Genomic DNA, 70,249 nt, shown 5'->3' on the forward strand with positions numbered 1-70,249 from the left:
CCCAGCATCAAGAAGAGGCACAGGCTATGCAGTGACACAGGCAGACTCAGTATAAATAAAGTATTCATATAAAAATAGCCTCTTACAAAATATTCTCTTATCCAGTGGCTCGCTTTCCAGAAAGATGGACACTGCTAGGAGTCTATCATTCCCACCTCACTCATTCACTCTATTCCAAACTGGATTTTTCTAACGCTGAAGTCTAAACCAGGGAGGGCAGAAGGATGGGGAACATGTTCAGAGAAAACAAAACAAAACAAAACAAAAAAACCTCCAAATCTGGACCAGCTTAAAATTCTGGATAAGTAGCAGCAAACAGCAAAACAACAGAAACGTGTGTGGATCTGCCTGCATGTATGGGATGTCTGCGCTCGGCCTTAAGCACCCAGTGGTGCAAAGGAAGCACCTGCCAAAGCAGCTAGTCGGAACTGCTCTGTGTAGTTAGTTCTACTAGGCTCCTGGTCCCAGCGACACAGTCATCTTGCCAGGAAAGCAAGCAGTCCACTTTGATTGCAGAAAACGGATCCGACGAGGTGGAAGAATTTTTTAATTAAATAAATTAATATTATTTTCATCAGAGTAAACTGTTAAATATTGCTATGATGAGGCCCGAGGCTCCAAAGTTCCTGCTGCGAAAGGCTTCATGCTTCAGCCGTGGAGTGGGCCTGGGCGGCATCTGGGGGAGGGTAGAGCAGCATTGGAAGTGGAACAGAACAGTCGAGATCTCTGAGCAATTTTCTCCAGGGGTGTCTGCAGGAAACCCAGGGGCAGAGCCCCTTCTCAGCAGAAAAGACACACTCGGCATTCTGCGGGCAAGAGAAAGGCAGTGACCTCCTGGGGAGACTCAGCCTGGAGCTGGGTGGTCCCCAAGAACGCAGTCCCCCTGCAGCCAAGGGCAGCGTGCAGACTTACGACAGGCTCACTTGCACGTGTACATCTCGGTGCGCTCACTGCACGTGTTGCACTTGACGTAGCAGCACCAGTGGAACTTACAGTTGCACTGCCACACACGGGCATATTGATGAGTGTTGTAGCCTCGGCCGCAGCACATGAGGTCACAGCCACTGGCCTGTGGGGCTGTCTTGTTACAGGCACGGCCCTGTGTGCCCACGCTGCCTGTCACTGGGTCCTCCTCACAGTAGTTGGGCGACTTCTCGATGTATACCAGGTCTGTGTCCATGGGCTTGCGGTATGACAGTGGCTTCTTGATTTTCAGGAAGGTGGGCCGCTTGTTGCGGCTGGCACGCACCGGCTCCACGTGCACAGCCTCGTTGTACTTGTCTTTGAGCACATAGCCCAACTCTCGGAACTGGGGCAGCGTGGTCCAGCAGGTCTTGGTGGTACACGAGCCCGACACTCCATGGCACTTACACTCTAGCTTCATGTTCTCCTCCAGGATCTGCAGGGGTATGCAGGAAGAACACAGTATACATCACTGCGCATGACAGACAGCCAACAAGTGCAGCCAGGCCTGGGCTCCAGCCTCACATTGCCTTTCTGCTGGGCAGGAAGCTCAAAGCCCAGCTGCAAACCCTCTCACCTCCAGCCCTGGAGCTGTGCTTTCCAAACATGGAGATTGCCTGTCCTCCTGGCCTCTCAACTCCTATGTGGTCCAGCCTGGTACATACCACCCAAGGCTGATCTTACAATTTTAAATCAAGTTTAAAATCTATTTTGAGGCAAATTAGGAGGGTCTGTTTTCAAAGAGAGATTTCAAGGATTTCTGGGCAAACAAGGATTATCTGACTACACTGCAGTGATTTCTCAAACAGGTCATGATGGGTGCAGTTGGAGGCTAACCTGCATGCCCCAGGAGCCAGCCATCCTGTTCACCCCATTGCTGTCCAGGCACACCTGCAGCTGTACCAGCAGCTGCCTGTTTCACAGATGGTCAGACAGTCCCTCTGTTTGCCACTGTCCTCACTGCTCCCTACTGCCTCCCTGACCTCAAGCTGTGCTTTCTCAGAGGTCATCTGTTCCGGTCATTTCTGATTCCTCCAAGCCTTTGTGGGCTACTGAGTCTAGGAACCCCAGCCATGATGGTGTCTGCCCTGGCAGCCCCCAGGCAGGGAGGTACCCCTTCTTCACAACTCCGGATACTTCCTGGCTTTCCGCTACTACAGCACAAGAGGCAGCATGTACTGTGGGTAAAGAGTACTGATGTTGGACTGGAGATTTAAGCCCTCACCTCCCATGAATTTGCCTGTCCCGGGGCAAGCTACACCAGCCTTCTGTGTGCTCACACAAGGAACGAGGACAATAATCACACTGAATTAGAGTCTTAAATGACATACTACGGAGCAGCCAACAGCAGCAAGGCATTGCTGCACATGGAGAAGACTGTATCATACCCTGGGGCATGAGTTCAAGAAGTGGCTGTCCAAGCAAACATGCTTTAGGATTCCTTTTACGTGAAGGACAAAGCTTTCCATGCAGACTTCACTTACACATAGGAGCAGTGGGCCAGAGCTGGTCCCTGGGGGCATTTTTTGCTCATTCATATTATGGATCATCTCAGCAATAAAAGAAGGCACCATTCACCACTCACATGGCACAGGACATTTAGGTTATTCTCAGGATGCTTAGAAAAACAAAACACAACACAAAACTCTCCCACTTTCACTTCCTTCCTTCCTTGCCCTCCTCCCTTTCTCCATCTGTGAGTAATAGGGGAAACAGCTCTGCTGAAGCTTCTTTTCCTTTCACCCCCTTCAGACTGATTTCATCCTAACAGACCCCAAGCTCCCATGTGTCCTAGGCACTGGAGTAGGGATGTACCGGTGAGCACTGCTCTGAAGTCAGTGTGTAGGAGCATTCCAATGGTCCTTCCCTCATACTCTCTAGTTGGCAGTAAGTGAACGAATGAGTGAATGACCAGACAGTTTTTAATCCCCTGCAGGCACAGTGGGCCCAGTGCTTGTATGTATAGCATTTCATTGAATTCTGTGAAGTCAGTATGATTATGATTCCAATTTACAGGAAGTAAAACTGGAGCTCAACTAAGTTTCAGAATCTCAGAGACATTCTAAGATCTTGTGGCTGAAGGGTATGAATTAAGTGCTTGGTATCCACTTTGCTGTGTGATCTTGGGGCCATCATCTTCCCTCTCTGAGCCTCAGCTGCCTTAATGGTAACACAGAGTGCAGGTAGCTGTATCTTTTCTGACAAAGATTTGGAACATGACTGGACATTCAAAACACAGTTATTAGCTTTCCTCTGGGACTGGACCTATGTGTGATGCTGGGGCCATTCTGATGACAAGATGAAGGCCCTTTCTCCATGAACAAGTTTGAGAACTCCCAGCTGTTAGAGCTCTGCTTCCATGAGCCAGTGTGGTCTGTCCTTGGGTCAAGAGAACCACTAGGAAGGGGCTGCACCCTATTTCAGCCAATGGATGTATAGTTGGATGAGCTGGTAGCACTGCAGGCACCCAATAAACTCAGAACAGGTTAGACGCTCTGCTGCTTGGACACCTGAATGACAGAGGGCCACCTCTGCATAATTCACAGATAACTGGTACTTAGATGAGCAGCTCCTTCCTGTCGTGTGTTCTCAAATAACACAGCTGCTCTCCTCAGTTGTCCATGAGGGCCAAGTTCCCAAATTTTCTGCCATGACCAAAATGGGGCAAACAGCTAAGGTGCAGAGTGTGAGGATGCATGGAGGACACAGGGTGAAGTGGGCATTTCTGAGGCATTGGGCCTGGCTTGCGAGGAGGGCATTCAAAATGCCTTTAAACAATACAGAGTGTTGGGCAGGACATGGAGCACTTGGAATGCTCACCAATGGCAGGTGAGAATGTGGTACAGATAGCACAAACCTGTTTTCCAGCAGCACCTATGACTCAAGACATTCCACTTCCAAGGCACGTGCCCTGGAGAACTGCATTATGTGTGAGCAGGAAGTAGGTTCAATAATGTGCCTATAAGTGTTGTGAATCCCTCCCTCCAGCACTGTCACATGGCCAACTCAGTGGACACACAGAACAAGGACTGGAACCAGCTACAGCAAACTACACTAACCCACACTCAGAAGTACAGTGTGGAGGAAAACCATCTCCACAGAACTATTTCATTTGCATCAAGTTCAAGAGAAGATTTTTGTTGGGTAGCAGCTCAGCCAGAGGGAGACGGTATAATTAAAAGTTAAGAACCAAGGGTCCCAAATCTCAAATCTGGGTTATCCCTGGAGTGAGGGGGAGTAGAGGCTGGAAGACTAACAAGGTCCTGTGGGAAGCTATCCAGATTCTGTTCTTGTGTCATGCTTTGTCATCTTTTAAGTGGATAAGGGCAGTGGATATGTCTGTATTTAGGTGGCACTCCACAATTTATAAAAAAACGTAATGGACACATTGCCTAGAAGCCCATGAAAAGATGTTACACATCATTAGTATGCAGGGAAACACCAATCAAAAACACACTATGATGCTACTTACTTCACAGTCTGTAGAATGGCTGAAGAGAGACTGCCAGTGGCATGTGCTAATGAGGATATGGAGAAACAGGCACACTCACTTGCTGCTGGCAGCCATGTGAGAGGGTGTGGATGCTTTGGACCACAGTGTGGCAACTCCTTGAATGGCTGCAAATGGTTGCATAGTTACCTATGACTCAGCAATTCCATTCCTCACTGAAAACATAGGCCCACACAAACAACTTTAAACCTATATTCCCAGAAGCCTTATCCCACACAGCCAGAAAGTGAAAAACCGCAGCAATGTTCACTTGATGCATGGAGAAACACAATGTAGTCTACCCACCAGGTGCCACATAAATTAGGCATAGAAAGAGGTGAAAGGGCCCCACGTGGTAGCCTAGTGGCTAAAGTCCTTGCCTTGCATGCACTGGGATCCCCTATGGGCACCAGTTAATATCCTGGCTACTCCGCTTCCCTTCCAGCTCCCTCCTTGTAGTCTGGGAAAGAGGATAAACCAAAGCCTTGGGACCCTGCACCTACTTGGGAGACCCAGAAGAAGCTCCAAGCTCCTGGCTTTGAATCAGCTCAGTTCTGGCCATTGCAACATTTTGGGGATTGAACCAGCAATTTCTCCCTGACTCTTTTTCTCTCTGTAAATCTGTCTTTCCAATAAAAACAACTAAATCTTAAAAAAAAGAAGAAGAAAAGAAAGAAAAGTAAAAGATTGAACTGGATAATGCCTAAAAATACCACATAGGGATATGACCACTTTACAGGAAATAGCCACTACAGGCAGATCTGCAGACATAGAAGGGAGGTTAGTGGGTAGGGAGGGGATTTGGGGAAAGAGAAAGTGATGCAAAAAGGGCCAGGCTTCTTTTCAAGGTGATAAAAACATTATAATGCTGATCATGGCATTCATTGCCCATATCTCCACAAAGTTGCTTTATTAAAAACAGGTGGTGGGGCACCCTGGAAGGTTTCAGAGGGAAAGCAACATGAATGTAAGTGTACACTTACATATTGGGGATCCTAAATGTTATTGTGGTTGTGGATCCTGGGCTGGGATCCGGGACCCAAGGCTGGGCTTCCAGTTTGGGTTGGGAGAAACTGCCACTGCTACTCCACACAGCCCCTATACTGGCCTCTCTCTTCCCCACAGGCCACTGCCTGCCTGAGGCCATGGAGGCAGCTGTTGGGCCCCAGCTTGGGTCAGGTGATATCCCAGCTAATCCTGCCGATGCTGCGTTTTGAGAGCCTCAGTGATTGCATTGTGTCTGTGGTAAGCCAGGCACAATTGCAGCTGCCCTGGGCAGGGATGTTCACCCAGACGGGCACCCATCCCTCTCTGATGTGGGGAAAGCAGCAGAAGAAGCATGGGTGAGACAAAGATGCATTCTTTGTGACCCATTCTCCCCTCAAGGCCAGGGTGACTCTCAGCTTTGAGCTAGCTGTGAAGGGAGGAGCTAACAAGCCTTCCTCCCACCTGGGAGTAGGCATAACTCTATATTCTTTCCCAGTACCTGGCACCCAGCAGTTGCCTAGGGAATACCCACCAAAAATCCACCACCAGGGTACATTGAAACTACTCCAGGCTAGGCTTCTCCAGGCCTGTGCAACTGATGCTCTAGGTTCCCAAGGCCCTGATGGACTGGTCAGGCACCAACTACACATCTCCGGATACAGGGGAGTCTGGGGTCACAGGCAGGAGTCATGGTGGAGAGAGCTTGGCTCAGCAGGTGGAGAAGGAAGTCGTTATTGTCGATCAGTGGCTGTATCCTTAACCTCAGACTAAAGACAGGCAAAAGGCTGCTGGCATCTGCCAGTTATCATGCTTTGGTACCAGAGGTGAATTTTGAGAAAGAAGCCCATGAGCCTGGAGTTAGGCTTCAGGACCCAGAAACTCTCTTTCCACACAACATTTTGCTGAGCATCTAGGATCCACAACCCAGCCAGAACTCAGATTCTACTGTAGAGGCCGAGCTCCCCTCATCTTCACCTTTGGGTAGAGGGCAGTGCAAGGTTCAGGATCTGGGCCTCAGGCAGCACCTGCTATATACAAGGACCTACTAGGTGTGAACACAGTACAGGAACCATGTGGGAACTGGCAACACAGCCAAGGACAAGGTAGACCAAGCCTCTGCTTTTCCTAACAGGCAACAGTGGCGGTGATTTTTGAGACTAAGAATGGAACAGAAGAATGGAGAGTGAGGGTGGAGGGAGGAGGAGGCTGGGTGACAGTGACGGCTGGGGAGGGTTCCCTGACGAGGTGGCCAAGAACAGGACCCAGCACGTGGACTCCTCATTCCATTCCTACTTGAGAGCTAGTAGGGCTGAAGGTTGGAGATGTTCACAAAGCAGTGCCAAAACCTAATAGTGACCAGAGTTGCATGGTCAGGACGTGGGGGTGACACGGGCTGGGAAGTCAGCTCCACAGACCAAGGCTAGGAGGTGGAGCTTCAGCTCATTCTGTTTCCAACATAAATTCCCAGAACACTCTAGAATCACAACGACACCATGAAAGTGGACAGAGAAGCTCTGCCCACCCACATCCAGTTGCAGCCCAGCCCCTCTCCAGGCTTTAGTTGTCCCCGAATGACCCTTCCCTCCTCCATCCAGAAGCCACCTGGCATTCAGTCCCCAGGTGCCCTGGGGTAAGGGACTGGGACTGTTACGAGTGGGCAGGAAGCCTCCATGGGCCATAACCAGGAGACTGATTTAGAGATGACAGAATGAGAGGCTGGGTTCAGAGAAGACTTCTGGTTCCCCAGTGGAGATGAGCAGTGGATGGGTTAGTACTGTCTGTCTTTGAGCAGAAGGATTGGAGCCAGGTGATTCCCAAGGCTACTCCCCACTCAGAGATGCTGGGCCCTGGGTCCATGTGGCTCTTTCACCTAGTCCAAGTATTTTCTGAGCAACACTGGCATTTGACTTCCACAGCATCCCCTGAAAGTTGGGCATGTTCATCTTACTTCACAGATGGGGAAACAGGGAGAAAGGAAGAGGTTTGTTCAAGGTCACAGAGGTTGTCAGATCACTGCCCTCTTCCAGAAGGGCAGTGCCAACCTGTGGGTAGGAACAGAGCTTGCTCTAGGACATAAGCATGCCTGGGAGTGGTAGGTTAGACCTGGGACATGCCATGGTCATGGTAGATAGGCCTTATCCCTTCCAGGAGTGGGAAATGGAGGGTCTGACCAGTGCTTGGCATGGCAGGATCTTAGAGGGCAGGAAGAGGGATTCTCTTATAATTCTTCCCCTGCTTGTTCCCCACCAGGCATGCCAGGATGGCTGAGCTGCCCTGAGGTCTCAGCCCCTACTGGGATGTCCCATAGGTCACTACCCCTGGATTTTGAGCAGCCCTGCCTTTCTGTTCCCCAACTGTGGCCAACCCTGGGGACTGCACAGTCCTTTGGGCTTTTTTGACTTGGCTCTGCTTTATTTGCAAACTCTTTAACAGTTTTATCTCAAGACAAATCACCTACCATGTTTTTGCTTAAAATGTACCATGTGGCCGTTTTTATGGTACTCACTTGAGTTGTGCAACCAACACCACAGCTCTCTTCGGCCTCCTGTTTGCAATCCTGCATGACCCCACATCTGCCTCTGCCTTTACTGTCATGCCTGGAGTACACATGTGTAGGAATAAAAGCACACCAGGGTAGCTAAGCACTGCCCTTTTAAGATTCATCCACTTTGTGGCTGGGGTCAGGATTTCCTTCCTTGTCACAGCTGAATAATATTCCCTGCTACAGACAGGTCACATTTGCTGCACCCATTCATCAGGTGTTGGCCAGAGGTCTCCTTTGTCATTCATAACCCATACATCCAGCCACAGGCACAGGGGAGAGACCCCTCCATGGTCTGAGCACCAGCCCTGTTCTCCTGACTTCAGGCCTGTGCTCTGTGAGCACCTACTCTATACTCTTTGACATCAGCTCTGGTGCAAGAGATTCTGGCAAAACTATATCCAAGAGGACACTGTGTCTGCCTCTCTGAGCCTGCCAGCCCAAACCAGGAGCAGCCAAGGGGTGAATAGCTCCTAATCTAATGCCAACTGATGAGCACCATGGAGTATGTGTGGGGGCAAGGGGCAGAGCAGGGGCAAAAAGAAAACTTGAACCAGGTGGTGCTGCTCTTGTATGGAGTTCAGGCTTCTCTTAAGAAGGCAAGGGCTGGGGCTAGGTGTCAAGGATTAGCTGGAATATGTCAACCTTTGGAAGCGCACATGCAAAGGCTTGACACCGGGATGGAGGTGGTGAGGCAAGAGGTCAGAGGGCGGGAGTGACTGTGCAGGCCAGGAAGGCATCTGCAGTAATCACCCCGGGCCAAGGGCAGCCAGGGGCGAGGAGCAGTAAAGTCTGGTGGGCTTGGGACAGTGTTGGGTGAGAGCAGGGCAGAGCAGAAGCAAGGGGACCCAGGGAGAGCCCTCCCTTCATCCAGGCACAGAGACCATGTGGCTCCCATCTGATGGTGGCAGCCAAGAGTACAGAAGGAGTTGGCGGTACTTTGGTACTGGCTCCCCTTCTGCAGGGTCATTTCAGGCCTGGTGGGTGCCCAGGAAGAGGGGTGACTGCTGAACAGAAGTGTGTTTTTGTGCTGCCATAATCTGACTTCAGTCAACTTTAGGGCCAATAGAACTTCACAGGAATGTAGGAATGAAGTCCAGGGCAGGATTCAGTCCCTTCCACTGATTAAAACATAAGGCTGAAACCAGCCAGAAGAAGGGAAAACAACCACAGATTTTTTATAGTTTTAAAAAAAAGTTGCAAAGTACAGAATGGGAGGGACTGAGAAACAGTAAAGCTTCAGGCAAGCACGAGCTTGATACGAGCTGAAAGGCCGGTAGCAGTCAACGGTGTGAAGCTCTAAGGACGGAGACGTAAGGTGCACAGCTAGGAAGGGACAGCTATGGTGTGGTGTGCAGAAGTGGGCTGTGCCCCAGGGATGCCCAAAGCCAGATAAAGTATCTGGCAGCAGGAGCTGGAGATACTGCACTAATCAAGGTGAGGAAGGCAGTGTGGGGTCCCTGGTCACTGCCTCATGGGCTTTGCCCACCTACGTGGAAAGATTGACCAGAAGGTCTGTGTGTTCCAAGGGCAGAGCTAGGACGCAGGGCAGCACAGGGCTCTGGCAGAGGCTTTGGGGTTGCCAGAGAGGTGAATGGCCTCCCACCAGGGAGCTCCCCAGTAGCAGCTGGAATCTGCGAAGGGAATTCCTGTGCCCAGGCGGGTAAGGCTGGACCTGAGTGTCTCCCCTGTGTGGAGCAGCAGGTTTGCCTGCATGGTTGAAGGGAGAGAAGGCCACCACTCTCTGATAGGGCCCCAGGAAGCACCAGGCATGTAGCCCAGAATCGGCCAGGGTGGAGTTCCTGGGCCTGGGAGGAGCCTGGGGAGGAACTTGGCTCCAGAAAAGTCCTGATTCTTAACACCAAATAGATACAATCAAAGGCAGCTTCCTGGACCTGGCCCAGCCCCTCGGGGCTGCCCAGGGAACCAAGGTTGGGGGATGGGATACTTCCTGGAGGATGGAAGGGGTCTCAAGACACTTGCTCCCATATTGCCAGTGCCCCAAGGCACTCATGGCTCTAATTTAAAAAATGTGAAGCCATGTCTACCCTCTTGCATGCAGGCTTGGGGCACCAGGCACACTTGGGACAACTTCCCACCAACCCGGAATGTCGCCCCATTCATCACTGCAAGGCCCAGCCTGACCCAGGCCTCTACCCAGCTCCACACCAGAGCTGCCCCCAGCCCAGGCAGGCCTTCTGTCGTCTGGCCTTTGTGCTGTGCAAAGCCTCACTCCTCAGTGAGCTTTTCACCAGGTGGGAACGGGAAGCAGCCTCAGCCCTTGCTGCTGCTCTCAGTGGTCATTGCCTCAGTGCCCCAGATGGCTGTGGTCATCGCTGACACAGGTGGGTGACTCAGGCCAGCCCGGGCCCTTCAGAGCCAGCCCAGGACATTCTATGGAAACAGAGACCAGAGCTGCTGGTTTGTTCTCCCCCAACACCAACCGTAGGCAAAGCAGAGCTCAGAGCTGGGGATAGGTGGCTACAACCCTGGAGTGAGAATTGTACCCGGGAAGCAAGCAGCTGGGTGAGAACAGAACGGGAGGGAAGGGTACAGTGGGCTCCGAAGACTTCGATTTGCACCCTGGATGAACTGGACCTGAATTCAGGAACCCCATGAATGCCTTGAATTCCCTATGTTCCTGAACTGGCTGGAGTTGTGTATCTGTTCCTGACAGCGTGAACACAGCCTCTTGGGTCCATGTGTGGGAGGAGCAGCTTTGGTGAAGCACTGGCCCGCTCCTGCAGGAAGGATTTTAAGTCCCAAGCAGTACAGGGCACTTTTGGAGATGGGCACCAGGTTCTTTGTGAAAGGCTTATTTTGGGAGGCCAGCCCCTTGAGGGCTGGAGCCCTGGGCACCTGCTGCTTCCTCTGCAATCTGCTCGAGGTTGACCAGCCTACAGCTGGTTCCTGTAGAGGGGGGTGGTTCTGGAGCAGGTGCACCCCCGGTGATAAGCAGTGAGCTAGGCCCTCACCATCAGTCTCAGGGTAATGTGTATGGGGGAAGCGGACATAGCAGAGGCAGGGCCAGAACCCCAGTTCAGATCCCCCCTCTGTCACCAGATGCCAGTGATGGCAGAAACAGCTGAACGGAACAGGACATGCCTGTGCCATCCTAGATCTCACAAACTATAGCTGATAAAGACAAACGTGAGAGAGAGTGACTTCTGTTCTTTGCTTGCTGTGGTGTGATTGCTGCTGCCTTGGCAGCCATCCTGTGACTGACAGGCAGGAGAACCAGAGGCCAACAGGGGAGTGTGTGGCAGCTGATATCACATCAGCACCACATGTGTGAGAACCCTTATTGCATTCAGTGAGTGTACTGTGTGGGCAGACGTGGCTCTCGTGAGCTCAGGGAGGTGGCCTCTGGACCTGTGATGGCTCTGTGAGTGGTGCTGTGGAGGTGTTCTCAGGGTCAAGTCAGGACTGTTTTTGAACCTGGGCCTCAACATTGACAGTCTCTGTCTCTGTCCACCTATCCCCGTCCCTACATACACGTACCAGGCTGAGGGCCAGAGGGTGGGAGCCATACCCCTGCTCTGGTTTCAAGCACTTGATGATTCAGCAGCCAAATGAGGCAGGTTCATTGTCACCCCCAGGTCACAGATGGGGAAGAGTCGCAGTACTGGCCATGGCTATGCAGTTAGAATGTGTTAGAACTGAACCTGTGCCTAGGCAGGGTGGCTCCAGGACTGCGTGAGGTAGCTGAATACATGGAATGTCTTGCCTTTGGAGCAGACGCGCAGAGTGTCTCCGAGGACTCACTCCCCGACCACCTGGCTGCTGCCGGCCCTGCTGGGAGCTGCCTCACCCAAGGTCCCTTTCCCTGCCTACATGAGACCACTGCAGCCAGCCTTTCTCAGGGACTGTGGCCTCCTCTCTCTCTCTGCCTCCAGCTGCCTCCCCATGTCCTTGGCAATGGAACTGCCTGGTCCTTCCCCAGGGACCAGGGTCCATATCAGGGGCACTTTTCAAAGGACCTAAGCAAGACAAGGTGTAGTCCTGTGGCAGGCAGCCTGGGCCCACACTGGGGGACAGTGGACTGCATGCCTCCAGAGGGACAGGCTCCTGCCCTCCCTCTCCTCCCCTCCATCCTCCTCTTCCTTGCTCTGTTCCTCTTCTTGTTCCTCCTGTTCGCCCTACTCCTCTCCCCCACCCCCCTGCGCCCGGCATCCATCCATCACGAGCAATAAGCTGTGTCTCACGGCTGCAGCTGTATTCCTCTGGGCAACTCAGATGAAAGAAGGAAAATACAGCACCCCGCCCCCGTTTTTGGTAAATATTCGGAGTATTTTCTTTTGGGTTGCATTCTTTAAGTCATACTGGATGCACTGACTTCAAGCAAATATTCCTGTCTTATGCAGGTGGGGCTACTGGGGAAGCTGCATTCCATAGTGCAGGGCCACCGCAAGGCACACTGGGTAGCTCTGAGCACACATGGGGCCCAAGGCTGTCCTGGGCTGTGGGAAGAAGGGCTGCAGCCTAGACTACAGAGACATTTCCTCATTTAGCTTGAGGCTTCTAAAACCCAGCCCCAGCCTGGGCACCATCCCATCTGTGCCTCCTATGGTCCCAAAGTAGAAGCCAGGCTCTGTCGCCAAGCTCTCATGGCTCTCCGTATGTCAGCTTTGCCATGGGGGCAAGAACCCCTCACCCCTGGCTCATTTCCTCCTGGGTCACACTCATGGGCAACCACACCCCACACACACCTCCCAGGCAGGATGTACTAGCACCCTGCTCCACAGCAGACACACCTGTACCTGTTTCCTCATAGCCACAGCCCCTCTGTGTTCACACTCACACAGCACACATGAGCTCACGCACTTGTGCTCCTGCCCCTCACACACACACACACACACACACACACACACACACACACACACACACACACGTGGCCAAGCCCATGTTGGAGGTGGAGGTGTTAAAAGTCCCACCATGTGGCCCCTGCCCTGGTCCCTATCTTTCAGCCAAGACTTGGTTGCCTTCATACTCCAGGGCCTGGGTACTGGCTGGCAGGGCCCACTCCCAGAAAAGCTGAGCCTGCCCCTCATGCCCCCCTGCATCTCCTGGCGCCTCTGGTCTGTCCTCTACATGGTCTCCCCGGGGACCTGCTCAGAGGGCACCTGGCATCCTAAGGGAGAGCCTGCTGAGAGCTATGACTCCTCTTCTGGCATTGGCTCCTCCATGCTCCCTTCCATGTGAGGCCTTTGCCAGGCTGCTCTTTCTGTCTGCCCCAGCCCCTCCTCTTTTTCTGTCTGCCCAGCTCCTCCTGAGGTCACTCTTCATCTCTTCATCCCAATCAGTTCCTCTGTTTCTGCTTTAGTCATACATGCATGGGTTGCCTCCTGAGGGCCAGTCTAGGTCCTGGGGCATAGCAGGGAGTGGATCATCAACATCCTGTAAAGGAAATGTGTGTAGCCCAAGCCCAGTGCTGATGTGTACAAGGGAGCAATGCTCAGCTGGACGGGGGTTGGGGTTTAGGGCTCAGGGAAGTGCTCTTGGAAAGCTGCAGTGGGAGCAGATGGAAGGGGAGGAGGGAAGTTTGTGTCCAGAGAGTGAGAAAAAGGGCTCTGGGATGAGGGATGGGTATTGCCAAGGCCCTGGGCAGGGAACACCTGGTGTGTTGGAGGATAAGGCACTTGCTGTGACCACAGTGTGGAGGAAACTGGACATAGGACATTAGGGTAGCCAAAGTGAACTGGACAAAGATGCAGAGACCAATGCAAGAGAAGCCACAGGCTAACTCCCTGCCTCAGTAGCTCCAGTGTTCACCTCATGGTCATCAGCATTATCTTCTCTCTATCCCAGCTTTCCACTACCAGATTGGCCTCAGGCAGACACCAATGTGATGCCAAGGACAGAGGTGACAGTGTAACCCAAGGCACCACAGAACTCACTGTTAACAGAAGTCACTGTCATCACTGTCCCACTGCCTCTTCTCCCCCAAGAGAGCATGAGCTTCAGGGGAGCCTCGAAGCCAGCACCAGGGCAGGGGTCACAGTAGGGAGTGCATGGTTGATGTCCACTCATGGATGCTCCTGGGAGGAGCTTGTGCATTTAACATCACCCTTGCCCTTAGCCAGGTCTCCAGGTGAGGGAGCTCGTGCAGCGCGCACAGGTTCTGCCCACCACCCACTCAGTACCACACTCTCCACATGTGCACACTCACACCCTTTCCAAAAGGCTTTCAGCTTGCAGGGCCTGGCCACATTCATAGCCCTGTGTGCTCATGCCAGCTCACACCCCCTCAGCCAACTTTGGCCATGAATTGGCCACTATCTGCTCAACCAACAAGGGCCAATCTTGGGCCCATGGCACCTGCTCACCTGAAAGGCCTTGGCCATCCCATGGGGACCCAGAGCCAGGTGTGCTTGGTCCATGTTACCCATCAGATTCAAGCCTGTGCCTGCCCAGTCTCACCTGTTCTGCTGGCCACAAACCTGGGCTTTTTCGGGAAGCAGCCCAAGAAAATGCAACTCAGAGTGGTACGGTAGCCAAGGTGAGCACTGTGGACAAGCATACCCATGTCAACACTTGTCCCCAAATGTCCCCAGAGCTGAGTCCCTCCTGCCACACTTCACTGTGGCGGAGGAGTGGGTCACAATTCCTGCTCCAGTTGCCTCACAACCAAGCTAAGGACTCTCCTGTGTTCAAGATGATTTCCACTTAGCAACTGATGACGATGACGATGGCACTGCCCACCATGACCCTGAGATCAGCTCTGCCTGGCAGCCGACCCCTCTGCCAGTCAGAACTTGTCAGTCCCTATCAGCACCAGGAGTGCCAGTGAACTGTATTTGGAGTAACACACCTCAGCTTTTCAGGACTAACTGACCTTGTCCTGGAACCCACCAATGGCCACTCAGGCCTGGGCGTGAATGTGTCCCAGAACACTATCCTAGCCTTTGTTCATACCCTGGGAAAGCCCTGTTATTAGAGATTTCCCTCCCAGTTGTGTGACTTTGACATTACAAAGCACAGAATATCAGTAGTGAGAGGGTTTGTACACCACTGGGGTGCTCTGAGAATGCATAGCACCTGGATGGTAGCCTGTCCAGGGGGCCATGAGATGGAATGTGACACATCCATCAAAGCCCAGGACCCCATTTGGTCCTGCGTCCCTGGGAGCTGGGTAGCAAGTCTAGCTGCTCCTGCCATGGTAAGGTTCTGATGAGTTCCTGCTGGTCTGTCAGCCTCAATCCCTGCCTCCATCAAACATAGTCAGCAGCTGGAGATCTCCCTGACCCTTCACTGTACCTCTAAGTCAGGGATAAACAGAACACATTAACCCTAACCCTAGCCCTAACATACCTCTACCTAGAGGCTGACATGGTGGTTTCTGGTGTGGTTTGGCCTCACTACCACTGAGAATTTGGCGGTTTCTGTTCCAGCTAGGGCAGCAAGTTTTGCTGTAGGAGATTGGACTGGAACCATACCACCATGAGGTCAGCAGGAGTGTTCTCTGAGAGCTTCAGACCTGTGCTACCTCAAATGAAAGCTACTAGCCACATGGTCATATAAAGTGAGGCCTGCTCTGAGTGTAAAACAAACACCAGATTCCAAAGATGTGTGACAGGAGAAAACAGAATGCCAAAGAGCCTGATATTTTTATACTGATTACGTATTGAAGTGACAATATTTTGGCTATATAGCTAGAATGAAAGATATGATTACATCGAATGACTTACCTTTCTGATGTGACTACATGAACATGTGGTACCCACATGGTCTCTATCCTATTCTTATTGGATAATGCTGGTCAAAATCTTCATGCTCAAGTAGTGTCCCAAGACCAGAGTTTTAATCTGTTTTCTGTTGATAATCAAATACCGCAGCCAGGCAAGTATGAAGGATGGAGGTGAATTTAATTCATCGTTCTAGAGGCTAGTGGGAATGGGGACACAGGACATGGTGCTGGCCTCAGTGGCAGCCTTTTTGGTGCATCCTAACCTGGCAGGGGGCATCCCACTGCAGGGATCTTGCTTCCCTTCCATATAGAGCCACTTAATGCTGTCCTCAGGATCTCATTTTGCCCTAATCACTTCCCGAAGGTCCCGGACCCAGTTGTCCTCCACATATGAATACGGGGCCTCTGTGTCCTACACATGAACTTGGGGAGGACATGTTCAGACCACAGCAACCAGCAATGTGGCTGTTAGCATTGCTGTGAATGCAGACTCTCAGGCCTTGCATGCATTTGGTGGTGCAATGGGGAATGTGTGCAATGATAGACTGTCTAGGGACTCCATGGCCAATCGGGCTTGAGAATCTGTAGAATGCTGGGCTGGAGGCTGCGGAGGCTGCGGCCTGGCTTCAGGTAGGAGCAAGAGCATGTGGCCCGAGGCCACCTTCCCACCATGTGTGGTATGAAATGCTGAGGACTCAGAGTCTGTCCCCCTGGGTGGCACATCTTGTGTGTGTCCTTCATACCTGACTCTCACCCAGAAGCACACACTACTTGCCTGAGAAAGGAAGGGCAGGCTAGAAGGGGCCTGGGCACCTGCTACTTTGTAAAGGCTGAGAAGTAATCCTCAAAAGCAACTGAGAAACACATCTGCATGTCTATAAAACCCCCAAACTAAACTCACCAGTTTCCCCCAAATTCTCCTCTCCTTTCTCTCTGCAAACTTGGCCAATAAGCACTAAATGACACTAAATATAGAACTGGTGAGCAAGTGAATCACTGGGGAGTGCAAGGTGCCCAAGGCCTGTTTCACGCTTCAGCTATAAACCATTGAGAGCTGGGAGCTGTGATTAAAATGCTGAAGGCCTCCCAGCTGGGCACCAATCCAGGGGGTGCAGGGAGGGTGTGCCCTCACAGGGGCAAATCACCCAGGCTCACTGTTCTGTGCTGGCTTCCAGGGCACAGCCCACCCCTGAGCCCAACACAGAGTCCAGGAGTGCTGGGCCAGTGACCCCCTGCACCTTACACTCCCAAACTCGCAGACTCATGGATGTGAGCACTCTGCCTCCTCCCCCTCTGCGCCCCGCCCCCCAACCCAGCTCATTGCTCACTGGGTAGGAGCCACACCAGCCCCTTTGCCTCTAGGCACTTGAACTTGCTGTTCCCTCTGACTCAAACGAGATTCCCCAGGAGCCTCACTTTCTTTTGAGACCTCCCTCAGCTTGAGAAGGGACCTCTCCTGATCCCTCCAAAAGAAACCCCCTCCCCTCCCTCTCCTCCTTTATCTTCACCACAGCATGCCCTATGCGAGGACAAGGCATCCTCCCTCTCTCTCACTCTCCCTCTCTCTTCACTCGTTAGTCATCTGCCTTCCCCTGGAACATCAGCTCCATAAAGGCGAGGGCAATGACTGATCCCAGTGCCTAAAACAGTACTGGACGCATAAATAGGCGCTTGATAAATATTTGTTGAACGAATGAATGCATGGATTTCCAACCCTTTATTTCAGCTGGTCTGGTGATCTCACTGGGAAAGTGTCCAACTTTCCAGCAATGAGCTCAGCTTTTCACCCTCCATTCAACTGCCCCTCCTTCCAAACGACTCTCCACCCATTCAGCATCCAAACATCCATCCATCCATCTGCTAACATCCAACCAACCATCCATCCATCCATCCATGTGACCATTCACCCAGTCATCCTTCCAAATACTGTTCACTTCCTTAAATATCTGTGTCCCTATCCACCCACCCACCCAGCCAGCTTACCACTCAACCATTATCCAAAGGGTTAGTCCTCATACTAGAGTCTCTGTTTTCTGAACTTTGTCTTACCAAATCCTCTTCATCCTGTCATGTTTCCATGCAATAATTTACCCTTCTACCCTGCCCTTCAATGTAAACCCCTCAAACATGGAAATTAGGTCTTCTACATCAGTTTTCTAGGGTTAAGCAGAGCTGACACACACTGGATATCAGTGGGTGTTTGCCAAATGAATCTACATCTCCTTTTCTCTTATTTGTTTGCTCAGAACTTCCTACTTGACTGCCTAGGAACAGTTTTCAGTCACTGGTGAATATCTAAAACTTTGCACCCAACACCCAGAAAAAAAAAAAAACTCCAGAAACAGTTAATGAATGAGTGAGTGAGTGAATGCAAAGAAGAGAGCAAATATAGTAAGAATGCAGTCCCCAGATAGATAGATGGAGACTGTCTGGATTCATAGCCTGGCTCTCAACTCATTACTGTGTGACCTTGAGTGAGCTGCCTAACTTCTTGGTAAAAGGACATCATGACAGCACTTGCCTCACTAGGTTCTCAGGGAGGAGAGGGGAGGGCAGGGAGAGGAAATCTTATAAATGAATATGTATATCTGGTGTGGAGAACAGTGCCTGGAGTAAGACAAGTGCTGCAGCAGGGTTTTAAATAAAATATTCATGTACTGTGGCCACACTGGCACACACCTATGAAAGGCACAGGCTTGAGTTAGGCAGGTGGGAAAGGAGCCTCTGCCCAGGCCTGTACCTGCAGAGGCTGCTTCAGCAAATGCTCTAGTTTTGCCCAGACACACTGAGACTGCTCGGCAAACCACCAATGGTATGTCAGCTGATTGAAAGTGCTATGGAGAAAAGTGAAACAGGAAGGAACAGGAAGTGGTAAGACAGAGCAGGGCAACTTCCAGGGGCTGGTCAGGAGAGGCCTCCGTTGGAGGGGCTACTTGGAAACAAGGATTTGAGGCCATGCAGAGGCGAATGTCTAGGGGGAGAGTGCCATAGCAGGGAGAAGTGCAGGTACAAAGGGCCTGGCTTGGGCATGGACTCAGTGTGTTTGGTGGACAATGAGCATGGGGTAGGTGAGTGAAGAGGAACTGGAAAGAAGGAAACATAGAGAGGCACAGGGACCCATGCCACTCACAATCTTGATGGTGGGAAAATTCAGTCTCTACTCCAAGGAAGAAGGGGCCCTCTGAGGGGGCAGGTTCTGAAAAGATGCTGCTGGGGGTGACAGAGGAGGGGCCAGGCCATCACCAAGGCTTTGACCTCCACAGTCAAAAGGATGGAGTCACCGTTTCCTGTTCTGTGGGAGGGAACTTGTGTGGGAAGAAGAGCCCAAGTCAGGCAGGGGGCACGTGTTTCCGGGGGCAGTGGAGTCCTCCAGCAGTGAAGTGCAGAGATAGCCTAAGGATAAAAGGCTGGGCCTCACTGGCAACAGTGTAGGGTCTGAAATGCAGCTTGACCTGGGCATCTGTGGTGGGGCTGGAAACGATGGGGTGGGACCTTGCTCAGACATGACTGATAGACCAGCTGGTTATTGCCTGCCTTGGGGAGGGGAGCCGCAGCATGATATCACAACAGCCTGTCCCATGAAGTCACCAATCTCAATGGCTTCCTGGTCTGCTTCATCTCCCTAGGACCTTGTGGCATGCTACCAGGCCTAAGAGTTGGGAAGAGCCACCGAAGTAAAACATTGATATTAAAACTTGCATGGTGCACTAAGGAGCCCATCTTCCCTTAAGTGGGACCAGCGTACCAGGCAGGGAGTATCCAAGTACTGCCACATCCCTGTCCACTGCTGCTTGGGCTCTGCCACTCCACTCCCAGCCCCAGCATGGTCCTCATGCTCAGTGCAGGAAGGGTCTGAGATCAAGACAGCCCTAGGACTGCCTGAGCATCAGAGACGCTGTTTGAGTCTCTTGTTGGGCCTCAGCTGCCCATTGCGATATGGTGCTGACCAGGTGCCCCCTAGGACACAGATTAAATGGGTTTACCCAGGGCAAGCAGGCAGAACCCAGGCCCTGGAAAAGAGCCAGTGCTGGTCTTGGATGTATGCTGATGGCTTCTGGACTCCTTTGTGCCAAGTAGGGAGTCCTTTGGGGACATAATCACCTGCATTTGGCCTCCAAAGACATGCAAGTGTCCCAGATCGCAGAAGACTGTAGCTCCTGGGCCAGCTCCTCCAATCACCAGGCTGTCCTTCCACTCCCTCCTCCCCATGGGACCACTCTTACCTCCTCCCCTTGACCGCCTCCCCCACCCTCCCCTGATCCAGGCAGATTTGATAACACCCGGGACTCCCAGTCCCTCCCAAGCACAAAGGCACCAATTGTCCCCAGTGGGCGCCTTATGACTCGGTCTCACCACAGTGTAACTGAGCCCGGACTTTACCTCACCTGGGAGGCTCTCAGGGCCTCGTTCAAGCTGTCCCCTCCCTACCACAGGTCACTTTCAAATGAGCCCCTGACTGAGGGTGGCAGCCACACTGGGAATTCCTTCCAGATGGCCAGCACTGGAGACCCCTGAGCTTACTGGAGGCAGGGGTGGGAGGGAAGGAGCCCACTGCTGCACAGACTTTCCTGGGTCCCCAGAACTAACCCCTCTGGCACTATCTTTCTGCCTACCACCCCAACTCCAGCACAGACCCACAGGATTTCCTGTGGCCATGGCCCTGTCCAATATTGTGGCCAGTACCAGTCATACGTGGCTACCAAGCTCTGGAAGTGTGGGCTGAGGACTTATACTTTTAAGGCTTATTTATTTCTTAGAAAGTCAGAGTTACAAGAGAGAAGTCTTTGATCTGCTGTTTCATTCCCAGATGGCTGCAACTGCCAGGACTGGGTTAGGCTAAAGCCAGCTACCAGGAGCTTCATCTATGTCTCCTATGTGGGTGGCAGGGCCCAAACACTGAAATGCCTCCTGCTACTTTCCCCAGGATATTACCAAGGAACTGAATTTGAAGTGGAGCAGCTGGGACATGAATCAGTGCCCATATGGAATGGTGATGTTGCAGGTGGCAGCTTTTCCTGCTCCGCCATAATGCCATGTGCTTGTGATTCACCTAAATGTAAAAACTGCACGAGGCTTATGGGGGCCCTGCTGGACAGCACAGACATCTGTAAATTCACTCCATCATTTGGCCTCTCAGTCCTCCATGGAGCTCTTATGGACTGTTTTCTGATGAAGAAACTGCAGCACAGAGAGGCAGGGAAGCATGTCCAGGACCACACAGCCAGGAGGTGGCAAAGCCAGGGTCAGACTCTAGATCCCATTTCCTCTGTCACAACAGGAATCCTCATGCTACCCCACTCAGTGCATACCTGGGAGGGAGTGGCCAGGCAGCTCCCACGCTGACTGCCCACAGCCCCCACGGGCTGTTTCTGGACACTGGCCTGGGTTTGGGGTGACCCTGTAGCTCTGAACAGGGCTCTGGAGATGCCGAGGTGAAGGTTGTGACCACCTTGGAGGGCAGGCATGCTCTGTAGGACAAGAGGACACAATCCTCCAGCCTGCTCCTCAGGCTGAGCAAGCTCAGAGCCTACATAGGAAGCACCTGGGTCTCTAGCCCAAGTAGGGCTCTCCTGGACATGCCCCATCATGTGTCCCCTCATCCAGGCTCACCTTGAATATATTCACCTGCTGGGAGAGGTAGCGTGCAGATGCCCACTCTCCACACAGTCAAGCTCCCTCCTGACCTTAAGGGTCCCCTCCCAAGCAGAAGCCGAAGTGCCAGGTCCATAGAGCCCAGGGTGGGAGAGGACCACAAGTGCCCACCCCTGACCAGATGGAAGAGTCACTGGGGGCTGCAGTCCATGGTCTGCAAACCCCCAAGTCAGAGCACCTGAGATTCTTAGGTCTGCACCCTAGAATCATAGGACACCAAGGACCAGAAGAGGATGAGGAAGAGCCTGAGTATCCAAGGCCCTGGGGTTGCTCAGTGGCTCAGAGGTCTTGAACCAGAATGATTGGGTACAGGGTGCACAGGCCAGCAATGTGGCCTGGGGAAAGGATCTTCACCTCTCTCTGCTGCTGTTTTCCCTTTTGGGAAGTGGACAAAGTAGAGCTGGCTAAGCTCATGGGACGATCTGGGATTGAGTCGGTGCCACAGACAGAAAAATGGGTCTCTATATTCTCTCAGCCAAGCAGTAGTTGCCAAGGGACCTTAACCCCTTGCTCCTGGCACAAGCTCCCACCAAAGCTGGAACCCACCTTCAGCCCATGTGTTCTTCCAGCCCACAGTTCCCGCCTTCCCTGGAACCCTCCCACCAGCCCTTCCTGGTCCATCTATGCAGCTGGAGGACAGCAATGCTCCCCGAGGCTGCCCCACTCTCAGGCTGAGCTGTGTAAGCCCTCTTGGGGCCAGATGTCCAGCCACTCCCACTGAGCCTGCCCCTGGCTGCCTGTGTTCGTGCCAGCTTTGGAGTGGGGGTGGGGGAGATTCTGAGCTGGGGAGTAGCCTCTGGGATATTTCCCTTTTCTGTGGGAGGTGCTGCTCCTGGCTGGCCAGGCTCCCTGCCCCCATGGCTGCCCTTATCTTGTCTCCTCCCTTCCCTGGCACTGACCATCGTTATCAACATGGCATCACTGACAGGACCTGACTGGGCCCTGCCCAGTGTGTCATCAGAGAAAACTGGAAAAAACCTCAGGCCCCATGGGTGTCCTCCACCCCAGCCCAGGTTTGCCACCCTCTGGTCTGTCCCTGAGGCTCCTGACCCAGTCCCATCCTAGCTCTGTCCTTTGTGCCCACATTCCCCATCCTGCTCTTCCCACTGGGCTGCTCCCAGCTCTGCCACAGCCCTCTTGGCTCTCACTGCAGCCTTCATCTGGCCCAGTGCCTCCAACTCCCACCTTGAATAGCCACAGGAAGGGGCTTTGAGTCAGCAGCTGGCTGCCAATTCTGCTCCTCCACTCTCTTGGAATGTATGGCCATGGCAAGAACCCTCCATGTCTGAGCTTTGGTTCCCTCTATTAATTGGGCTTAAGACAGGAAGAATGTCCAGCTCTAATCCAATCCCACAGTTATCCTGGGCACTGCACATGAACAACTCATAACAAGAGTCAGCACATAAACAAACATAAACACATGTTCATACCTTATTCAAGGGATAGATAATGCAGAAAGAATGGCAGAACCTATAAGACACTGTGTGAAATAAGCCAGTCACAGGGGACAAATGCTGTGTGGATCCACATCAATGAGGTGCCCGGATCAGACACACAGGGATGTTGGTACCAGGGGCTGGGAGAGTGGCATGGAGACTAACAGTGGTGATGGTGGCACAATACTATGGACATGGTTCATGTGACTGAATTGCATGCACAATTTAAAAAGGTACAGTTTTTAACATGAAAAGATAATTTTTGGGTAGAAGACAACCAGGTGGTTAAAATGCCTACATCCACATCAAAGCACCTCAGCTCAGCACCTGGCTCCCGCTCCTAACCCCAGCTCCCTGACAAACACAGACCCTGGGGAATGGCAGTAGCGGCTCAGGTAATCGGCTTCCTGTCCCCTGGGAGACCTGGACTGAACTCAGTTCCTGGTTTCTGCCATGGCCCAGCCCCATGCATTGCAGCCACATGGGGAGTAAACCAGGGGATTGAAGGTCATTCTTCTATCTCTCACTCTGCCCTTCAAGTGAATAAATGATTGTTTCCAAACATTAGCAATCAAATGAAAAAGTAAACAAAAGACATGAGCAGAAGATCCAGAAGTGGAGACACAACTGGCCAGCAAGCACAGGGAAAGAGGTTCAGGGTCACAGGCACTAACATTGATGAGGACACAAATGCCATCCTTCCCCAGGAGAGTGGCCAAACCAGCTTTGAAGCATCTCTCCAGCATGTGTGCATTCAGGGAAGTAAAGGAGCCACTGATAGACACTGTGAACCGAACGAACGCTCACCAGGGGACCCTGAATGGGACAAAGTGAATCCATACAACTGTATGTTGGATGATTCCATTCATAAACACTCCAGACAGGACAGAGTGATGTGGAGGAGAACAGAGCCCTGGTGGCTGGAATTAGGGATCCCTCAGGGAGGCAGGGAAGTTGACCCTGTGTCCTTGTGATCAGTAGCCACAGTTTTGCAGATTAAGCCGGTAGTGCATGGGGAGATATGGGACAAAGGACACACAGGGTCTGCATTCTGACTGTGTGGGTATCTAGTATTATCTCAATCTGTGTTGTATTTTAAAAAAAAAAAACTATTCAGTTAAATCTGATGCAGAAAAAAAACAATAATATTTTAGTGTAAGTACTTCCTCTGAAGAAATCACTTGTTCATTTCCAATTCAAGCTGAACTGGAATTTCTGTCTTTGGAGGATATCTGGTGACACCACTCTTAGTACCCTTCCTCAAGAGAACTGTCATTCATTCAGTTGGCAAACATTTCTCGAGCACTTAGATTGTGCCAGGAACCCGTGAACTTTGGCCACCTCTACCCCAGTGGTGCTGGCCTTGGATAAAACCATAGAAAGCTGTGCGAATAAACCAGGGTCATTCCAGTGGCTTGACATGGGAAATAAGCGAGGTAGTGTACAAAGAGGACATTGGGGAGACAAGTGAGGGACAGCCTCTCTAAGAACACGACGTTTGAGTGGAGACAAGAAGGAATAGAAGGAACTATGTATGCAAAGTTTCCACAGGAGAACATCTTGGATAAGGGGATGGCAGGTGCAGCAACCCTGACGGGAGCAAAGCTGATTCCAGGGGTGCATGGCAGAAGAGTGGTGAGCAGGGCAGGGTAGCTGTGGACAGGATAGATGCCCATGGTCACACAACCCAGTCTTACCCCCTCACAGGTTAAAACTGGAAGATTCCCCCTATTTCTTCTGTGAAAGTAAGAACCGCAGCTGTGCCTCCTCCCAGCGTGGTCAGGCAGTGCCTGGCCCCCAGGGCCCTTGACATGCCACTGCCAAGCACTCCATCCTGGCAAGTATGCAAGTGGCCCTTGGGACAGCAGAGAGGAGCATAGCTGAGCAAGTCTTATCTGTGCCCCACCCCAGCTGCCAGGCTGGGTCCCTACTGTCCCCTGACTCACTGAGGCTGCAGGAGCAGGAACCCAGCTCCCAGAAGCCACCCGACCCGACGGGGCAGGGCAGGAAGGGACAAGACCCACATGCCCCTGTGAACAAGAGGCTGTGCAGGGACTGGGAGGTGACTTTACACTGGGGGAATTCCATCCCCCTGAGCTCACCTCCCTTGGAGCAAGCATGCATTCCAGCAGGGGCCGCCCCATCCCAGCTGAGCCCCTTGGCCCTCGGCTGCCTCTCCTGGGCTCCACACTCCCAGGAAGGGTGTGCTGAGGGCCCTGCCCTGCCCTAGGCCCCCAGATCTCCCTGGTGTATGCACTTCCAGGTACAGCCAAGCTTGGCTCTGCCAGCCAGGTGCAGCGCTGTCATCACAGAGGCTCTGTCCAGGCAGGAGGTCCCATGGCCAGAACTCGCCAAGGCTGACTCAGGGTGTGGCCTGAGCCTCGGGGCACTATCCCTAGGGGGGCTCCAGGATGCCTTTGGAAGGGCTGGGGTCTCCCTTCCTCTTCCTGCCTCCTAGCTCGCCCTCCTGAATTCCCAATGACAGCCTGTCACAGTGAATCCAGGCAGTGGGGGTTACTGGGGGGAGATCACCTCTCACTGATGGATGCCAGGAAGCGGATACAGTAAGGAGCCCGAAGCCTCCAACATCTGCTTTGTTGTCCCAAGGGCCACCCATCCTGTGGCCCAGGATGCACCTTACAGCACCCTAATCATGTCCCTGGAAAACCAGTTTCCTCCTCCCAGCTCCTAACTCAGGACAGTAGCCCCTACCCATTCTCACCAAACACAGTCCCCTCCAGTGTTTCCTAAAATGCCTCCCCACAATGACCTGAGGCCCCTTCTGGGGTTAGGCACCCCCAGTAGTCACAGACCCTGCACTGCGATCCCCACTGTGTAGCAGCCAGTGCCACATACCTGTCCAGAGCCCTCCCCACCATGCCACTCCCAGACACCCTGACCTGGCCTTCAAGGTCTTGCATTTGCTTCCAGCCTCCTCTGCAGCCTCCTCTTCCCCAGTCCTGGCTACACAGAGCTTCCCCAAGCCATGCTTTTTGAGGATATCAGCCATGCAGAGGTACCTGCCTCCACTAGAACTGCCCTCTTCCTTCTCACGGTTACATCCGCCCAGAGGACTGCTACTCAAAGGCCTTAGTAGAGGACCCTTCTCCTACTTCCCTGTCCTCCTTGCCAAGCTTGCTCTTGCCATGTACAGACAGAATGAGAGTTTTTGCTGCTCTTATTTGACTCATTCCAGGCTGGGCATCCCAAAGGCAAGGACTGTGCCTAGTATATTCCCCACTGCTGCATGCTGGGAAGAAATGGCTCTACTGCACATTTCATTTCAACTTCCAACTCCATGCTCCACCCTCCCATTCCAACCCCACCTGCCAGAATGTGACCCCAACATCCACCACCTACAACAACCCAGCTCTATGGGACTTAAATACTAGAATCCCCAAATGCTGATGTGAGAGACTACAATTCTAGCACCCCACCCCCCTTTATAAGGGCCCTGTGAGCAGCCCTGCTGCAATCCCCTAAGTGACTGCTGAGTGACCTGCAGGACAAGGCCCGCAGCCTGCTTCCCCTACTTCTGCAACCCCCACAGCCATGCCCTCCAGCCAGGGCCTGATTCTGCCCAGGCACAGACGGCACCTGGAGGCTTATGGGAAGCCCAGGGGCTCGCGGCAGCACTGTGCTACGGAAGGCCCTCCTGTCCCTACTCCCTGGGCCCCTGCCCCCTCCTCCCAGCCCAGCTGCCAAGCAGCGCCAGAGCCTGCAGTCAGGTCGAGTCTTGTCTCCTGGCAGCAGGAGCAAGGCGGCGGGTGCTAAACGCACTGGTGTGCCTTTCCAAGCCACACGCTCATCCAGGAGTGGCGCTGGCCCCTTTGCTGCTGTGGAACCCCAGGTGGGGATGGGTGCCTCCTGATACATGGCACATTTCATGGTTCCTGGGACCTGGCTATCCCAACTGACATGTGGGGAAACGGAGGTCTCATGAGGGTTCCTGCCCAAGTAAATCCATGTCTGGGCTGTTAGGAGAGTGAGGATCTGATCACCTGGGGCAGGGTGGGAGTCTATCTTCATGCCCAGCTTTGTGCCCTCTGCCCAAGTGCCTGAGGACCAGCACCACTCTGGGCCTTAATTTTCTTGTATGGCACCAAGGGGTGGGGCTGACGGTCACTCAGGCTTTCCCTATGTACACACAGGAGCTCCAATTCCACCTCCCAGTAATGGAACAGCACTGGCCAAGCTGCTTCCCCAAGAAGCCACTCCCAGGGGCCTCCCCAACAAGAACAAGGCTGAGAGGACTGGATCTGCTCAGAACTTTCAGGTCAGGTGGTCTGTGCCCTGCCCAGACCCCACACCTGGCCCTGCCATGGCCTCCCTGAGCCTCTCAGGAATCTGACTTTATGATGTCTGCCCTGCTCCCTGCTCCAGAACCAGCAGTGACTCCCCAGAGGCTAGCAGATGGTTACCCAGTCACTCCAGGTTTATTTCTAGAGTGCCTGGCATAGGCAGGTTCTGGACAAGGCTGGATCTAAGAGATACAGGGGAGGGGAAAGCCACTCAGGCAGAGGCAGCACATGGGACAAGGAAAGGAAGGGTGTAAAAGGAAAGCTTCCACAGGAGTCTGGGACCTGGATGCTTAGGAAAAGGCAGCCACGGGGATGTGGAGCTAGACAGAAGGCTTGCACCCCTGCCCTGGCTAGTGATTCTGCAGGCCAGCAGGCTCTGGGCACTCACCTTTGTCCCCTGTGCCTACCCCTAAATCTTGTCCTCACCTTTCTTCTCTGCCCAGCTACATCTCACTCACTTCGGGGTGGCCTTCATCCTCCACTAGAGTTGGTCTTGTGAACACTGACAGTGCTCGGGTCCACCTTGCCTAAGGATGGGTGTCAACTCCACCAAAGAGTAGCCTGAGCTTCGTGACTAGCTGGGCTGTGTGGTCTATGAATCTCTCTCCCAGCTGTTCTACCCCAAGCTGATTTGTGTGCTCTCTTTGAGCCCCATTACACAGCCACCACAGAGGAGAAGGAGGCTGCTGGCACTGCTGGGGGCTACCTCCAGCAAGTGAGGGTTCAGTGGCAGGAGGGAGCTAAGACCTGTTGCTTGTGACCCAATGAGCATCTGAGGCAGAGGAGGGAGGGGGATGTGGCTGCAGGTGTGTGCTTCTGCCCAGGAGCTCTGTTCGCGACTGGACAGGCAGGGCCTCGTGACTTAACCAGGACAGCACCCCCAGGCAGGCCAGGTGAGCAGCTCCCCTGGGTGACTCACCGGCCCCCAGGAGGCTCTGACACACCGGATGTGGCGGGCGAGCGGAAAGGAGGGGGGTTGTCTGCCCGGCCCTTCCCATTCCTCTATACCCTGGGACTTGCTTCTCCTCTTGGGAATACAGCCCTGCCCTGGACTGAAAGCCTACCGGCCTGGTCTCCTTGTCTCTTCCCCTCACCTGAGAATGCAGGAAGGAGGCCACACAGCTGCATGTAGACCTGGGCAGCCCAAGAATCCTTCACAGAGCATGAATCCAGAGAGCTGGGTTCAGATCCTGCCCTTGTTTCTGATTGCCTTCAGGACTCAGCCTCTGATGTCCCGTAACTCAAGCGGGCATAATGACACTCCTTCCTTGGGACTCCTGAGGATTCATGAGTGGACAGACCCGGCCGAGAAGCCTGCCTGGTCCCCAAAGCAGCATTCCCACCACTTTATCCCCTGGCCCACAGCCCACACTTGGCCAGTAGGTGTGTCTAGTTCAGCCCCAATAAACAGTGGTTTGGAATTCCCAGTTTTTAAGCTTGAACAGTTAGAAATGAAACAATTGCCCCTAAAAATTGGGCTGGAAATACAGAACACAACAGACCACACCTGGTGAAGCCAGCACATGCCCCCCAGACCTGGTCTGTGTGCCAGGGCCATTGCAGTCTGTACATACTTTCTCTTGATTTTTACCTCTGCCTGGCCTCCATGGGTGCCTGTATTGTGGTCCCTGATGGTGGCCGCACACGTCCTGTCACTGCAGTGCTCAGCCTGACCTCCAGACACTCCTTCATGACACTATCCTGATGCCAGAACCGTGGACACCTGCCAGCCCGTTGTACCCTCAGGAGGAGGAAGACAGCTCTGAGATGTCATCCCTGTCAGGCCTGTCCCTAGCCCACTTCCACCCTCCGCCCCAGCTCAGGACACAGCCCTTGCCAGGCAACACTGGCCTGGGGGCTTCACAGAATCTGCTGAAGTTGCCTCCACTTGAATCCTTCCTGGCACAGGGAGCTCACTTCTTTCTTAGTCCCTGATCCATGTCTCAATGGTGGCAAGACCTGCCTGCCTGCCTGCCTGCCTGCCTGTGACACAGCCCACCCTGTGGGTCCTTGTCCCTTCCTCTGGGCCTGCTGAGCCCTTGCTGAGCCCTTGCTGCCCTCCTCACAGGATAGGGCATCCAGTGTACTTTCTACCCCAGCCTTTTCCATGAGACATGCTAGGACTTTGTCGGGTGCCTTCGAGACTAGGCACAGGAGGAATGGGGAGTCAAGCAAGAGGGAACATCCATCTTCTTTGTTTTAAGCTCCAGATCTTGACTAACATCTCCATGGACAGGTGAGCCACTGGGGACAGCTCTCCACAAGCTCATTCCAACCCCCACCTCCTCCACGTTTTGAACAGTGGGTCCTTGTGGACCCTCAGACAGGTATGCACATCGGCCCTCTCTCTGCCTCACTGAGAGCCAGCCAAGCTGTCTGAAGGGAGATTCGGAAACACAATATCTCCAGGAGTGGATGTGCTTCCTGCTCCATGCAAGCCCCGAGCAGTGGCAAATCCAAGCAGAAAGAAACCAAGGAAACCCTGCAGCTCCTCCCCAGACACCAAGCCCGGGATATATGTGGCTCCATCCCTGCTGCCTACCTTGCGGCCTGCCTCATTATTGTGCAAGTTCATGAGAGTGCGGGCATTCTGCTTGATCTCTCGGGCATCCACAAAGACCTTGGCGAAGCCGATGCCGTAGCGGATGTCAGCAGAGCAGCCACCCCACTTCCAGCCCTCGTCCCGGTGGTACTGGCCTTGCTTCTCCTTGTCGCAGCCGCAATCGCTCAGGTTGCCCTGGGTACAGGCAGCTGTGATGGCATGGGCCACGCCGGCTGCGATGATGGCGTATGTGAAGGCAGCCTCCCGGCTCCCTGTGAGAGGAGAGAAGGGTACAGAGTGCAGTCAGCTATTGCCAGGCCTGGCTAGGGGGACAGGCTGAGCTCACTGTCAGGATCCCCAAGTGCTGCAATCCTGCCCTCCAAACAGCCCCCTCTTGGGGTGATACTGAGGCCTGAGCACCCCAGTTAGGCAGCCATCCACCCCAACCTCAATCCTTGGGGGATTCACCAGGGCAGGGCAAGGGTCCCTGTAGCCTATTCCCTACCCACTCCACACTCCCAAGCACACCGGATGTGAAAGCATGGCACCTGGACACATGTTCAACACTCCTATTGACATAAAGCAGCATTTCTCAGGTGTCTGTAGGGCGAGCCAGCTCTGGAGCCAGAAGGTCTGACTTGCATCCCAAGCACTGCTGTCTCAGCCAGTGGCCACTATCCCTGGGCCTCGGTGTCCTCAGCTGTGAAATGGGGACATATCAGTGTCCCCTTCCTCATGAAACAATAGAGATAATAAGTCTGTTCAGAAAAAAGCTTCTGGTCCCGTGCTTGGCTCCTGGCACATACCTGGCACATTAGCTCTTGTTCTGGTGGCTACTGCTATTCCTGCTCTATGTCTGTCGCCACCTCCAGACTGTGAACGAGCCCAGTGAAAGTGCCAGGCCTCTGAGAGGCGGCACTGCAGGAGGCAGAATCACACACAGGCCAAAAATAAATATGACACCATCACCTCATCCCTGAGCTCTTCTGGTCCTCAGTCTCCCCACCTACAAAGTGGGTTCCCAGACATGAAGACTGACCAAGGCCCCCCATGTGTTAAAGCCCTGAGTGAGTACCCAGCAAGGAAGCACTCACAGCCAGGGAGTGGGATTGGATTTCAAGGAGGGCTTCCTCTTCAAGAAGAGGCTCAGAGCAGGTGAATCAAGTAGAGCTGACCAGGCCAGTTGGGGCCAGGAGACAGTGTTTGGGGACATCTAGGTAGTCTCGCCAATGGGTTAGAAGGTCAATGAGGTGACCTCCATGAGGCTTGGAGCTACATGTCACAGGAACCCTCACTCAAGTGTTTCTTGTGCCTATCTCCTCATGCTTTTCACCAGGCTGCTAAGTCACCAACAGCCTGTACACTCTCCCACCATCACTGCTGTCCCTGCCACAGGACAGCATCCGGGCCACTCAGGCCAGCTACCTTTAGTGTCCCCATTGACATGGAGCTCAGTATTTACTGCCTGGGACCTGAGCGAGTTCCTTTGCTAGCCAGAGCCTGTCTGTGGAGCAGAGACAACACCTGCCAGATAGCCAGGGCAGACTAAGGAGAGGGTGCAGGCAAACAGTGCAGCCCAGCGCCTGACACAGTGTCCACAGGTGTGGCCTTCGGGGCATGGAGCTTCTGGCCTTGGCATGCCATCAGCCTTTGTGAATTGCCCAGGCTGTTGTGGAGTACCTACTGGGCCCCTGACTCTCCACATGGATGATCCTTAAGACTAGAAAACACTCATGGGAGCTCCACCACCAGCAGAGGGCCTGGCCCAGGGTAGCCCTGAGGCTAGTGAGCCATACCTTGGTGTACCTTAGAGGGGAAACTGGCAAGGCCATGTGTTGAAGACAGCAGGGACAGCAGGGCAGGGCAAGGCAGAGCAGCAGGGAATGTGTTCCTGCTTGGGCTACTGGCCTCAGCAGCGGAGGCAGCTTACTCATTCCGGGTTGTGAGGGCACAGGAGGCCAGGCCTGGGACCCAACAAGGACGGTACTGGGAGAAAGCTGGTGCTGGGTGGTACATTTCCTGGGAAGGGGTGGACAGAATCCCAGCAAAGCAAAGCTTTGAGAACAGGAGGTGGGGGAAAGACGTGACCAGAGCAGGGCCTCTGGGAATTGGCAGCCATGTTTCTGACTCAAGGCTCAAGTGCGTCCTCCTGTGTGCTCCAAGACTAACCCTGTGTGTCCCAAGATGCCTAGAGAAACAAAGAGAAAGCCTCCACCCCACCCCCACCCCCGGTACTGGTCCCAGGGCCCAACTCGATTCCAGGACCTCCAGTGCATAAGTGAACAAGACCCAAGGGAACATGGCCAAGGGCAGGGTGAAGAAATCGGTGGGTGCAGGCTAGGGAGGAGTCCTACTGTGTACTCGCATGGGGGTCCTCAGGCCGCGAGGCTGAGAACAGCGCCTCCTTCTGATGGTTGGGCTCAGCCTCATCTGTGTGTACGGCATTGAGGCCACAGGGAAGTGATCTTGCACACTAGCATTATGCAGCTCCTTTCAGTGATGGCAGTGACAATTTCTAACAAGGGAACTGCAAGGTTAACACTGGGCACTGTCATCTAGGGCGCAGGGCCATGAGGCTGGGGGAATGTCTAGCTTGCTGTGAAGCATAGGGGGTGGGGAGCAGGTAGCATTGCTGAACCTGGCCTCTTCAAACCACACCCAGGGATCAGCAGACTCCATGGTGCCACAAGTGGTGCTGGGTGACCTTGACCTTGGGAAAGTCACTTGACCTCACTGAGCCACCACATCTTCCTTGGTTAATAGCACCCACCCAGGAGGGAGAAGCAGATGTTGGGGGACACACAGCAGGTGCTTCAACAAACAGTGGTGGGTATAACTATGCTTGGGATGATTACGAGCCACAAGGAAACCCTCCCCTGTGTTAGGATGGCTGGCACCCAATCACCCCCACTGCCCTGGAAGGCTGGCATATTGTCCTGCCCCGGGCATCATGTTCTTGGAGCCCTGTACTTAACAGCTACAGCCACACGGTACTGAATACAGGCACACCTGCCGACAGCATGTGGTCAGGCCACCTTGTCATTGTGTGTGCAAACATGGTAGAGGGCACCCAGCACACCTAGACAAGAAAAGCTCATTACAGGACACAGCTTTCTGATGTCCTCGAGAGACAAGGTTCTGCTGTGCCCATCACCACAGTACGCTGTTGGGCACACAACAGGAATAACTAAAGTCACAATCGCACAGTACCCACACAAGTCAGCACCAAAGCTGGGGTTCCTAACCAGTGTCAGACACCAGACACGGCTGTGTGTGCTGCACCCTAATTTGTGTGCCAGCGTGGACACCTCCAGTGGCAAGTCTGAGGGAACCCCAATCATCCGCGTATCCATCAAGAACAGGGAAATGGTTCTACTGAGCCTGTGACAGTACCGAGGATCCACTGAATGAATGCTAGCAAGTTCTGAGCAGACACCAGTTGTCTTTACTGCATGCTTGCCATTGGCCAGAAGAGGACGCCCCCTGACTCCCAAGGAAGCAGCTCTGTACCAGCACCCTTTCAATACCAGGCAGGTGCCAGTGAGGATCTTCAGCCCTCATGGCCCTGTTTCCCCCACCCAGACAGCAGAACTGGTACCAGATCAGCAGCTCAGGGCTGGCCAGGGTTTGAAGATTCTGTGTGGCGTGGGGTGGAGGAGCAAACAGGAAGTACCTATGGTGTGTCAACAGACACCCATTTGCCAAGATTCTACAGTTGAGGAAATGAGAGCTCTGAAAAGGAAAGTGATTGGCTGGGATCACCTACCTTGAAACTGGCCAGCACTGAATTCAAGGCCCCAGGTGGGTGTGCCCACCCTCAGCCCCACACACCTCCCTTCCTGGCCTATCACTGCACCAGAGAGTGATTCCTCCCACTCTAGTCCAAGGCACTGATGGCCACCAGGAGAGGGCACCCAGCTGTGAGTAGTTACAAAGAGTCTCTAAGAACTGCCAGATCCACTTGCACCTGTGTGCGCGGAGCTGTGGCAGGAAAGGAAGTGGAAAGCATCCTGGCATCTTCAAGGGTGGACACTCAGGGCAAGAGGCACCCATACCTCCTTCCCTTACTCTGGGGGTGGGGAAGTGAGCTCAAGTGTGGGAAGCTAGCTGCCCAGGTGAAGCCAGGATATGCAAACCTGGAGGTCACGTGCTGTCCCCAACCACTCTGGAGAACTCTCCCAGGCAAGAACGGCCCCCAGTTGGAGAATTCCCTGATTGGTCTTGTGTGGTTACATCTGAGCCTGTGCTACTCCGACATCTGATTCATTGCTGCAGGGATAGCAGATGGGACACTTAGCTCACAGAGGCCCAGAGATGGGCTAAGACCCTCAGGCACGCAGCACAGCCAGCTAACCCCCACACATGGTTAGGAAGGAGCCACTGGGTGGAGCTGTCACCAACCATGTGTATTCCTGGAAATCTTGGCCCTCTCTAGCAGCAGAGATTGTCTGCCCTGCGGGACACGATCCTGCTCATCCCTCTCCCTAACCTGGAGCAAGCCACCCACCTGTCCTGTCACTCAACGGACACTTGGCTATGTGCCAGGCACTGTGCTGGGGCTGGGGACCCTGAGGTGAGGGCTGCAGACCTGCATGGCCTCTTGGTGATGAGGACTCTAAAGAATGACAAGGGGGCAGCAGTGGAAGCTGCACTGGATGCTGCTGGCTCTGGGGCTGTCAAGCAGGGAGACAGAAGCTCCCTGTGGACAGAGAGGGGGTTCCAGGCCTGGGAGCAGCCCCAGTGACAGCCCTGGTGGGTGGGAGAGACGAGCTGGGGGCTAGGGAGGAGGTGAGGTGATGACAACGGACAGCTGTGCTCGTTGCCAGCCCCAGCCCTCCTGCTCAATGAAGAGGGTTCCCCATCCCCAGATCCAAAGAATAGGCTCCCCAAGTTCCATTCTTGAGTCCAGGGGCTCCTCCTGGATGAGAGATGGTACAGCGCAGGGGACCTGGCCTAGGTCACCAGCAATAGTGAGACCGAGGTCTGGGAACAAGAATGTCCAGCTTCCGGGCTGGAGTTCCTGTCCTTACCTCTGTCACACCCTCCTCAACTTTCCCTGTACTCTCAACTCCCTGCCAGGTTTCTGTCTGCAAGCCCAGGGAGCCACCATCTCAAGATACCTGGGTGATTCCAGCTCTGAACTCAGGAAAGACAGAGTTTGCCTGTGCTTCCTCCACTCCTGATGTGGCTGGGTGCCCCCGAGCAAGGGCTCTGCCTTTCTAGGCCTCAGTCTTCCCACCTGTGAAATGGGAGTCCTTAGGACCCCATGGCCAAGTTTCCACAAAGATCAAATGAAGCTCCCATGGAAAGAGCCCCCAGCAGGTGCTGGCTGGGGAACTATAGGGATTTTCCCTGAGCTGAGAGGGGCCACACGGACACTCTGTGTGCATTCCAGCACTGTAGGACCCTGACAGGCACAGAGGAAATCAACTGATGTCCAAGCCTGCCCAAAAGATTCCATTCCACCGCCCTGTGCAGCCGCTGTAAGTGGTTTACACCGGAATATTATCTGGGTGTATTTACGGTATCTTACTGGAAACCACAAAGTGCATTGTATTTTTTTTTTTCTCTTTTGCTATTTAAAGCCAATGGGTCAGAGAGGGAGCACTCTGCAGTGACACAGGCTGAAATAGATGATTTGGAAAGGATACAGATGGAAAAAGTGGCTCTGGCTGGCCCCGTGGCACAGCAGCCTCAAGGCCTTCTGAGCCCAGATGCCATACGCAGCCTTCTCTGTTCCCAGGAACCAGGGAAGGCACTCTGTGAGCATCGAGCAGGTGTGTTGGTGCAGGGAGCATGTGCCAGGGTGAAGCCTACTAGGGTCATGGGTCCAAGGAGATGGTACATGTCCAGAGCATGCTGCTGACCATCTGCCAACAGTCCATGCCATTGCATCCACTGGTCTCCTCTGCCTGGAAGTGCCCTCCCTGTTCCATCTGTCTGGCAAGGGGCAGCAAGTGCTGATTTTAAAGCAGGTCCTGGAGGCCAATAAGCTTGGGTACACATCCTGGGACTCAGTGACTGGACCCTGGACAAGTAACTCACATCTCAAGGCCTGGATTTCTTGCTCTGTGAAGTGGGAAGGACAAAGGATCTAGCCTTACGGTTGTTAGGAGGACTCAGTGTCCCTCAATGCACATGGTAGGCTGAGCCAGCTGTGAGCCAGCTGTGAGCCCAGGGTCCCAGATAGCAACTCTTCCTAGATGCCCTGTTGGTCAGCACCACATCTCTCAGGCCCAGCTGCTCGTCCCCTCCTGTGGGGAAAACCTCCTGATCTCCCTCCCCTTCACAAGTGGCCAGCTCCCTGTCCAGCCTATTGTATTGGACTGAATGGCCTGTCTGCCCCCATCTCAGATTGTGGAGAGCTGGATTAGGTATCTGTGAAGCCTCAGCAGTCGACTGAATGCATGACTGTGCGTGAGAAAGCAAGTGTGTGCGGCTGTGTGTGTGTGCGTGCGTGTGTCTCCCGTCCACCACAGGAAAGCTGCAAAGGGAGCCTTCTCACAAAAGACTCATCTCAAAGAATAGTGTCAGGAGAGCTCAGACCCAGGAGGAACCGAGGCTTGCAAGAAAAAAAAAATGCAAAACGAAACAAAAAGTCCTTTGTTGGCTGTGTTCTAAGCAAGAATGGGGAAAGAATAGATCTTTTGCTTGGGCAAGATGGCGCATTGTTAAGGAAAGGCAGAAAGTGGAGCTGGCCCGCCCCTCACTCTGTGTCTCTCCTGGAAGGGGCTTCCAGTCCATCCCTGCCCACATTCACCAGCTCAGCACACTGGGCTGCACTTTGACAGCCCCAACAGGCACAGAGAGAGATGTGGCCCTGCTACACTTACGGCTTCCTAGGCTACAGCCAACTACAAGAGATGAAAGGTTGCAACCAACCGGACAGAAGCACAAGCCTGGGGGCCCAGGAGCGCACCCCTGTGCAGATGGGGGCACAGGTCAGGGCACTGCCATGGCTCCACTGGTGCTAATGCTGGTGATGTAGCCAACGTCATAGTCTTCCTGAGTGCTGTTCCTCCCAGGATTAAGTCCCTCTGCCACTCCCCTCCTGGGCAGACCCTCTGAGATCCTTCGGTCCCTGCCTCATCCTTGCCCTACTCAGGAGAATCCCTGTCGCCCCAGGCTCGCTAGGCCCACAGGGCTCTGGCTTGCTCCCTCCCTTCCACTCCTCAGTTGGGTGACCCCTGCAGGCAGCCTCAAGCCACGTGCACTGCCTCGCCTCAGTGTACACCTCAGCCTCCACCTGACACTGACCACCACAGCTGAGCCCACAGGTGATCCCCTCCGACCCAGTTCAAACATCTGCAGGGCATGCTGGGGAATAACTTGAGGATAGATGGAGGGCTGAGGAAGGGGGTCTCATCTCATGAACAGTTAACCTGGGGACTTAGTCAAAGGCTCCTTGGAGAAAATGAACTGCAGCAAGACAAGGTTTCATGGTGGGCCTGTCCAGTGATGCCATGTATGCCTGACACCAGGACATGGAGGCGAATGTTGACTGGCAGACTCCTCAAGGGTAAAGTGAACCAGCGCAGGTTTCGCTTTCCACATCAGGGTCAGAAGCTGTGAATTACCTCTCCTGTACCCTTGTACAAAGATGTCAGTAATGGGGAGGAGGCTTCCAGGCAGGTCCCATACCATGTATGGAGATGATGTGCAACCTGAGGGGTCTCCAGCCTGTGTTGTTCTGGGGGCCTCTGCAGAACTGGCTGTGAATTCATGGGTGGGAGGGGATGGGCCTCAAGAGGAGCTTGCTCAAGCTGCCTTCTTATCTGCAGGACTGTCCCAGTGTTTACTCTGCTGCTGCCCCCCAACCCCAGCCTCTAGGAGTATGGCCATCACCTGCTGAGTTTCCCAAACTTAGGGTCCACAGATGCCTTCCTCCATTTCTGCGTCAGCCAGTAAGGGGAAGGGGCAGAGATGGGGACCAGCATCATACCTGCAGGTATCATCCTTGGGTCCTGACCTGCTCAGTGACTTTATCTCCTTTAAAGCCAATGCAAAGGGGACAGAGGGAACTAAGGAAGGGGCAGGGGAGAGTCTGCACTGGGTTTCAGGACCACAGAAACATGGCAAGGGCCCCCAAAAGTTCATGCAAGTAAAAGCAAACAACAAGCACACTTGGGGGCAAGAAATTTGAAGTCATGCGTACTTTATTCATGTGCCTTTTGGGGGCACCCCTACACACAGCAAATTCCTGTGCCGGAAGGGCATGGCAAAGATGCAACACTGCACGGCTGGTGGGTTGGGACTCAAAGAAAGATGGAGGGACATTCAAAGGCTGATGCAACTGTCCAGGCAACAGCTATGTGAGGGCAGGAGGAGGGAGACTTAGGGGTGGTGAGAAGTGGACAGAGTTAGGGATACATTTTGATCTAGAATAAACTCTAGAGTAGGCACCCCAGGTGCTGGAGCTTGTGTGTCAGAGAGATGCAAACCCAGATGCAGACAGCCATGCACTTAAATACCCTCTGGCATTGAACTCTCCCCAGAGTTGCATCCCTGTCCCGGGGCGGGACTGCAGGCTGCCTGCCCCCATCCCCAGGACCCCGTTCACTGATAGCTGAATTGCCTTTTACCCTGTCGGGCCCAGGTCAAGGGTCATGTCCACATCCAGAACGTCCTGCCCATCTCATCTCAGGTCCCATCTCTGAGCACCACCACACTATGCACATCATTCCAAGAAGCACCAAGCCTCTCTGTCATGGCTCCCCGCTATGGACCGTACATGTCACCCCACGTTCCTGTACTGACATTCTCCCCTTCAGAGCCTTGGGATGGCATTGCAGCTCTAGTAGGGACTTTCCAGAGATGGTCTAGGCTGGTAGGGTGGGCCCTGCTCCCACAGGACTGGCATCCTTGTGTAGAAGTAGAGCCAGAACACCAAGCTGGACCGTGTGAGGACACAGAACAAAGACCCATCAGCAAGCCCAGGATGGGAGCCTGGGAGAAACCATCCGTGCCCCCAGCCTTCCAGCTTGGGAACAGTTTCAGGCTTTGGTCAGCTAGGAGCAAAGGGACATGCATGAGCACTCCTGCCCCCTGGGAACATGGCCAGGGTGTGGCTCTGAGACCTGGCCAACACAAGCATGTTGTTTTTGGCCCCTGTGCTGGATGTGGCATGGACACAGGACCCAAAGCCAAGCTTCCGGAGTCACTCCAATCACAGTGAGCCCTTGGATGTCTACAGGTGCTATCCCAGACAGGGTAAGGCTCTTGGCTGCAGAGCTTGAACTCAAGTCAGTCCTGGCACTGGGGCTGCAATGGCCTCTTGATACCCCAAGAGGCAACCCTGAGGCTGTTGGACACCTGCTCTGGTCCAGGCCACTGTAACAGCCAGCATCATCTGCTAGCCTGCCAGTTCCTCAGGCAGACACAGATCCTCTCTTTTGCATAAGACAATGTCAAGTTTAAGCATCCCAGGGGGTCTTGCCTGGTGCACCATGCTCTCTGCTACTTGAGATCCACAACGGGAACCCTGAACGTTCCGAAGGGAGACAGAGCCAGAGAGCACAGGCAGAGCCTGAAGGGGGAGGACAAGGCTTGGACCTCGGAGTAGGAGAGAAAACCTCTGCTGCCCTCCAACACATTCACCTTCCCTTGCTCCTTGGGTAGAGACCCTTCGTAGCTGTTGTGCCTGCTTCAGATGAAAGACTACACTCCTCAGCTTGCCTTTCAGCTAAGTGTGTCTACGTCATAGCCAATGAGATGTGAGCAGAGTGGGCAGAGCTTCCAGGTCTCTTAAAAGGTAGACCGTGTGTCCTGCCCAATACAGATCCAAAGTCAAAAAGTTCACTCCTGGGAGGCAGCCCTAGTGAGCTGGGCACTCCCAGAAAGAGGCCACTCCCAGATTGTCAGGAGGAGCACTGGGGAAGCACCATAGGATCGCAAACCCCAGCTTTGGTGTCCGTGAGCTGCTGCAGGCTCTGTTGACAGAAAGGGAGCACTCCTCAGACTGCCAGGGTCTCCTTTGGCCTGCTTTTCCTCCCTGCTACTGCCACTAAGCATGGTGGGCTGCTTCCTTCCCAGCTGATCTTCAGGTCCAGTGTGCCTTCCTGCCTCCAACACAGTCAGACTTTCACTGTTCTCATGCAGGCTGTGGCTACTTACACTTACTGCCCGGAAGACATGGCCACACCCCTGATCCTGAAGCTGTAGAGCTGCCATAGAGTCTGCCATCCCTTCCCTTCCCATCTCTTTCAGCCAGGAGAATCCAAGCATGTGCACGCAAACACGCACACACACACCCAAACATTAGCCGCCAACCACTCAGGCCCCCAAGCAATACCCACTGGATGCATGGATGAATCAGCAACGGTGTCTTGAATGAATGAGTTCTGAACCCATCCTTGAAGCCGTCTTTCAGAATTCCTATCAGGTTGACTCATAGGGTGGTGATGTTCCTGTGAGTCAAACACCAGTGAACAGCGGCCATGACCTTCGATTTGACCTACACCTTGGTACTCATGCATGCAACATCAAAACCGATCCCCACACACTTCCTGACTGGCTCTGCTGCCTGCTCCCTTAAGGCCCTTGAAACCACATGGCACAAGCATCATGACCTTGGCCTTATGTGAATTCTCTGTGGTCTCTTCTGTTCCCTACCTGCCAGAACACCCCTGCTTCTGCTTGTAAAAATGTGCAAATGCAAAGGCCACAGGGGTCAGGTGGATGCCATGATGGGGTTACGCAGGCTGCGGCACAGAAGGGAGAGGTGGGGACTACGGCAGTGGGTAGACTGTCTAGGCCCTGCTGTCCTGTCTTAACCATGAAGAAATACCTCTAAGCCTTGAGCAGATATGCCAAGTTTTCGAAAGAAGCCAGTGGATACACCACTTTGCAAGATGCCACATGGAGAGGCATCCTTGCAGGGGCCAGGAAAGGGGTCACAGAGGGTCCCCAAGGTGCTGCTGGCCTCTCCACCTGGCATGCGCGGCAGATAGGGGAGTATCAAGACAAGTACGTACCCACTTTGAGCTCCTTCCCGAAGACGGTGCGCTCGCCCAGCGCCGAGCAGTTCCAGCGGCCGTTGCGGAACTGAAACTGACACTCGTCCAGGCCCATTTGCGAGCCTTCTCCTATGACGATGATGGCGTCGGGCCGGCTCTGGCAGATCGCCCGCTGTCTGGGAGCCAGGCCTGGGATCTTGTTACAGATGATGCTCGCACCCAGAGCTACCACTGAGGAGAAGCCACTGGGAGGGGGGGTGAAACACACAGAGATGAAGCATTAGAGCAGCAAAGGAGAGGGTGAGCACAGCCTAGGGACCTTTCGAAAGTGGTCTCCCAAGGGTCTCCCAAGTCCTCTCTCTCAATCCACGTGTTTTCATCTGCAAATGTCTAGGCTCCATAGGCGCACACATGAATCCTCTATTTGGGATTAGTGATGTCTGCATTCCTGTTCGAGAACAAAAGGGTGATGCATGTCATCAGCATGATGTGGAGTGAAAAGGATTTGAAGTTGATGCTGAGATGAGATTTGAAAATATGGGAGGGATGGGCCTCGTGGTGCAGCATGTTAAGCCACTTTGTCACTTGTAGTGCCAGCATCCCACATGAGTGCTGCTCCACTTCTGATCCAGCTTCCTGCTGATACACATTGGCAAGCAGTATAGAATGACCAAAGTGCTTGGGCCCCTACCACCCACATAGGAAACCTGGATTGGAGTTACTGGCTGCTAGCTTTAGCTTGACCATTGTGGCCATCTGGGGAGGGCACCAATGGATGGAAAATGATTTAATTCTCTCCCTCTTTGCCTGTCAGATAAATAAATACATTTTTGAAGTAAGATGAATGTAAGAACCTGAATTGGCTGGTTCAGAATCATTTGTGCAAGTGAGAAGGTAGGAAGGAATGGGAAGGGAGGGCTGCCGGGTGCCAGGCAGCAGGCATGGTGAGGTAGTGCTGAGCACACAACTGTTGGCTAAATTGATCTGCTCCCACCTGTGTCAGGCACTCCCCTGTACGCATCGGTTTGATTACAAAACAGTCCTTTAAAAAGCAATTGTAAATACAAGTCCTGGTACTGCCTTCCTGCCCACCAGTGGAGTATGTGTCCCTCATCCTGAACCTGAATGGGCTGAAGCATCCTGGCAACTATTAGATGGAGCCGTTCAGCAGACAGACACCTATTGGATATGTGTTCGGTGCCGAACAGCATGCCGGGAGCCGGTTGTGTGTCCCACAGACAGGCAAGGCCTTGCCTCCAGGAGCTACGGAGGAGGCGGGAGAGAGCATACATGCCATCAAGGACCAGAGCAAGCCACTGCAGACAGAAATGTGTTCTGGGAAGAAGATGAGCCGAGGGGCTGCCATAGCTACCAGAGGCAGGGAGGCTAGCGAGAAGGGACCAGGATTGGCCTTGTGAGCAAAGTAAGCCGTCACTTGCCACGCCCAAATCCCACCCCGATGCGGAGTTTGAGCCCTGGCTCCTCCGTTTCTGAGCCAGCTTCCTGCTAATACATGCTGGAAAGGCAGAGGATGCTGGCCCACATGCTTGGGTTCATGCCACTTACTTGCGAGACCTGGATGGAGTTCCAGGCTCCTTCCTGCCTTTGGCCCAGTCCATCCCTGGCTGTTGTTAGCATTTGGGGAGTGAACCAGCAGATGGAAGATCTCTCTTTCTCTTTTTCTCTCCATCTCTCTCACTCTTTCAAATAAGTCTTTCAAGGGTGAACTGCCATATTAGCTGCAGTGATCAGGGAGGATTGTCCCGAGGAGGGTCTGAAGAAACATTTTGGGCATGGGGAGCAGGTTAAGTCCTGGAGAGGGGGAGACAAACTTGAGCTCTCCAAGGACTAGAAAGAACTCATGCAAGCAGATGTAAACCCATGGTTGGCGTGTGGGGGAGACTGGGAAAAGGAGGCTGCTCGGGGCTGGAACTGCCTCTGGTGTGTCAGCACGGATGCAGGACACGGACGGACATGCTCCAAGGTCCCCCAGGGAGGGAGGCTGAGCAGGTGCAAGGGGGCAGTGACGGGGCAGCGGCAGGCGGAGCTGACAGATGTGCTAGTAGGCTGCTGGGCAGGGAGAGTGCTATGGACAGGTCTGCAGGACCCCACTATCTGGGCTGCTGACACTGTCATGGTGACTCCAAACAGGAGCCAACAGACAACCTGACCGTTGCACAGCATGTGGTCCACCTATCCACCCTTTTTACCTTAGCCTTTTGATGCCACCAAGAGCTCTAAGAAGAAGCTCCTCTACCCTCTCATTGGGCACAGCCATGAGAGTCCCTGTGTGCTGGGGACTGCTCACCCCAGTGCTCAGTACAAGTGTCTCCCAGCACCCAGGTCACTCAGAAAGGGGGCGCTCGGCTTTCCAAGGTGTACTGACCATCCCTGTCCTCCCTGCCCTGCTTGCCCCACACCTGCCTTTTCCTGCCCAAGCTCCCCGCCCCCCCCAGGGGAGCCCCCTACTCTCTGATCATCACCTGTTGGCTTTCTGTCAGCACCTACAGAGTCACGTCCCTGAATACCTCCTCCCCACCCCATCTCTCTTCTTCCCCAGATGTTCTTCGTGTGTGAGTGTGTGCGTGCTTTCAGGCTGCCTCCTTGCTCATGGCTGCCTGCCTACCTCCTACCTCACAGGGACTGCTTGAGGCTCCCCTAACTGCTGCCAGAAGGATGCAGTGGGACACTTGCCCAGGGTGGGCGCCTGTTACATAGCAAGTGCTCCCATTCAGGCACTGATGCCTGGGTAAAACTGTGGCCTCTCTGGGTGCTGCCACACACAGGATAAACATTGCACACCCCGATATTGGGCAGGAGTCACCACAGTCTCCCTGACATGTGTGAAATTGGGGGTTCCCACAGGCCTGTGGGAGCCCTTGGCTCCCAGGTGCTGCTGGTGACAGTGGTCTTCCAAAACTAAACAGAGTCCACCCGCAGCTCAAGATGTGAGGCGTGAAGGGGAGGGACTAGCAGGGACCCACCACGGGGATGCCTTGGGTGCCAGTAGGTAGATGTCTGTACACCTGGCTGCCCCAGGAACCGGCAGAGAAGGGAATGGTTATGTTCACAGAACAATGGCTTAGCACCTGAGTTTGGCTAAGGGTTTCCTTTATCACCTACCTGCATGACCTTGGGAAAGTTGTAAGTCCTCTCTGTGTTTAGGATTCCCCATGGCTGACCTAAGGATTTGAATAAGGGGTCCCCAACTGGATTGCTGTGAAGCCCAGATGTGCCACAACGAGGAGAATTTCAGCAGGTGCCAGGGACCCGGCTCCAGATCTTCACACACACACACACACACACACACACACCAGACAAAGGGCTCCTGCTGGCTGGAGGCCAAAGAGCCCCTTTCGGACTTCACCCTTCAAGCCTATTTTACAGATGAATAACCCGAGGCCCTCCAAACAGCCTGGGGCAGAGGAACCGTGTCCCTCCAGAGCAGCTGGGCCCCAAGCGGGCCAGAGAGGCTGCGGCGCCAGCGGGAGGTAGGGCGGGGCGGCCAGGGGAGGTTATTTTCTGCTCTTTCCCCTTTCTCTCTGGGCTCCCGCTCCCTCCGCCCCGTTTCTAATTAAAAAGGAGATAAAGCCACACCGTCAGAGCCAATGGCTCGATCAGCTTCCTGGATGCTGGATTCGCACAGGACGGCGGGGGCGCAGGCCAACGCGAAGATTAAAGCGGAGGGGGCGCGGGATGGGGTGGAAAGCCACCCAGACGCGAGCGAATCAATAGCACTTAAAACAGCGGGCAGACGCGCAGCGCGCGAGCCGGTGGCTGCCTCTCGCGCCCGCAGTCCGGGCTGGGGCCAGCCGTTGCCCCGCGCGCACCTGCTTGCCATTCTCGCTCTACAGACGCGAGGTGGGGGCCTGCGGCGGAGGGGTGGGGGGTGGCAGTGGCAAAACACAAAAGACCTGCCCCACACACCCTCTCGCCCCAGCGCCCAAGCGGTCCGCCCTTATGCAAAAGGGGCGGTCACGCTGGTGGGCGTGGGTGGAGAGGCTCTGGCTGTGGAAATCTCAGCACCCGGACCTTTACCAACCTCTTAGACCCTCAGCGCCACCCATCCGTGCCTCGCACGCATTATCTCCCAAGTACAAAGGGGACCAAGCCGCGTCCCGAGACACCCATCCCACCTTGCAGCCACAGCGTAGCTCTTGGCTACTCCGCCTGCTCCGCGGGAGCCCAGGCGGGTCCCACTGTCCAGTCCCAGGGGTGGGTGGGTCTGGCTTTGGCTTTGGCTGCGCGTGTGGTTCTCCATGGGTGTCTCGGGCGATCTCGCCTGCTACCTTTGTGTTTGTTGGGGGAGTGTTTCTTTGGGCGGGGAGGGGTTCTGGGGGTCCTAGGGTCCCTGAACAGCGGATGGTGCAACGGCTATGTGCAGCAGTTTGTTTTCCCCGAGCAGCGAGCGACCCTCCCTCCTGGTACCTGTTCCCTGTCCGCCCGAGCGGCTCCATCTGCCACCCGGAGACTCTGTGCCCGTGCCTCGGCTCGTAGAGTTCCTTTCCCCAGCTCCCCGGGGACGCCGTGGTTTTGGCCCGTATCCTACGGTACCTGCTATCTCCGTGCAGGGTCTGACCCTCTGCACCAGCCAGCTCTCTCCTGAGTGCCCCCTATGGCTATGTCCGTATGTGGGAGTTTCCGGACCCAGTCGTCCTCAGAATGTCTCCGGGATGTGTTCCCCTGACCCTCCGCCGAAGCTGCGTGCGCCCGGGGAGGGGGGGGGGGCGCACGCGGTGTCCATCTCAGTGGGGGGTCTTTGTGCGCCCACAGCTCGTGTGCCGCCCCCACCGAGCCTCACAGCGAGCTGAGCAAGTTGGCGGTAGGGCAGATAGCACACCGCCCTCCCTGGGCCTCTCCAACTTTGCCGAGACGCGCACGGAGGGTCGCCAGGGGCCCTTACCCGATCCGGAGGTAGACCATGCCCAGGCTGAGAAAGAGGTGGCCCAGGCAGCGCCGCGCTTTCCGGTTCATAGTCCCCGCTGCTCGCCGGGGCCGCGGACCGGGCAGTGCAGATCCCGCGGGCCGGCCCCTGCGGGGCAATCAACATAGCCCGCCCGGGAGGCGCGGGCCGAGGCGTCCCGGGGGCGGCCGGTGGGTCGGTGCGCCCGTCCGCGCGCTGCGCGCCTGAGACTCGCCGGGAGCGCGGGAGCCACGGAACGGGAGGAAGGAGGGAGGCGCGAGCGCGGCGCGGGGCGACGCTGGGCTGCGCGCGAGCGGCCAGGGCGAGTGTGCGAGACGCGGGGAGTGCGGGGGCGCTGCTGCCGTCCGCCCCCGCCCCTCCCTCCACTCTCCCTCCTCTCCCTCGCCCGCCCCCTCTCCCGCCCGCCTCCCCGGAGCGCCCGCCCCGCGCCCGAGTACCCGCGGGACAGGGCTGCCTGCCCCAGGCGCGCACTCGCGCCTTGCCCCGCGCGCTTCCGCCGCGCCCCTCCTGCTCCTGGGCGCAGGTGGGAGGCGAGGTAGGGTGGGATGTGAGGAGCCGGTGAGGGGGCACTGGAACCCTCTTGCGTCCCCTCTCCGTCACCAACTCGCAGGTGGCGCTGCGCGAGGGTGAGGAAGGATCAGGTCTTGGAAAGGGCGAACCTCAGGCCCCGGCCAGCTGCCCTGCCCTCCCGCCCCGCTCCCGGCACTGAGAAGCGGGCACAGGGAGACAGGGCGCGCCCAGGTTTTCCCTGCACCAGGTTTGCCAGCCCCGCTTCAGGGGAAGGACTGAGCACAGTCCTTTCTCTGTCTGAGGGAGGGGCGGCAGCTGAGGACCCAGACGTGGTCGCGTGTGTGGTTTCCCAGGGCCAGCGCTGGCGGGGCTGGGCCTGAGGTGGCTGCCCCACACCGAGCTGCGTCGCGCGCGAGCCACCCAAGGGTGCCGAGTCCACCTGGCGACCCAGAGTGCGCTCGCGGCGACACCTGGCGGAGGCGGCGGGTGGTGCAGCCCGTGCCCTGCGCCCTGGGTCGGACCGGGACAGAAGCCATTCACTCACAGTGCCAAGCACAGGAAGGGAGCAGATACCGCGAGGGACACTGCTCCTGCCAGAGACAAACCCTTCTCCAGGGCGGCAGAGGGCTGGTTAGATGGGCGGAAGCAGCGTTGAAGTTAAGGCCTGATGGGCAGCTTACTGGGAAGGTGGGCTAGCAGGTGCAAAAGTTCAGAGGTGGCTGTGAGCTGTGCTCTCAGGAAAGGATGTCTCTGGGGGTCAGAGGAAGAGCCCGGAGGGAGGGATCGGGGCCAGGCTGAGCCCAGAAGGCCAGATGGGAAGACAGGCAGAGGTGCAGGACAGGCTGACTCATATGGGATGTGTGTTGCAAGGCCCCCTGGGTTGTGCTGTGGAAGCTGCTGGAGGAGTGGAGGAGGGCTGGGCAGAGTGGAGACTCAGCCGCTGTCCAAGTCTTGGTGAAGGTGGCTTGGGCCGGGGTGCACATGGGCTGGGCAGTGTGGCTGGGGCTACTTTTAGCACACAGCCATAGAACACACTGCGCTGCTGTTGTGGCCAGGCGGGTTCCCTCAGTGGACTCCCTGCTGGCCTCTGGGTGTGCTTATGAAAGAACTGCCAGGCTTGAGGGGAGAGCTGAGGGAAACAGCCATATGGCTGGGCTTTTGCTGGCTACAACGTTCATGTTGGCACTGCCAGGCAGTGAGGATGCCCAGTGGAGACCTGGTGGAGCGCTGGTGACCCACTGACCTGATAGCAGCAGTGTGGCAGACCGAGGGGAGGCTGTGAGGGGCATCTGGAGCCAGACCATGGAACCCTTTTGGGGGCTAAGGCTAGGTAAATGGGCCCTTCTCTGCTCTTGTCTCTGATCCCTCCTCCCCCACCCCACCTGCAAACCCTCCTCTCCTTCTTTGCAGGATGAATTTCCTGCCCCCCGGGCTGACACTTAACCATCACTTCTGACCTGCAGTCACCCCCTTGCCCCATTGAGTCTTCAAATGCTGCTGAGTCTTGGGGACTCTGCGTTGCACTTTTCCTCCTTGGCCCACCAAGGTACCGCACCCACACCTGAACCCGGATGAGCTGCTCACGTGAGCCCACCAGAAACAGAACAGAAAGTACCAGAGGGCATTGCACTCCACTGCCTCCCCCTGTGAGGGGGTGGGTAGGGCAGGTCCTGTGTGGGTGTGTCGGGGAGTGCGTGTCAGTGGGAGATACACAGACATTGCTTGCTGTGGAGTTTTCTCTCCTACCCTCTCTGACTGACCCTCCAAGATTCCTTCCACCCCACCTGTCTGCACCCATCCGTGCTGTCTGCTAGACTCTTGACCACATCCTCGCTCCTCCATTCTCAGTTCTCAGGGAGGATAGAAGAGTGCCTGGCCTGCGCCAGGGCAGAGGTTCAGCCCCAGGCACGTGGCCCCAGGGTCCCCTTTGGGGGAGCATGCATTTCAGTGTCTCTTCCATGGGTCCTGAGCTGTTAAGCCCAAGGTCCAGTTCTGCCACATAAAAGCTTTATGATGTGGTGTTGTTTCAGAGGTCCAGACTTACTGAGCTTCCTTTGGGGCTCATCATTTCCAAATCATTGCAGCCTTCCCTTGACTGGAAGAGGAGAGCTGTACCTCATTTGTTGTAAGATCAGAAGCCAAGAGTTAATAACAAAGAAAATCTTTTATCTGCAGTTCATTCCCTGCCTCCAGATATGCGCAACAGCCAGGGTGAGGCTAGAAGCCAGGAACTCCATCCAAGCCTCCCAGGTGGGTGGTGAGGGCCCAAGCACTTGAGCCATCATCCGCTGTCTCCCAGAACGCTTTAGCAGGAAGCTGGCCCTGAAGCAGAGCAGCCGGGACTAGAACCAGCACACCTGCATGGGATGCAGTCCTTGCAAGGAGCGGGCTTGACTAAATAACTGTTTTGTGGCTCAGTGCAACCCATTGCAGAAAGTCTGAATTCGGCAGTATTGTGGCAACCCAGAATCTTCCAAATATTTAGCTCCCTCTGCTTGGTCCAAGGGAAGAGAAGGGCTTGTCTCTGCGGCTAATTTAATCAATGAGTTGTGCTTTGGCGCCCCTGCTGGTGGTAGGAGAGGCTGCGTGGCTCCCAGGGGCTGTAGTAATTACAGTAGTAACTCTGAGTCCTACTAGGTATATAGCTTACTACTTACGCTGAGGACTCCAGGGGGAGCGGTTTTACCATTTTTCTGCCATTTATTGGCACGTATTTTGAACTACCAGAATGATGACTTTGTCCCTGGGAGCTATGCCTAAATTGCTTTCCCTGCTCAAGTTTGTGCTAATGGCCACCAGCTTGCCAGTTAAAACCACTTCCATGACTTGCAGCTCGTGAGCCAAAAGCCAAGGGTGATGGTGTGTGAGGTCCGTACTGTGTGCAGGGAGAGCTAAGCAGCCCTGGACCCGACTGGATGAAAGGCACAGGAGGCGAATTCCCTCCCTGACACAAGGCAATGCTGGGGGTGTTTAAAGACACCCCCTCTCCCGCTCCATGTAGTGGCTGGCATTGCTACAGCTAGCTACAATTCGCTTCCAGCAAATCAGCATTGTTTGCACACACTGGCCTCACGCTTTCAAAGGTAGGTGTATAGCGGCGACGAGGGTGGCCGTTCACACTGCCACTTAGGGCATAGTGGGTTGAGAGTGGCAGTGCCTGCACCTGGTCTACTGGTTGTGCCTGTGGAAGCCACCACTTGTGTCCTGGGAAGGAACCCCTGTTTTAAACAGACTGTACTTGCTCAAGTTTGAGGAACAAAATATCCCTGCTGACTGTGAAGGTATACTCTCTACAGCTGGTGAGCCCACAGATGGGCTAACAGGTGCAGAGGTTTCACTCCAGGACTGAGGTGGTCATTGGTAAGGGCACTGTGCTTTAGACACTATTCTGTGTGTGTGTGTGTGTGTGTGTGTGTGTGTCCAGAGGAGGGGTTGTTAAACGGAGGGTCACCCAGTCCCTAGCTGAAGATCAGTTCATTGGGGGAGTGCGGTCTGGGGTTGTGCGTTTCTTTTTTTTTTTTTTAATATTAATAAAATTTATTTTGACATTCTTTACATACTTAGTTAGAGTAAGAAGGTTCAAGGGCTACAGGAAAGTGGATAATACTAGTATGTTTTCCATATTGTTACCTTCGGTTGTGCGTTTCTAACAAGTCTGCAGGATGCTGGGCAGTTAGAACACACACTGGTCAAGCTGACAGGCCTCCATCTGACAGGCTCTGGACTCCACCCCTGCCCTTTCCATGGTGAGGCGTTTGGACAAATCCAGGGCTACCTCCGGAAGCAAGCATCAGTCTTGAGTCCTGGTGTGGAATCCAGACCCTGAGTGTGTCATCCAGGAAACTTCCCATCCACCCACGAAACACCCGGATGGGGAGGGAGGGAGGGTGGTGGCACTGTCTGCCTCCTGCTTTGAGGAAGCCAACAGGCAGCAACACGAAGGTCTTCACTCCCATGCCGGCCAAACATGGGATACAGATGCATGCTCTCATGATGGGAGGCCACAGAGAATCCCCTGCCAAAGTCACTTGCCGTGCAGATGTTCTGGGGTGCCCGTCTGTGCTCCCGGCTGCACGTGGCCTTGCTCGTCACTGGCCAGTTGTCTATGGGCTCCTGGTCACCTTGGGAGGAGGGCACTTACCACGGCTCCATTCCCCACAAGGTCTTCCCTGGGTTACTCTCTGGCCTCGGTGACTCATCTTGTGGGCTGAGCTCTTCCTCCCAGGGGCCATCACCATTCCTGGGTCAGGCCAATGACCCTAGCCGTGTGACTTCCTCTGGGAGCTGGCCCGGGCCCTTGCCCGCAACCCTCCAGCCCCAGCTAGCAACAAATCAGGCGGAGCTCAGCTGAGGGAGGCGGAAGCCAGCAGCCTGTTGTGCTGGGGAAAAACTGTGTCCCCACCTGTGCCTCAAGGGCTGGGCTTCCGCCCCACTTCCTGGAGTGGCCCAGCCTGGTTATCACCCGGCTGCCACCTGGTACCTTGCCCCGAGTGTATACACATGCCCTGGGAGGCTTGTGCAGCCACCTGGGCCTGGAGATCGGCATGGAGGACCCGTGGCTGCCTTTGCCTGGGGCCAAGGACAGCTCCTTGGGAAAGGTAAGGATATGTGAACCACAGCCCAATTCCACTGTGGCCTTGCTTGTGGGACTTGGGGAAAGTGAGTCTACCTCTCTGAGTCTTGTTGTCCTTGATTCTAAATACACAGGAAAACACTTCCACGTCCAGTTGTAGTAGGATGAGATAAGATAAAGCAGGTGCACTGGTGCCTGGGGCCTGAAAATCAGTCTCCCAGGGAGTAGATCTTGGGCACCGTTTGTGTGGAAAGTTTCTAGGAGTTGCAGTGGGGGGGGGGGACCATAATGTGGGGGGACTGTTAGTGGCTGGATCTTTGGATTGGAACCGTGGCATTGAGTTGGTGCTGTGCTGTGTGGTTGTGGCTGCTGGGGTGGATCATCCCCATCTCAGTGTTTCTTCTTGCTTGGCTGTGGCACGGGGGTAACATCGCTCACTTCCCAGTGCTGTTGTGGGCCTTAAAGAGGTAGCAGTTGACTCGCGCCGAGTGCATCTTAAAGACGCCGGGCAACTGCAGGCTGTCCCCCCCCCTCCCCTGCACCAGGCACAGTCACAGCATGTTTCTAAATGAGGGGGTGTAGTGGTGCCCGCTGGGGTGCAATGCAACGCCAGCTATCCTGAAAGTAAAGCATCTTCTCTGATCTACTTCAAAACTACATCTCCCAACAGCCTTTGTGGCCAGGGCTGCAGGGACTGAGTCCTAAGCCCCTGGGATGGACCCAGAAACCCCTTAGCCCCTCTAGTTTTCCCCTTCTTTCTCCATGCCTCTGGCAGCCAAGAAGAGTGGGGGAATGCAAAACATGTGTGTCCCTGGGACTTGGTGGCAGCGCAGTCAAGACCGCCCACCTGAAGAGATTTCTGTGTCCCCAGTGAAAGGAGCCCCCTTGCTGCTTAGGCCTCTGGCCAGGACTTTTTTTCTAGTAGGATTTCCTCACTGCCACATCTTCCATTCCCAGCCCCCAGGCTCTGGAAGAATCTAGGCCAGGAGGACCAGGAGCCTGGCCACTAATTCCTCCTGGAAATCCTGGAAGTGGAATATGAGGCAGCTCAGGGGACCTGTCCAGCCCCTAGCCTGACACTTCAAGGCCCTTGGCCCTGAATCAGGTCCAGGCTGCGGGCATGGCCATCCCCAACCGACCGGCTGCCAGAACCCACCTGAACAGTCCCCCAGGGGTCAGGCCAAAAGTGGTCAGAACCCAGTTCTAAGGCCGACTTGCCTGACATTCCCAGCTATCAAACGGGACTGTGCCAACCGGACCTGGGAAAGCAAGAAACCTGGGGTGCAGCTCCGTGGGGACTGAGCCCTGGTGGCAGGGGGTGGCCTTCAGTATCATAAAGTGTACCAATGGAAATGCCGCCTAAGTGGAGGGGAAGGTTTCTAACCTCCCAATATTCTTCACAAGGCTGGGAGGAGCCCGAGGAAGTTCCCACTTCAGTAACAGATTCAACAGCTGCTCCTGTTCCACTTGGATTTCTTGTTCTTTCATTAAATTCAACTGGAAATAAGCTGGTTTTTTTTTTCCCTAAGAAATACTTATTTTTATTGGAAAGGTATATTTTATAGAGCAAAAGAGAGACAGCGACAAAGATCTTCCATCTGCGGGTTCACTCACTCCGCAGATGGCCACAATGGCTGGAGCTGAGCCAATCAGGAGCCTGGAGCCTTGAGCCTCTGTCCAGTCTCCCTGCCAAGGGTGCAGGGTCCCAAGGCCTTGAGCCATCCTCTACTGCTCTTTCCCAGGACATTCAGAGCTGGATTGGAAGTGGAACCACTGGGACATGAACTGGAGCCCATGTGGTATGCTGGCACTGCAGGCAAGGGATTAGCTGGCTACCCACAATGCTAGCCCCTGTGTCCAGTCTTAAAACCCGCACCTGCAGAATATTCTCATTCTAATACCACTCTTCCTTCCTTTGCCCCTGTCTCCCTCCCTGCCTAGAGGTGCCTGGGTAGCTCTTTGTCCCAATATTTTCTAATATTAATTCTAGGGTATCCAGAGCCTTAAACTGCTGGCAAACCCCATCTCCTCTCCATGGTTGCAGCGTGAACCCTTTCAAAAGCACTTACCATTTTCAAATGCTCAATTTAGAACTTTTAAAACAATGCAACTACTCACAGCCCCTCCTATGCGGAGTGGGGGGGCGGAGCCCAGGAGAGTGCGAAGGGGGGTAGGGAGCAGGGCAGGCGGTGACCGTTGGGGGAGGCATCACCCCTCCCTCCCCGTGGAGATCCTGTGGGGGTCGCCCACGGGCCTCGACCTCTCACAGCTGCCCAGCCGAGGGGGCAGGTCCTCGGTCCCGAGCCCAAGAGAAAACCTCTGAGGAGAATCCCTTTGGCGATAGCCCCACTGCCGTGCGTCAGATGAAGACTGTGGAGAGAGACCTGGCGCCATGGCGTCCCAGGACTGGATTGCAAATTAGGTTACAGATAGATTTTTTTTTTTTTCCGACTGGCAAGTGGGGTTAGACGTTGTGTCCTCCGCCGTGGCCTCGCAGAGTATCAGGGGGGTCGGGATGGGGGAGCCTTGGTAGGGTAGGTGCGGGGCGGCCTCGGAGCGTGACCGGCACCTGCGGTACCGGGCCCTCGGTGAGGGATCCCCCATGGGGCCACGAGCACGCGCGGTTCCGCTGGCTGGGATCCCAAAGCCCGGCTCATTCACGGGCAGCGGGCAGGGTTCTCCGGAGGCCTGGGCTGGGAGAGAATCCCGAGTATGGGAGCTGGCCTGCCCTGGTGTGTCAGGTGCGGACCGGCACAGGCTTGAAAGCGGCGCTCTCATCCAAGGGGGCGCTCCGGGGAGTGGGGATGGGGGACCAGGGTATGTTTCGGATCATCTGGACTCTGATGTTATGATCGTGTCGTGTCATCAGATATCCTGAAATACACCTCCCCTTTTCCTTTTGAAGTGTGAGCTTGTAGGTAGCTTAGTGTGTGTAGACTCACTAACCAATCAGCGGGTGACGCCCATTGACATCCTCGCGGGAGGTAGCTGCGCTTCCAGGGTAGAGCCCAAGAATTCAGACAGTAAGCAGAGGGCAGTGGAGGACTGACCCGTTAGGCACCTGTTGTCGCTATCCATGCCTCGTGTGGCTAATGCTGGAATATTCTAGCAGCTCACCTGTCATCGTGTCAGTGACTGAGATTCAGGTCTCCTCGAGCAGCCGGCCCAACCTGCTGGTCCCGTGGCGTCTCTCCTACATTTTCTGACGCTCCTGGCTGCGGACCTTCCCGGTAGGTAGCCCGCTCTAGGTACGTAGACGTGCTGAGCTCCAAGGTGGACACCAGGTGGCACCAAAACTCCCCTTCAAGCTGCCTCTACTGCGCAGAAGGGTTGGTTTATATTGGAGCTGTTAGTGTCTGGGCACAAGTGTGGACACAAGTGTGTTCCAAGTGCATCTCTCCTTGAATTTAGGCACCAAATTAACTTTCCAGATACTAAAAGAAAGAAGAAGGGCCATGACACCGTACCATGTCTCAGTACTGCCAAATATTCCTGAGTGAGAGAGTGATACACTTTTAACCACACAGTTCACATTCATTCGTAAGATCTTCCTACAATCTTGATTTGCAAGATGCTTGCCAGGGCAGGGGTGTGTAGGGAGCGGGCACACATAGCTACATGTGGAGACATGAGCTTCTCTGCTAGGCTCAGATGTTCCTAAGGTGAGAGGCAGAGTTCTTCAGGCTGGTGTTGTGGTGCAGCACATTAAGCTGCTGCCTGGGGTTCCCACATTCTATAGGAATGGAGGTAGAGCCAGCTTTGTGCCAATGCATGGGGGAAAGCAGTGGAAAACGGCCAAGTGCTTCGGTCCCTGCCACTCCTATGGGAGACCTGGATAGTTTTTGGTTAGTGACTTGAACCCTGGCTCAGCCCTGGCCTACCCTAGTTGGGAAGTGAACCAATGCAGTGGCTGGAATGTATCTCTCTCTCTCTCTCTTTCTGTCTTTCAAATAAATACATTCTAAAAAAGAATTCAGTCAGAAAAAAAAAAAAGAATTCAGTCAGAAGACTCTCTACCCCTCAAGCTAGTATCAAACAAAAATCATATACTACCTGCCCAGCTTTCTCAGTGAAATGTCTTTGCTTTGAAATATGTGAGGTGGGGGAGAGAGCTTCTCCCCATCTTAGGGGCTGCAAAACAGAATTTCCTCTAAGATCAAAACAGTGGGTGTGGCTCCATCTTGGCTGGCAAGCCGCGAGGACCCTGTGTTCTTTAGCAGACATGCTTTCCACAAAGACAGTGTTAGAGTGGGGGGTCCGGGATGGAGAGAAGCAGCGGTTGGGTGGCTGTGTGCTTTTCATGGTCTGTCAGTTGCGGACGTCCAACCTGTGTTTTCTAGGTGGAGACGCATGCAGGGCAAATGGCCAGGAGTCTTGTTGGGCTTCCCCAGGTTCTTCTGGCCTAAGGTAGATCCCTGGGCCTAGGAGTTTCCCTCCTAGGAAAACTCCCTGTATCCTGTGGAGACTGTCTTTTCCCACATCTCAGCCTCAGCTTCTGCATCTGTCGTGGGATGCTCATAAAGCCCAGCTGCTGGTGCTGTGAGGCTTGTGCGAGGTGGTGTGTGTGAGAAGCTGTGACAGCCGCAGCGCTGGAGGCAGGAGGAAGAGCGTCCTCTGTCCACAGAGCAGCTCTGGGCACCTGTGGTGTGTCCTGGGGTATTCCACCTGTGCCAGGCTGCATGGCTTGCATTCCAGCCTCGCTGGATCTCTGGACGTCCTCTGTAGTCACATGGCTCACATCCAAGTCCAAACAGCAGGGATCTGCCCTGAACACCTCCTCTGTCCGCAGGCCCCTGGTCCCTGCCACGCTGACCATGCCCTGAGAGCCAGAGCTGGCTTCTTTGCTTACATTGGTGCACACACAGGGCCCTCGGCTCTGACTCCTAATCAGTAGGATTTGCCCCAAGGTCAGCGTTTTTTTAAAAGATTTATGGGTTTTTTTTTTTTTATTTGAAAGGAAATTTTACAGAGAAAAGGAGAGACAGAAAGATCTTCCATCCACTAGTCACTCTCCAAATGTCCACAATGGTTGGAGCTGTGTTGATTCAAAACCAAGTGCCAGGAGCTTCTTCCAGGTTTCCCACGCAGGTGCAGAATCCCAAGGCTTTGTGTCATCCTCGACTGCTTTCCTAGGCCACAAGCAGGGAGCTGGGTGGGAAGTGGAGTAGCCAGGACAAGAACCTGCACCTGTATGGGATCCCATTGGCTGCATGTGGAGGATCAGCCTGTTGAGCCACCATGCCAGCTGCCTAAGGGCATCTTTAAGTCTTTCCAATGTGACCGCTTTGTTCTGTGTCCCTTCCCTACCCCCTGCTTGTGCACACACCTCTGTCCTCACCGTGTCGCAATGGTCTCTCTGGTTTCAGCTGCTCTGCTGGCTATACACAAGATGAAGAAAGTGAGAACCAGAGAGGAGATCCCCGGGGATCCTAGTGACCTCCAGGTGAGCATGACCCATATGAAGAGTGGACACCCTGGGAGGAACTTGTACAGAGCTGTCCAAGACTGGAATGCATCACTTGCTCACCACCTGGTGCCTGCCAGGCTGTGGCACCCTGGACAAAGCCCATGGAGGTAGTGAGCCCCGGGAGGATGAGTGAGCAAGGGACACTGGTGACAAGATAGGACACAGTGTGGCCAGGAGGGCATGCAGAGCTTGTCTGTTCAGTTTAGCTATCATTTGTAGCTGACACACATGCATTTCTTATCCTGGAGAAAAAAAAAATTTCATCAGCTTAAGCTGAAGTTCATGGTGCCAGCCACACCCTCAGAGGACTCTCCCAAGTTGTCCATCTCAGTGTGTGGTTTACATATGTGCTGGGTGGAGTCCAGGTCAGCTGTGGTGCCACAAGGGTTTGTGGTCTCAGTTGCTCAAAGTCTAGATGTTTGTTTCTTGCTCTCTGGACACCGTGATATGGTTGGGAGGGGTCACTCGACAGATGCCTCAGCAAATATTGGGGCCTGGCTGAAAGGACTTGGGTTTTCCTTAGCACGTAGCCCTGCTTCTGCCCTGTGGGTTATACGGGGGTGTGCGGTTGGAGATAGAGTACACTAATTCCTTCAATATTCCAGTACTCAGAACTCAGTTGTCATAAAGTAATGGCTGAGGAGACTGGGGGACATCATGTGGAGTGGGGGTGATGTAGGAACATCTGGTAGATTTTGTCACTCTGGGTATGGGAGTCTTGGAGATGTCTTGTGTAACTTGGTGGCCTGTGTAGGGAGGAGCAGAATAAAGGTGGCTGGATGGGGCCACATCTGTGTATTTTTGGGGCTCTGTGATCGACAAAACTTGTTCATGGATCAAAGCAGGGGGAAAGGAACAAAAGGAAGCAAAGGTCATTCATAAAGTTTTGCCTTGTACAACCTAGGGGGTTGTATAAAGTGGACGTCGTACAGTGGACAAAGAGGAAGGGTCCTGGGACAGGGAAGGTTCGTTGAGTGTGTGTGTGTGTGTGTGTGTGTGTGTGTGTGTGTGTGTGTGTGTGTGTGTTCTGTGTTGAGAAAGAAGACAGAGATCATCCATCTGCTGTTTCACTCCCCAAATGGCTATAACAATCTAGAGTGGGTCTAGGGTGAATTCAGGAGCCAAGAACTCCATCCTGGTCTCACACATGGGTACAGGGGTCCAAGTAATTGGGCCATCTTCTGCTGTCTTCCCAAGCACATTAACAGGGAGCTGGATTGGAAGTGGGGCAGCTGGACTTGGATCAGCACTCCAGTAGGAGATATTGGCTTCTCAGGATGTGTCTGTGTACTACAATGCCAGTTTTGGTGAGAACATTCCAACCACAGCAACTAACAATCCCCAAACTGGACATAATTTTTGATTACAGCAGCATCAAAAAAGTAACACAATTAGGAGTAATTTTTTAAGAAGAAACAGAATACACTAAACAAACATATTGTTGAAAGGAATGTGAAGAGATGTTGATGTTTGTGAATTAAACTTAGCATTGTAATGATGACAGTGTTCCTCAGATTGGTCTCAGATTAATAGCAACTGCTATCCCTTTTTAGCTCCAGTTTAATTTTTGCTAGTCTAAAAAAAAATTGTGTTTATTTGAAAAATGGGAAAGGAGAGAGGGAGGCAGTGACAGAGGGAGAGAGAGAGAGAGAATGAGGTTGCATGCATTGGTTCACTCCTTGAATGACCATAACATCCAGGGCAGGACCAGGCCTAAGCCAGGAGCCAGGAGCTCTGTTTGGGTTTCCTGAAAGGGTGATAGGGCCCAAGTGTTTGGGTGTCTTTCACTGCCTTCCTAGGCTCATTGTCACGAATGTTAGATTGGAAGCAGAGCAGCCTGGACTTGAACCAGGGTTCCTGTGTGCAATGCCAGCATTGTGTGAAGCAGCTTATCCAGCTGAGCCACAGTGTTGATCCTATCATTGATTTGAGAGTTCTCTCTTCTTTCTCTTGGTTAGTCTGGCTAATGGTTCATCCATTTTTCTTTTATCTTTTTTTTAAAAAAAAAACAGCTTTTCATTGATTGCTTGTATTATTCTTAACATTTAGATTGTATTTATTTCTCATTTGTATTATGTCATCCCTTATGCCACTTTTGAGTTTGTTCTTGTTTCTTTAGGCCCTTGAGTTAAATTATTTCAGCCTGTTTGTTTAGCCATTGTCGGACATTTGGCCTATTTCCAACCTTTTATCTGTAAGCATTTTGTCCTTTCCTCTTGTAAATCTACAGACATGTGCTGGGTACTAATCTAGGTGTGGAATTGTGTCACCAGGTCTGTCACTCCTCTACATGAGCACAGGAGGCCTCTGGCTCGACCCTGTTGCCACCTGGGGCCTGGTAGTGCTACGGGGGGTTGCTTGTGCATAGCAGGATGCTCACAGTAACCCTGGCCTCTTCCTGGGGGACATTTGGAGCCCAGACCCTTGAGGGGCAAACCAGGTGTGAGTCCTGATGCCAGGTCCCAATGTCTTCCTCTTTCTTGAAGATGTTCAGAGAAACAGGAAAGTCACAGTGGGCATAGATGGTGGTGAGGCTGCAAAGAAAAGTGTTTTCTGGGATGGAGAGATAGGGGCAAGTCTGTCCCTGGCAATCACCGCGCAGAGAGGTCAGAACCTGTCACCTGCCTGCAAGGTAGGGATATGACATCCGCCTTCTCTGGCATTTCAGGCTCTCCTCTGTGGAGAGCAGGCTGGTCCTGAGAGTGTCTGTGGTGCGTGCCCTGCCGTGGCTCCTTGTAAACAGAGTGAACTGGATGAGAATGGACTCACTGTGCCCATCCTGCTGGACTCTCACAGTAGGAAACGGGAGAGCCCGGAAACCCCAAAGCTCAGGCCCTGTCCTTGGTGCTGAATCATAACGATGATATGGTTTGAGGGTAAAGGAAAGAGAAAGTTTAATGTGGTCGTGATGAGGACACAGTAGACCATCACTCTCAAGCTTCTGTCCTGGCTAACAAGCATGACCTGGGGTCCTTAAAGGGGCTGCAGGGCAAGTTGGGCTGCTGGATCAGGCGTAGAAATTGTTGCAGGTCTGATAACAGGTGAGAAACACCTCTGATCTTGGTTTCTCTGTACAATTGTTTGCATGCCCATGTTCCTTCAGACTTCACCCTGAAACTTGTGACTCAATTCCAAAGATAACAAGGTGGGGAGATCAGGGGCTGATGGGATCCTAAGTGTTGTAGTTTGCTGGATTGGATGCATGACTTTCTCAAAGGGCTTAAAGAGTGAACGCCTCCCTTCTACCACAGGAGGGAGCCATTTTGGAAAATCTGTTGGAAAGGCCTGGTTGGAGAGATTGATCTTCAGTGTGCCTGTTTACTCCTTAAATGGCTGTGTGGCTGGGGCTGAGCCAGGCGAAAGCCAGGAGCCCAGAACTCTGCCTGGCTCTCCCATGTGGATGAAAGGGACCCAAGTGCTTGGGCCAATTCCTCTCTTTTCCTAAGTGTGTTAGCAGGGAGCTGGATCAGAAATGGAGCATCCAGGGCTTAACCAAGGACTCAGATTTGATGCTGGTATCATAGGCAGTGACTTAACTGTTTTGCCCTGGATCCATAGTTGGTTTTGTTGTTGTTTTTATTGTTGTTTTTCACTTGTGAGGTTTGGATTAAGATGTTGTCCCTGCACAGTTGTAAGGGAACAGTACAGCTTCCAGCACTTATATCTGGCTTGCACTGACCCCACCGTGCAGCCAGCCTTTCCATGGCCTTCTTTCCCTCTGGGAAGAAGGCAGCAGCCTAGAATCAGGGAGGGAGCAGACCTTCTCAGACATCAGACCTGCTGGCAGCTCAAGCTGTCCCTTCTCCAGGACCAGGGGAGGGGCCTGTGTCACAGTGGCCCACGGCCACTCAGACGCACATTTCTCAGTTACCTACATGGCCTTTCACACAGCCCTGCAGCAGCCCACTGCCTTCTGGTGCCCCTGGGTCTTGAGGAATAATCTAATCGTGAATTTAGGGGAAGTAATGATGGCAGACACGCTCTCTCAGACCTTAATGATGCACCTGTTGGTGTCTTGGTGCAGCATCATGATGCCATGAGGTTATGCCATCATTTTGAGACCAAACATTCAAAGAACAAAGAAAATGAAATGGATAGTTCCAGTGTAGACATGGTTAGATCTTCAAAAGGGAAGGTTTGTTGTTTTATTTTTAGAAGACTTTTGAATCAAAAACAAAAAGATGATGGCCTTTAATTTTTCAAAAAATAAATATCAGGGGCCTGGCGGAGTAGCCTGGTGGGTAAAGTTCTCAACTTGCATGCACTGGGATCCTACATGGGTGCCAGTTTGTATCCTGGCTGCTCCCTTCCAGCTCCCTGCTTGTGGCCTGGGAAAGCAGTCAAGATGGCCCAAAACCTTGGGACTCTGCATCTGCGTAGGAGACCCAGAAGAAGCTCCTAGCTCCTGCCTTCAGATTGGCTCAGCTCTGGCAGTAGTGGCCATTTGGGGAATGAACCAACGGATGGAAGATCTTTTTTTGTCTGTCTCCTTCTATTTGTAACTCTGACTTTCCAATAAAAAATAAATAAATCTTTTAAAATATCTGTCTCTGCCACCAATAATAGCAAGACCCTTCGCAGGCCCTTGATTTTATTTACCTGGAAGGTGCTGGAGACAAGCCCTATGGCTTGTCCACTGCTGGCATTTGCCCACTGCTTGCACTGACATTACGGCAGTGGCTGCTGAATGACTCCAGAATCCTCCGAAGGCCCCGACATGGCCTGGATTGTTGTCCTCGCTGCCCAGAAGCTTGTCCTGGTGACCCCTTGGACTTGGCTAAGTTCATGCTTTTGCCTGAAGGAAGTTTCCTGCCAGGGAGATGTATACATAAGGGGTGGGATTTCACACAAAACCAGAGAAAACTCTGTGTGTTTTGCTGTTTTTTGTTACCTGTTTTGTCTGTCTTTGCAGTTGACATCATTTTTTGCTTTTCATTTATGAAGCCCAATTAAACTTACTGGTATTATTTGTGCAGTTACTACACATTTCTCCTTTGCAGTTTTCTTCATATTTATAATTCAGATGGCACTAAGTCTCATTGCTTCTTGTAGTTAACACAGTTGCTGTTGCACATCAGCTGTTTTAGCATCCTTAGTACCCTTGTTTGTTTCAGCAGGTGTCATGGTGGCGTTGATGAATGTGCATATATGGTTGGTAGAGGCCACGATGCAAGAGCCCTCTGGCTTCCCCAGGGAGGCGGATATCCTAGATGGGTACAGGTTCTTGGGCTTCATTGGCCATGGCAGCTTCAGCGAGGTGAGGCTTGCTTGCCACCTGGACACAGGGACCGAAGTGGCCGTGAAGATTGTCCGTAGAGACCCGGGGGACACCTCCAGCTTGCAGAGGCTGCTGGCTGAAGTGGACATCATGAAGGACATGTGCCACCCCAACATCCTGCAGCTGCTGGAGGTGAGGCACTCAGCGGCCTGCTCGTACCTAGTCCTGGAGTACGCGAGCAGAGGGGAGCTCCGGCACTATGTGGCAGAGCGTGGCCACCTGTGGGAGGAGGAGGCCTGTTTCCTGTTCTGCCAGACCCTGTCGGCCGTGCACTACTGCCACCGGCACGGTGTGGTGCACAGGGACCTGAAGCTGGGCAACCTGCTGCTGGATGCCAGCCTGCACATCAAGCTTGCCGACTTCGGCCTCAGCTGCCGAATCACTGAGGGCCAACAGCTGGACACGTTTTGCGGGACACCCCAGTACTGTGCCCCGGAAATGTTCCTGCACAAAAGCTATGATGGCTTCAAGGCTGACGTTTGGAGCCTAGGGGTGATCCTGTACACGATGCTGATGGGGTCCCTGCCCTTTCATGGCAAGAACCAGCAGGAGCTGGGGGCCTGTGTGCTGCGTGGGCGGTACCTGCTTCCAGTCCACATCAGCTCTGCACTTCAAGAACTCTTGAGAAAACTACTGAGCTTGAACCCCAATGAGAGGCCCACAGTGCAAGAAATCAGGGGCCACTGGTGGCTTGGCTGGGGTGCAGAAGAGCCTGAAATAACTGATGTGGAACCCCTGAGCTCTGCCCAGGACCCTGAAACCCAGGAAGACCTGGCGGGCCTGGACCTGGAGCCAGGGTACAGAGAAGAGGCCTTGTCTAGCAGCCAGTGTGACACCACCTTGTACACCACACTACTCTCCCAGAAGGACTACCTCCGGGTGAAGCCCACGCCTCTGGCTGAACTCTCCTCTGCCAGCATTGATGTGTGCAGCCCCCATGTGCTCCAGCTCCAGGGGAAGACCCCTGTTAGCCTGCGCCCCTCCTCCCAGCCCCCACTGTCTCAGGGCAACCAAGAGGGGAAGCTGCAGGCCTATAGCCCAGCCCCCATACCTGAACCTGCCCAGTGTGGCCAGCTGCAGCTTCTGAGCCCTGGACTAGACCCTGGGGCCACCCCCTGTGCCCTGAGCCCCAGGATCCCTGAGGGCCACTTGGCAGAAGGGGGCCACCCCCAGGGAGTGGCAGAGCAAGAAGCTGTCCCAAGGGAGCAGCCAGGGCTGGAGACTGAGACGTCAGCCCCTGCCAGAGATAGGAGCCAAACCCACCGGAGTGTGGGCAGAAGGCTGGTTGAATTCCTCCTGCGGGTGTGTTGCATTCTACCGACCTCAGAGGCAGGCCCTGGGACCCCCAGGGGAAAAGGCACTCCCCGGTAGCTTCCTGTAGGGGTGTCCTCAGAAGAGGGTCCCTCCCAGCATAGCGGTTTGAAGGATGTTCCCTTCAGCCTTTGTGAATGATTGCCATGAATAAAAATCCTAATTATGCACATGGAGCCAGTTCTAGGTGCCACTGGGAAGCCTGTGTGTTCTGTGGAACTGTTGTGTTGTTGCCTGTCTCAGGGATCGCATGGAAAGACAGGGCTGATCCATCCAGGGAGCTGACTTCATGGAAGCCAGAAAGAGAATGAAGGCTCCCGGGGGCTGGGGGCAGGCAGCAGAGAGGCACAGGAGGGTGGGCGCTGAACTCCAGGGCACCCAGGGCCCTCCTGCTCTCCAGTGCTGTCCAGAAGAACCGAGAGCCACGTCTGCAGTGCCGTCCCAGGGCAGGACTGCAGGACCAGTGTGTGTGTGTGTGTGTGTGTGCGCTCAGCTCCCACAAGGCTGAAGCTCTCTGCCCTAGGGCACTCGCATCCTTGTCCGTGACGAGGACACTCATCATGTGATGGGGACACTCTAGACTCAGTTAGCACTCGGTATTTTCCATCTTTCCTATAAGGCCTTTCTGGTGTTGTCCAGAGGAGCTGCATTCGCTCTAGAAATTCCACATGAAAACATGTGCACTTGGAGAAAAGCTGAAACTCTGCCTTCCCACGCACCTGTGACCACTTGAAGTCTTGTTGTATTCTATGTTCATCCTGTCACGTGCTGGTCAGCCCAGCCTCCCGACGTCTCCATGGAGAGCAGGGCACAGAGTTGACAGCAATGCATTCTGACAACCGAGCCCGCGCGCAGCTCCCCACAGCTGAGCATCAGCTAGTGATGCCTCCCACCCTACAAATGCACAACCCTATGAAGCCCACACACCTGCCGCTTCAATTTTCCCCACTTCCCCCAGGTCCTAGCTGAGTTAGTGCCTCTTCCAAGTAGTCTTCCCAGACTGTACCAACTTGCTTTGTCACTGGTGCTGAACAGTGTGGAGGGAGAGACACAGCCCAACCCCTCATCTGCCAGGGAACCCCTAGTGCACAGCACTGAGTAAGCACTCAGAAAATGGGGAGCTGCCAGCAGCCAAGGAGAGGGGTGTTGTGATCCAGAGCAGAAACACCACTCCCCCATCAGTGAGCATGTGACCCCAGGTCAGGGGAGCTGGGGTGCTCAGTGGAGAGGTGCCTGGTGGTGTCCTCAGCCAAGACGTTTTCCCAGCAGAAGCCAAGTGGGAATGGAATTCCCAAACCAAAGTCCAGCAGGGAGCCAGTGGAGCCCAGCTGGCGCAGCAGGTGTTGTGGGGGAGGGATCCTGGTAAGACCCTCCCTCAGGGTGTGAGCCAGCCTGCCCTGTGCACTCTGACCTGGGGAAGGAGGGGCCTGGGAGCTGCAGCCAGGTCCTGTGTGTCCTGCGGTCTCCCCTCCACCGCAGAAGTGGGGTCTGTGCAGAGCACTGCCCCCTCCATCCCACAGGGCTTCCTGAGCTGGGGTCCTCATGCCGCCTGCTCAGCCGGGAAGGAAGCTGAGCTGCTTCCTTCTGCAGCTGGCCCCAAGGGCAATCCTAACAGCCCTGTCTCCCTTGAGTTCCCCAAACTGGCCAGAACCACGGCCCTGCTCTGTTCAGAAGTCTTCAGTGGCTGCCCTCTACCTAACACTGGATGCAAAGTCCTGCCACCCCAGGTCCACCACAAAGGTAGGTAGGTGCATGGGCTTGGGTACCTCCTGGCCCTGGCCTAGACGCTTCTGCTCTCTTGATGCCTCCAAATGCCTACCCAGGTCTCACTTCTACTCCACAGCTCCCAACCCTTCAGGTTTCTCTGTCTGTAACCCAGAGTAGAATCCCCTCACTGCTGGGCCCATGGCCTTGCAACACCCAGGTACTATTGCTAAGGGGCAACCTTCCACCAGGTTGAGGCCCTTAGGAATCTGGCCTGGACCCACTTCCCAGCCTGGGCACAGGTTCACTTGGCAGTGGCTGGACACGCTGTGGTTCTCCACCTCCACTGTCAGGGCCAAGTGGGCACAGTCACTCAGGGTTACCATTTTGCTGTCCCTGCTGGGCACCAGGCCATGAATACTCAGAGGCAGTTCCAGGGTCTGGCCTACTCGGGCCTCCACCTGGCACAGAGCGAACTCCAAGTTGTTGGGCTTTATCACGTACACCTGGGAGAGGAGACAGGTGGCTGCGCTTAGCAGTGCCTTCAGGAGAGGCTGGCCACTGCTGGAATTGATGGAGAACTTCCAAATGCAGTACCCGGAGGACAGGTAGGTGAGAAGGCCGGGCTGGGCAGGGTGAGAACTCAGACCAGAGAGCTGTGGGACTCTAGGGCTCAGGCTGGGCACCTGCACTGGGTCCAGCTAGAGGGCCAGCATGGAGTCAGATCACAGCCACTGAGCTTTGGCTGGTCTCTGGCGGCTGCTGGCAATTAACAAAAGGAGCTGTAATCCAGGAGCTAGTTGAGCTGTCCAATTGACTGATCGACCAAGCTTTGGCCAATTATGTTGGTTTTTCCAAATGTGCATGTTTTTCCTGTTAGTTGACACGTGGCAAATGCACTGAGAGAGCACCAAGTGACGAGTATGCATACAGTGTATGGCAGTCAGCTCAGGGCAGCTGGATGCTGAGGACAGTCCTGCTGTGCTAGGTCAGTGCCAGTTCCTCCAGACAGCCAGCAGTGGGGTTACTGGAGCCTGCTGCCTTCTTGCTTTTTTCTGACCAGCCTTGGGATAGTTTCGCGGAATGGCTCTGCCCCGGCCAGCGTTTCTTCTGTGTCTTTTGATGCCAGGCGTCCTAACTGGGCAGGCAAGCTGACATGCTGTGCTCTTGATTTGCACTTTCCTGATGATTGGTGAAGAGAATATTTGCATATGCTTCTTAGCCATTTGCATAGGCTCTTTTGAGAAATGTTTGTGAAGGTCATTTGCTCACTGTTTAATTGAATTGCAATTTTGGTTATTGAGTTGTTGGAGTCCCTTCTGTGTTCTGCACACTAATCTCCCATCAGATGAATAGTTTGAAAAATATTCTCCCCTCCTGTAAGCTGTACCTTAACTCTGTTGATTATTTTCTTTGTGTAGATGTTTAGTCTGATGCAATCCCATTTGTCAGTTTTGTTTGGGGGAGGTCCAAGAATTCCTGACCCATGCTAACGCTCAGAGGCATCTCCCCTGCAGTTGAGTAGCTTCCAGGTTTCAGGTCTTACACTTCAGCCTGACCTCTGAGTGGAGTTTGCTGTATCATGAGAAGGGGGAACAGAGGTGGCTTCATCTGCCTGTGAAAATCCACTTTTGGCAGCTTCATTTGGGGATTTTTTTTTCTTCCCAGTGTGTGTTGTTGCTGCCTTTGTCAAAACAGCCATTGCCTGTACATACATGGATTTAGTCCTGAGTTCTCCACTCTATTCTAAAAATCTGTTTGTCAATATTTTAATGCCAGTCTCATGTTGTTTTTGGATACTGACAGGGCTGAGCTGATCAGGAACCAGGAGCCCACTTCAGGTCCCCCAGGAGGGTGCAGGGTCCCAAGGTGTGAGCCATCTTCCACTGCCTTCCCAGTGCCACAAGCAGAGAGCTGGATGGGAAGTACAGCAGCAGGACACAAACCTGTGCCCATATGGGATCCTGGCACTTGCAGCTGGAGGATTAGCCAATTGAGCCATCGTGATGGCTCTATGTTGGACTCTCTTGAGCATCTTTATAAGGCTGATTTAATGTTGACGAATTCCTTCCTTTTTTTTTTTTTTTGCTTATGTAGAGTCTATCATCTAAAAGGATGGGTTTTTATAATATTTTTGTTTTTGTTTCCCTTCAGAATTTGGAATGTGCCAAATTCTTCCCTCCTGGCATATAAGGTTTCTGCTGAGAAATCTGCCATTAGCTTTATGCAGTTTCCTTAAATGTAAGTTGTCATTTTTCTGTAGTTGATTCTGCTTTTAAAATATTTATTTTAAAATGCAGAGAGAGAACCATCTTCCATCTGCTGGTTTTCTTCCCAGATGCCCACAGCTGGCAGGACTAGGGTGGGATCCTTGGTCTAAATTTGGGTATCCTGGGGGGGGGGGGCTCAAGTGTTTGAGCTGTTATCTAGTATCTGTAAGGATGCTCATCAGCAGGAACTTAGATTCTGAATCCCAGTCGAAACTTGAATCCAGGCACCACATCATGGGATGGTGCATCCCTCATGGCATTTTAACTGGGCCAACAGGTACCAGAATGCTCTTCCTGCTCAAGGCTGGACGCCCCTGTGTTGTGTGGATGGGCCACTTTCTGTTAAGAGTTCCTGCATCTAATGCTGTTGTTATATGTGCACAGAGTAGAATTCCTGGGTCATAGGGTAGTGAGTTTATGGCTAGTTTACCCTACTAGTTAGGCAAAGGGCATTATTGACATACTGAACATTTGTAAGCTGTCGTATGCTACCCAGGCAATGACAAGGCCATGACACCTCACAGGTGTCCTTTCAGAACCACCCAGAAACATGAAACCATCATGAGCCTCAGAGAAGCAGGTGGTTCCATGACACGTCCAGGACAGGAAGCAGTTTTGGGGGGAAAGTGCAGCTATATTCTCATGGGACCCAGGGAGCATGTTTTCTGAAGCTGGTGCAGCGGCTCATGGAAAGACATTTTTGTCACTGAATTATTACTCATTAGCTGTCTTCCCTGACATGAACTTCCAAAAGGGAACTATACGCTTTTCAGCACTGAGGAACACAAAGGGACTGATGATGGCATAGCCATTGACCACGAAAGTCTGGATGCAGTACATAGTCGGGTCATGATTCGACATAAATCTGAAGGTGGAGATGAAATAGTCCAATGTGGACAGGACCGTGAAGACGCCCATGAGCAGCAGGATGGTGCGGGTGGCCCTCAGCTCTGGGGAGGCTTGTGGAGAAAGGCTGGTGCTGTGAAGGTGTTGGGACTGCTTCTTGTGCCTGCACAATAGGGTCACCATGTAGCTACTGGAGAGCACCATGAGCCCTATGAGGGGGCAGTCCCTGATGGGCACCAGTGCAACCAATAGCTGACTGAAGGACTGACCTGAAAAGGAGCAGGATTCAGTGACATACAGGAGACTGTCTGAGGTCCCGTTGGGGGTGGCCATGATGGTGTATGTGAGGTGACTGCTGACAGCCATATAGAAGACCCACAGGAGAACAAGAGAACCCAGGCTGAGACAGGAGGGTGTCTGTTTGAACTTGGCCAACCAGGAGCTCCTGGGGCTGAGGGTGATGGCCTGGAGGACACTGAGCAGGGAGGTGATACACAGCGAGAGGCCCCGCAGCACCCTGTGGGAGTAGATGACTGCTTTACATGTGATGTCATCCCAGACGCCCCAGGACCCAAACATGTCTGTGGCCATGAACCCTCCGAACAACAGCATCACCAGGTGGGTGAGGGCCAAGAAGCCAATAGGCAGGTCTGTGGGCTTGGGTCTGTGTTGGAAAAAGAATGTGAGGATGTGGAAGAGAAGGAGGAAGGCATTGGCTGAGACCCCAATGCTAACTTCAGAGAGAAAGATATTTCTGAGGTCAGTGTTATTATACAGCTTGCTGTATATGTTCATTTTTGGTTGGAGCAGAGGAGCATCCATCAGGAGATGGGGGAAAGCCAGAACAATACCTTCTCACCGACTGACTACTTGGGCAGTCTCAACCAGCACGACTGTCGTCATCATTGCATGGAGCTCCTTCCCCGTATTTGTTCTTCTGCTTCTTGACTCGGCTCTACCTCCCACCCTCCAGAAGCCTCGCCCCTCCTCACTGTCCCAGCACCTTCAGACCTTGGCTGGTTACCAGGGCCACTGCTGGACTGCCTCGCATGCAGCTTGTCTGCCTACTAGAAATGGCCATAAAGCACAAGAAGTATTTGTTATTGTTGTTATTATTATAAGTTTGAATTAAGAGGGCCCGGCGGCGTGGCCTAGCGGCTAAAGTCCTCACCTTGAACGCCCCGGGGTCCCATATGGGCACCAGTTCTAATCCTAGCAGCTCCACTTCCCGTCCAGCTCCCTGCTTGTGGCCTGGGAAAGCAGTCGAGGACAGCCCAAATCCTTGGGACCCTGCACCCATGTGGGAAGCCTGGAAGAAGTTCCTGGCTCCTGGCTTTAGATCAGCATAGCATCGGCCATTGCGCTCAATTGGGGAGTGAATCATTGGATGGAAGATCTTTCTCACTGTCTCTCCTCTCTGAATATCTGACTTTCCAATAAAAATAAATAAATCCAAAAAAAAAAAAAAGAGTTTGAGTTAAGAACTCTGTCTTACTGGGTTTGGCCTGTGTCCCCTGATGAAGGACCCTGCAAATGATCAGACCGTGCTGTGACTAAGGACCTGGAATTTGGCAGGTGGCATAAAGTGGCAATAAGAACCCTCCCACACAGAGATTGTGTGACAGATATGTCCAGTGTTGCACTATTTCTATCCTTACACTGCTTCGTTTCTTGCCAGACCAGACTTGTTCATGTATTACAGGGCAGATGTTCGCCAAGTGCAGGCTGAAGTCAGCTCGCTGGAGTTGATGTCGAATCATATTGACTACCCGTGTGACTGAGCCATCCACAAGGCTGAGCTCTGGTCAGGTCCCCTGTGAAAGATGGTCGGTCACGAGGCCTCGCTGTTAGAGCTACTGTGTGTGGAAGCAAGCGATAGATACATACCGACCACAGGAGCAGTTCCAGCACATACTGATGGCTGTAGAGATGTCAACCACCAGAGTGATGTGAACAGGAGATTTCATGCAGTTCTTCTAGTGACTGGCCACTGTGTGCCCTCCCTAAATGAGAGAGCATCGATACAGTTACCAACGTAAGGGCATGTTTTAGCGACTTCCATTCATAGCGTGCTTTTGTGATTTTAGACTTGGCTCCGAGTTCCCCCAGATTGCACCCCTCTAACCTACTGTTTTCCCTCCTTGTCACATGAAGGAGTCTGTGTGAGCAGAGGCCAGCTAGCGGGGCTCGTGGGAGCACACTCCTAGCTCTTTCTCTGTTCGTGTCTGTGGAGTCAGGGTGGTAAAAGTGACTGCAATTAAAATAGTCTAAAGGTCATTCCATTTTAGGGCTTGAAGCCCAAGCATGCAACCAACCCCTGCCCGAAGGGACTCCTTCAAATCAGCAGCAATATTTCTGCATTCTGAAGAGCCCTGAAAAATCCCACCCCACCCCCCGCCACCACCAGAAGAATTAAACCAGAAAATGGGTTGCTGATTCTGGTGGAATGTTTCCTGCTAAACACTCTTATTTACTTCTGCGAAGGCCTCAGGGAAATGAGGTGCTTTACAGCATCAAGTGTTTCCAGTTCTGTGCCAAAAACCAATCACTGTCTGGGATGAACTGGGATTAAAGCTAGATGCTATCGTGTCTCTTTAACCCGCAGGGCTATGTCTTGTAAGATGCTGGAGAAACACAAATGCTGCAGGGCTGTGACCCGAGCTGCCAGTCTCCTCTTCAGAACGGGGCTGGGCAGCTGCAGGAAACGCTGGGCGTAGGGATTGTTTTAAAATGAAACGCCCTTAGCGGCATGAGGGCAAGTTCATCTCTTCTCCAGCTGCTGCTCAGGCAGAGGGATGCGACTTTTCCCCC

The 70,249-nt window shown here is 53.8% G+C and overlaps 2 protein-coding genes across 3 annotated transcripts; both read right to left on the reverse strand.

Moving 5' to 3' along the window:
• Positions 1-919: 919 nt before the first annotated feature.
• On the reverse strand, positions 920-45,806 carry WNT7A (Wnt family member 7A). 2 transcript variants are annotated; one of them, XM_040994928.1, is made up of 4 exons: positions 45,459-45,806; positions 40,574-40,800; positions 29,601-29,872; positions 920-1,399 (listed from the first exon to the last, which is right to left on the reverse strand). In XM_040994928.1, the coding sequence occupies exons 1-4, from the start codon at positions 45,527-45,529 to the stop codon at positions 920-922; spliced, it is 1,050 nt and encodes a 349-aa protein (XP_040850862.1). In that variant the 5' UTR covers positions 45,530-45,806. The 2 variants fall into 2 exon arrangements, with proteins under 2 accessions (XP_040850862.1, XP_040850863.1); XM_040994929.1 differs by having other exon boundaries at positions 29,756-29,872; positions 45,459-45,788.
• Positions 45,807-67,306: 21,500 nt separating this feature from the next.
• On the reverse strand, positions 67,307-68,233 carry LOC121165952 (vomeronasal type-1 receptor 48-like). Its single transcript, XM_040994972.1, has one exon. The coding sequence runs from the start codon at positions 68,231-68,233 to the stop codon at positions 67,307-67,309; it is 927 nt and encodes a 308-aa protein (XP_040850906.1).
• Between the last annotated feature and the right edge of the window lie 2,016 nt (positions 68,234-70,249).

Source organism: Ochotona curzoniae, unplaced genomic scaffold (genome assembly GCF_017591425.1).
Source record: "Ochotona curzoniae isolate NIBS_2020 unplaced genomic scaffold, NIBS_Ocur_1.0 contig_908, whole genome shotgun sequence".
Lineage (NCBI taxonomy): Eukaryota > Metazoa > Chordata > Mammalia > Lagomorpha > Ochotonidae > Ochotona > Ochotona curzoniae.

Bases quoted from the DNA above. Each gene is read 5' to 3' on its own strand.
- LOC121165952 (XM_040994972.1), bottom strand. From the start codon at position 68,233: ATGAACATATACAGCAAGCTGTATAATAACACTGACCTCAGAAATATC.
- WNT7A (XM_040994928.1), bottom strand. From the start codon at position 45,529: ATGAACCGGAAAGCGCGGCGCTGCCTGGGCCACCTCTTTCTCAGCCTG. The intron at 40,801-45,458 runs GTAAGGGCCCCT...CCCCCCTCCCAG, and splicing joins ATGGTCTACCTCCGGATCGG to TGGCTTCTCCTCAGTGGTAG. The intron at 29,873-40,573 runs GTACGTACTTGT...CTCCTCTCACAG, and splicing joins CGGGAAGGAGCTCAAAGTGG to GGAGCCGGGAGGCTGCCTTC.